The sequence below is a fragment of the Ailuropoda melanoleuca genome, chromosome 12, assembly GCF_002007445.2.
Source record: "Ailuropoda melanoleuca isolate Jingjing chromosome 12, ASM200744v2, whole genome shotgun sequence".
Classification (NCBI taxonomy): domain Eukaryota; kingdom Metazoa; phylum Chordata; class Mammalia; order Carnivora; family Ursidae; genus Ailuropoda; species Ailuropoda melanoleuca.
This window is the reverse complement of record NC_048229.1, coordinates 38,380,552-38,452,640: the sequence shown is the minus strand read 5'-3', so window position 1 is coordinate 38,452,640 and position 72,089 is coordinate 38,380,552. Positions and strand designations below refer to the sequence as shown.

General features: G+C 37.9%; 2 protein-coding genes across 15 annotated transcripts in view; one reads left to right on the top strand and one right to left on the bottom strand.

Annotated features, from left to right (window-relative positions):
* Positions 1 to 16,443: 16,443 nt before the first annotated feature.
* ZNF570 (zinc finger protein 570) lies at positions 16,444 to 37,579 on the bottom strand. 8 transcript variants are annotated; one of them, XM_019793541.2, is made up of 5 exons: positions 37,342 to 37,579; positions 36,489 to 36,703; positions 31,401 to 31,527; positions 30,974 to 31,069; positions 16,444 to 19,830 (listed from the first exon to the last, which is right to left on the bottom strand). In XM_019793541.2, exons 2-5 carry the CDS (start codon positions 36,519 to 36,521, stop codon positions 18,470 to 18,472), a joined length of 1,617 nt encoding a protein of 538 aa, XP_019649100.1. In that variant the 5' UTR covers positions 36,522 to 36,703; positions 37,342 to 37,579; the 3' UTR covers positions 16,444 to 18,469. The 8 variants fall into 8 exon arrangements, with proteins under 8 accessions (XP_019649100.1, XP_034494227.1, XP_034494228.1 ...); XM_034638336.1 differs by having other exon boundaries at positions 36,489 to 36,673; XM_034638337.1 differs by having other exon boundaries at positions 36,489 to 36,669.
* A 10,348-nt stretch (positions 37,580 to 47,927) lies between these two features.
* ZNF569 (zinc finger protein 569) overlaps positions 47,928 to 72,089 on the top strand; it is a 50,087-nt gene continuing 25,925 nt past the window's right edge. The window contains exons 1-3 of one of the 7 annotated variants that reach the window (XM_034638277.1): positions 47,928 to 48,013; positions 49,722 to 49,875; positions 64,207 to 64,264. In XM_034638277.1, coding sequence (XP_034494168.1) covers positions 49,871 to 49,875; positions 64,207 to 64,264 — 63 coding nt within the window. In that variant the 5' untranslated portion in view covers positions 47,928 to 48,013; positions 49,722 to 49,870. Of the gene's footprint in view, positions 48,014 to 48,047; positions 48,351 to 49,721; positions 49,876 to 64,206; positions 64,265 to 72,089 lie in introns of those variants that run through there. The other 6 variants (XM_034638280.1, XM_034638278.1, XM_034638276.1 and 3 more) reach the window with 6 other exon arrangements.

The window sequence follows — 72,089 nt, the reverse complement described above, 5'->3', positions numbered from 1 at the left end:
CATTAACTTTTAAGGCAGGATTTGGGAAACGTGTGTATATTCATGGGTCTCGATGGTAGATTGATATTGCCTTCTATCAACACAGACTTGGTTCTCACAACGTCTCATAGAAAACCTCTCCTTATGTGTTTACTCACACTTCTGCACGTAATTCCAACTTCGCTACACGGGGGATTTTACATGATGATACAGAAGGTTCCTTACGTTTTCATACACACTTTTGGAAAATCATCCATCTTCATGAAGGTAGATGTGATTTGGAAGGTCGGCTATACATGGTGCTCTTTCTTAGTGTTAAGGGTATGGCACTTCTCTAACCGTTCAACACAGATATTTCAAAATGTTTCTCCCTTCATGCATCAGGATGTTTGAAGTGGCATTCTCTATACACAGGCTTGGTGCTCAGAGTTTAGTGAACCGAATTTCTTTACATGATCCCTCACCCTTGAGCCAAAGCTTCCAGCTTCATGAGAGAAGATGTGAGTTTCACATGGTTTTCTATGGAGTTCTCTCGTAGCCTTCAGTATATGCTAATTCCTTATGCTGAGAAACACACTTCTGAGAATGCTTCCAAGTTCATGAAAGAAGACATGCCCTGGAGGATGAATTCAGTATGGTCCTTTCTTGAAGCTATGTCTCTGCCACTATCCTAATGCTTTCAACACAACGGTGCAAACGTTTCTGACTTCATCACCGAAGTTGTGGTTTGTAAGATGCTATCTATCCAGTGTTCTCACCTACTATTAAGTTGATGGCACATTCCTTAAGGTTCACACACAGGGAAGATAACCATGCTAGATTCATTCTTCAGGAGGTCGGTTCGGTATTTCATTCTATCCACACAGTTTTGGTTCTCAGAATTAAGTAGATGGCACTTTCTTAACCCGCTCCACACACTCTTGTCAAGGGTTCCATCTTCATGACAGAAGTTGTGAGTTGAGACATGGTGTCTCTACAGTGTTTTTCTATAGAGTTATGCAAAACACTTTGTGCTTAAGTTTTCATTCACAGTTTTACACATGCTTCCTTTTTCCTGACAGAAGACTGTGAGATGCAGGATGCTTTCTCTATGGTGTTCTTTCTTAGACTTCAGTATATGGCACTTTCCTTATGTTTTCTTAACCCCTGTGCAATCGGTTTCATCTTTATGACCAAAGACGTGACTGAAAGATGGTTTCAGTACAATGTTCTTTCTTAAAGTTTGGTTCACAGCCCTTTCCTTATGCTTTCATTATCACTCTGAAACATGCTTCCATCATCATGACAGATGATGGGAATTGGAAGACCCTTTCCATACCCTCTTATTACTGAGCGTTACGTCTATGGCAGTTTCCTTAACATTCAACACACGAATTGGGAAATGCGTGTATATTCATGTTCTAGATGTTAGATCTATGTTGCCTTCTATCAACACAGACTTGGTTCTCACAAGGACTCTTATAAAACCTCTCCTTATGTGTTTACTCACACATCTGCACGTACTTCCATCTTCATTACAAATGATGTGATTTGGAAGATCTTTCCCAAAGGGTGTTCTTACATGAGCATACAGCACGTTCCTTAGGTTTTCATACACACTTTTGGAAAATATATCCATCTTCATGAATGTAGATTTGATTTGAAAGGTCGGCTCTAGATGGTACCCTTTCTTAGTGTTGATCGTATTACACTACTCTTTCCATTCAATACAGATATTTGAAAAAGTTTTCCCTTCATGCATCAGGATGTTTGAACTGGCATTCTCCATACAGAGGCTTGGTGCTCAGAGTTCAGTAAATGGCATTTGTTTACACGTTCCCTCACCCTTGAGCCAATGCTTCCAGCTTCATGGGAGAAGATATGAGGTTCAAATGGTTTTCTACTGAGTTCATTCATAACGTTCAGCATACGCTAATTTCCTTATGCTGAGAAATACACTTCTGAGAATGCTTCCAAGTTCATGAAAGAAGACATGCCTTGGAGAATGGATTCAGTACGGTCCTTTCTTGAAGCTAAGTCACTGCCACCTTCCTTATGCTTTCAACGCAATGTTGCAAGTGTTTCCATCTTCATGACAGAAGTTGTGGGTTGTAAGATGCTATCTATCCAGTGTTCTCACCTATTATTAAGTTGATGGCACATTCCTTAAGGTTCAACACACAGGGAGGAAAACCCTGCCTGATTCATTTGTCAGGAGGTGGTTTCGGTATTGTATTCTATCTACACAGATTTGGTTCTCAGAATTAAGTAGACGGCACTTTCTTTACCCGCTCGCATACACTCTTGTCAAGGCTTCCATCTTCAGGACAGAAGTTGTGAGTTGAGACATAGAGCCTCTACAGTGTTCTTCTATAGAGTGAAGCAGAGCGCTTTATGTTTAAGTTTTCATTCACTGTTTTGCACATGCTTCCGTTTTCCTGACAGAAGACTGTGAGATTCAAGATGCTTTCTCTACGGTGTTCTTTCTTAGACTTCAGTCTATGGCACTTTCCATATGTTATTTTATACCCCTGTGCAAACGGTTTCACTTTCACTACCGAAGACGTGACTTTAATGGTGGCTTCAGGACAATGTTCTTTCTTAATTATTGGTTTACGGCCCTTTCCTTATGCTTTCAGTATCACTCTGAAGCCTTCTTCCATCATCATGACAGACGATGGGAGTTGGAAGACTCTTTCCGTACGCTCTTCCTACTGAGCATTACATCTATGGCAGTTTCCTTAAGGTTCAACACAGGTATTGGGAAACGTGTGTATATTCATGGCTCTCGATGTTAGATCGATGTTGCCTTCTATCAACACGGACTTGTTTCACACAACTACTTAGATAGAACCTCTCCTCATGTGTTTACACACACTTCTGCGAGTAATTCTATCATCATTACAGAAGATGTGAGTTGGAAGATCTTTCCCAAAGGGTGTTCTTACTTGAGCATATAGTATGTTCCTTACACACTTTTGGAAAATACATCCATTTCATGAAGGTAGATGTGATTTGGAAGGTTGGCTCTAGATGGTGCTCTTTCTTAGTGTTAAGCATATGGCGCTTCTCTTACTTTTCAACACAGATATTTGAAAGAGCTTCTCCCTTCATGCATTAGGATATTTGAAGCGACATTCTGTACACAGAGGCTTGGTGCTTAGGGTTTAGTAAACAGCATTTCTTTACACGTTCCCTCACCCTTGAGCCAATGCTTCCATCTTCATGTGAAAAAATGTGAGTTTCAGATGGTTTTCTATGACGATCCTTCAAAACATTAAGCTTACGCTAATTTCCTTATGCTTTGAAACATACTTCTGAGAATGCTTCCAATTTCATGAAAGAAAACGTGCCTTGAAGGATGGATTTGGTACGGTCCTTTCTTGAAGCTAAGTCTCTGACACTTTCCTTATGCTTTCAACAAAATGTTGCAAATGTTTCCTTCTTCATGACAGCAGTTGTGGGCTGTAAGATGCTATCTGGATATCCAGTGTTCCTACCTACTATTAAGTCTGTGACACTTTTCTTAAGGTTCAACACACGGGGAAGAAAGCCCTTCTTGATTCATTCGTCAGGAGGTAGGTTCAATATTGTGTTCTGTCTACACAGATTTTGTTCTCAGAATTAAGTAGACGGGGATGTTAAGATGGCGGAGGAGTAGGGGACCCCTTTTTCAGCCAGCCCCCTGAGTTGACTTAAATATGTACCAGACCAGCCTGAACATTCCCGGAATCAGCCTGAAACACAGGAAGATACATCTGGATCTCTACAAATGAACATCTCCAGCACTGAGTATTGAGGTACAAAGCACAGAACTGTGAAACTGCACACAGATATCAGAAGATAAACAGAAGGTGGAGGAACCCGCTGCGTTTGGACACCGGGAAGCTATAGCTATCTGCATGGGGGAGCGGGTGGATCGCGGACCAGCACCCATGAGAGAGCAGACTGAGACCATGAGCCAGGGAAGGCGTGCCACCAGACTGAAACAGAGCTCTGTTGTCCTCACTGGAACCAGACTGAGACCAGGAGCTCTGGGAGTACACGGGGCAGCTGGCAGCTGGCAGTTTTAGAAACACAGAGACACACCAGCCCTGGAAGTGAGGGCTGGGACACCGGGTGTGGGGCGCATATCCCAGGACACTGCAGGGTTGAGCAACACCAACAGAAACAGAGTTAAAGTGGCCAGAACATCTGTGGAGAACGGTCCACGATCCCTATGTTCTGAGACAGAGGCTGAGATTCGGCCGCTGCTGCTCTCTCAGAAAAGGCACATCAAACTGCCAGGCAAAGTGGCCAGAGAGCAAAAGCCTGGAAATACTGGCTCACAGTCTGCCCATCCCCATCCCCCACACAGGGGACACAGACACTCTAACCAAACATGATTGCCTGAGTATCGGCGGGGCAGGCCCCTCCCCCAGAAGGCAGGCTGAAAAATCATGAACCCCACATCCCTACGATCACTAAAAACCAAGGTTGCATGGCGAGGGTCCCGGTCAATAATTTGGGCTCCGGGGGCGCCTGGGTGGCACAACGGTTAGGCATCTGCCTTTGGCTCAGGGCGTGATCCCGGCGTTATGGGATCGAGCCCCACATCAGGCTCTTCCACTATGAGCCTGCTTCTTCCTCTCCCACTCCCCCTGCTTGTGTTCGCTCTCTCGCTGGCTGCCTCTCTCTGTCAAATAAATAAATAAAATCTTAAAAAAAATAATTTGGGCTCCGGAAAACCCCACAACCTCTCCTACTCAGAATGATGAGAAGGAGAAATCCCCCCAGCAAAGAAAAGACAATGAGTCTGTGGCCTCTGCCACAGAAATAATGGATATGGATATAATGAAATAATCAGAAAGGGATTTTAGAGTAACAATGGTCAAGATGATGTGTAGACTATAAAAGAGTATTATCAAAAATGTAAATAATGGGGCGCCTGGGTGGCACAGCGGTTTAAGCGTCTGCTTTCAGCTCAGGGCATGATCCTGGCGTTATGGGATCGAGCCCCACATCAGGCTCCTCCGCTATGAGCCTGCTTCTTCCTCTCCCACTCCCTGCTTGTGTTCCCTCTCTCGCTGGCTGTCTCTATCTCTGTCGAATAAATAAATAAAATCTTAAAAAAAAACAAAAGAAAATGTAAATGAGAATGTAGAATCTCTAAGGGCTGAAATGAGAGTGAATCTGGCAGAAATTAAAAATTCTATGAGCCAAATGCAGACAAAACTAGATGCTCTGATAACCAGGGTGAATGAGGCAGAAGAAGGTATTAGCGAATGGGAGGATGGTTAGTAGAAGAAAAAGCGAAAAAAATCTGGACTCAAAAAAAAATCTATGCTCAAGAATGTAGGTTACAGGAGATTACTGACTCAATGAAAAGATCCAATGTCAGAATCATTGGCATCCCCGGGCGGGGGGGAGAAAAACAGAGGTCTAGAAGAGATATTTGAACAAGTGGTAGCTGAAAACTTCCCTAATCTAGTGAGGGAAACAAACATTCATATCCAAGAGGCAGAGAGGACCTCTCCCAAGCTCAACCATGACAAACCTACATCACATCACGTCATAGTGCAATTAGCAAATATTAAATCCAAGGATACAGTATTGAAAGTGGCCAAGGCAAAGAATTTTTCATGTACCAAGGCAAAGGCATCAGGATTACATCAGACCTCTCTATACAGACCTGGAATGAGAGAAAGGGTTGGGGGGGGGCATTTTTAAAGCTCTTTCAGAGAAAAACATGCAGCCAAGGATCCTTTATCCAGCAAGGTTGTCATTCAGAATTGATGGAGAAATAAGACCTTCCAGAATAGCCAGTCATTGACCAATTTAATAACCATGAAACCAGCCCTACAGGAGATATAGAGGGGAATTCTATAAAACTAAGAAAGCCCCAAGAGTGATACAGAACAGAAAGTCACAATCTATAGAAACAAAGACTTTACTGGCAATATGGCATCATTAAAATCATATCTCTCAATAATCAGTCTCAATGTAAATGGCCTAAATGCTCCCATAATACACCACAGGATTTCAGATTGGATAAAAAGACATGACCCATCCTTTTACTGTCTACAAGAGACTCTTTTTGAACCTAAAGATACATTCAGACTGAAAGTAAAGGGATGGAATACCATCTTTCATGCCAATGGACCTCAAAAGAAAGCTGGGGTAGCAATTCTCATATCAGTCAGATTGGATTTTAAACTAAGACTATAGTGAGAGACACAGAAGGGCACTTTATTATTCTTAAAGGATGTATCCAACAAGTGGAGATGACAATTATAAATATATATGCCCCCAACAAGGGAGCAGCAAGTTACACATGCCAACTCTTAACAACAATAAAGAGACATATGGATAAAAATACACTAATAGTAGGGGACCTCAACACTCCACTCTCAGCAATAGAAAGATCACCTGAGCAAGAAATCAAACAAACAAGAGCTTTGAATGCCATACTCGACGAGTTGGACCTCATAGATATATATAGAACACCTACCCCAGAAACAAAGAATACTCATTCTATTCTAATGCCCATGGAACATTCCAAGAATAGATCATGTCCTAGGACACAAAACAGGTCTCAACCGTTACCAAAGAATGAAATTATCCCATGCATATTCTCAGACCACAATGCTCTGAAATTGGAACTCAACCACAAGGAAAAACCTGGAAGAAACTCAAACACTTCGAGACTAACAACCATCCTACTCAGGAATGACTCGATAAACCAGGAAATCAAAAAGAAACTGAAACAATTTATGGAGACCAATGAGAGAAAACACAATGGTCCAGAACTTTTGGGATACTGCAAAGGCAGTCCTAAGGGGGAAATACATAGCCATCCTAGACTCACTCAAAAGAATAGAAAAATCTAAAATGCAGTATTTATATTCTCACTTCAAGAAGCTGGAACAGCAACAGAGGGACAGGCCTAATACATGCACGAGGAAGCAGTTGACCAAGATTAGAGCAGAAATCAATTAATTAGAAACCAGGAGTACAATAGAGCAGATCAACAGAACTGGAAGCTGGTTCTTTGAGAGAATCAATAAAACTGACACCGCTGGCAAGACTTAACCAAAAGAATAGAGAAAGGACCCAAATTAATAAAATTATGAATGAAAAAGGAGAGTTCACAACCAACACCAAAGAAATTGGAAGGTTTATTAGAAACTTTTATCAACCGCTATATGCCAATAAGTTAAACAATCTGGAAGAGATGGAGACCTTCCTACAAACATATAAACTACCAAGACTGAAGCAGGAAGAAATTGATTTTTTAAACAGGCCAATTAATTATGAAGCAATTGAGTCAGTGATAAACAATCTTCCAAATAATAAAACTCCAGGCCCGGACAGTTTTCCTGGGGAATTCTACCAAACATTCAAAGGAGAAATAATACCTATTCTCCCTATTTTAAAAAATAGAAACAGAAGGAAAGCTACCAAACTCATTCTATGAGGCCAATATTACCTTGATCCCCAAACGAGGCAAAGACCCCCCTCAAATGGAGAATTTCAGACCGATTTCCCTAATGAATATGGACACCAAAATCCTCAAAAAGATCCTGGCTAATAGAATCCAACAGTGCATTAAAAGGATTATCCATCATGACTTAGTGGGATTCATCCCTGGGATGCAGGGGTGCTACCACATTCGCAAATATATCAGTGTCTTAGATTTTATCCAGAAACAAAAATTCAGAAATCATATGATTCTCTCAATAGATGCGGAAAAAGCATTTGACAAAATATAGCATCCTTTCCTGATTAAAACCCTTCAAGGTGTAGGAGTAGATGGTACATTTCTCAAGATCATAAGAGACATCAATGAAAAACCTACAGCAAATATTATTCTCAATGGGGAAAAGCTGGAAGCATTTCCCTTAAGATCAGGAACACGACAAAGATGCCCACTCGTGCCACTATTATTTAACATAGTGCTAGAGTCCTTGCAACAGCAATCAGGCAACAAAAAGGTATAAAATGTATCCAAATTGCCAAAGAAGAAGTCAAACTGTCTCTCTTCGCAGATGACATGATACTCTATATGGAAAAACCAAAAGAATCCACTCCCAAGCTATTAGAAGTTATTGAGCAATTCAGTAAGGTGGCAGGATACAAAATCAATGCTCAGAAATCAGTTGCATTTCTATACATGAATAATGAGACTGAAGAAAGAGAAATTAGGGAATCCATCCCATTTAAAATAGCACCAAAAACCATACGTTACCTTGGAATTAACTTAACCAGAGACGTAAGGGATCTGTATTCTAGAAATTATAAATCACTCTTGAAAGACATTGAGGAAGACAGAAAAAGATGGAAAAATATTCAATGCTCATGGATCGGAAGAATTAACATAGTTAAAATGTCCATGCTACCCAGAGCAATCTACATTTTCAAAGCTATCCCGATCAAAATACCACTGACATTTTTCAAAGAACTGGAACAAATAGTCCTTAAATTGGTATGGAACCAGAAAGCCCCCAAATTTCCAAGGAACTGTTGAAAAGGAAAAACAAAGCTGGGGGCATCACAATGCCAGATTTCGAACTGTACTACAAAGCTGTGATCACAAAGACAGCATGGTTACTGGCACAAAAACAGACACATAGACCAATGGAACAGAATAGAGAACCCAGAAATGGACCCTCGGCTCTTTGGGCAACTAATCTTTGATAAAGCAGGAAAAAACATCTGGTGCAAAAAAGTCTCTTCAATAAATGGTGCTGGGAAAATTGGACAGCTACATGCAAAAGAATGAAACTTGACCACTCTCTCACACCATACACAAAAATAAACTCCAAATGAATGAAAGACATTGATGTGACACAGGAATCCATCAAAATTCTAGAGGAGAACATAGGTAACAACGTCTATGACATCAGCCAGAGCAACCTTTTTCATGACACATCTCCAAAGGCAAGAGAAACAAAAGATAAAATGAACTCATGGGACTTCATCAAGATAAAAATTTCTGCACAGCCAATGTAACAGTCAAAAAAACTAAGAGGCAGTATTTGCAAAGGACACTACAGATAAAAGACTGGTATCCAAGATCTACGAAGAATTTCTCAAACTCAATACATGAGAAACAAATAAACAAATCAAAAAATGGGCAGAAGATATGATCAGACACTTTTCCAATGAAGACATACAACTGGCTAACAGACACATGAAAAAATGTTCAAAATCATTAGCCATCAGGGAAATTCAAATCAAAACCACACTGAGATACCAACTTACACCAGTTAGAATGGCAAAAATAGACAAGGCAAGAAACAACAATTTTTGGAGAGGATGTGTAGAAAGGGGATCCCTCCTACATTGTTGGTGGGAATGCAAGTTGGTACAGCCACTCGAAAACAGTGTGTAGGACCCTTAAAAAGTTAAAAATTGAGCTACCCTATGACCCAGGCATCACACTACTGGGTGTTTACCCCAAAGATACAGATGTAGTGAAGAGAAGGGCCATATGCACTCCAATGTTCATAGCAGCATTGTCCACAATAGCTAAATCGTGGAAGGAGCCGAGATGCCCTTCAACAGATGACTGGATTAAGAAGTTGTGGTCCATATATAAAATGGAATATTACTCAGCTATCAGAAAGAATGAATTCCCAACATTTGCTGCAACATGGACGGCACTGGAGGAGATAATGCTAAGTGAAATAAGTCAAGCAGAGAAAGACAATTATCATATGATTTCTCTCATCTATGGAACATAAGAACTAGGATGATGGGTAGGGGAAGAAAGGGATAAAGAAAGGGGGGTAATCAGAAGGGGGAATGAAACATGAGAGACTATGGACTCTGAGAAACAAACTGAGGACTTCAGAGGGGAAGGGGGTGGGGGAATGGGATAGACTGGTGATGGGTGGTAAGGAGGGCATGTAGTGCATAGTGCACTGGGTGTTATACGCAACTAATGAAGCATCAAACTTTACATCGGAATCCGGGCATGTACTGTATGGTGACTAGCATAATAAAAAATCATTTAAAAAATCCTAGAGGAGAACATTGGCAGCAACCTCTACGACATCGGCCAAAGCAAACTTTTTCATGACACATCTCCAAAGGCAAGAGAAAGAAAAGATCAAATGAACATGTGGGACTTCATCAAAATAAAAAGCTTCTGCAAAGCCAAGGAAACAGTCACAAAAACTAAGAGGCAGCCCACGGAATGGGAGAATATATTTGCAAAGGACACTACAGATAAAGGACTGGTATCCAAGATCTACAAAGAACTTCTCAAACTCAATACACGAGAAACAAATAAACAAATCATAAAATGGGCAGAAGATATGAACAGACACTTTTCCAATGAAGACATACAAATGGCTAACAGACACATGAAAAAATGTTCAAAATCATTAGCCATCAGGGAAATTCAAATCAAAACCACACTGAGATACCACCTTACGCCAGTTAGAATGGCAAAGATAGACAAGGCAAGAAACAACAATTGTTGGAGAGGATGTGGAGAAAGGGGATCCCTCCTACATTGTTGGTGGGAATGCAAGTTGGTACAGCCACTCTGGAAAACAGTGTGGAGGTCCCTTAAAAAGTTAAAAATTGAGCTACCCTATGATCCAGCCATTGCACTACTGGGTGTTTACCCCAAAGATACAGACGTAGTGAAGAGAAGGGCCATATGCACCCCAATGTTCATAGCAGCATTGTCCACAATAGCTAAATAGTTGAAGGAACCGAGATGCCCTTCAACAGATGACTTGATTAAGAAGATGTGGTCCATATGTACAATGGAATATTACTCAGCTATCAAAAAGAACGAGTTCTCAACATTTGCTGCAACATGGATGGCACTGGAGGAGACAATGCTAAGTTAAATAAGTCAAGCAGAGAAAGACAATTTTCATATGATTTCTCTCATCTATGGAACATGAGAACTAGGAAGATTGTTAGGGGAAGAAAGGGATAAAGAAAGTGGGGGTTATCAGAAGGGGGACTGAAGTATGAGAGACTTGGTATCTGGGAAACAAATTGAGGGCTTCGGGGGGGTTGGGTGAATGTGATAGACTGGTGATGAGTAGTAAGGAGGGCACGTATTGCATGGTGCACTGGGTGTTATACGCAACTAATGAAGCATTGAACTTTACATCGGAATCCGGGGATGTACTGTATGGTGACTAACATAATAAAAAAATTTTTTTTTAAAAAGTGTAGATTGCTCTGGGTATCATGGACATTTTAACTATGTTAATTCTTCCGATCCATGAGCATGGAATATTTTTCCACCTTTTGTGTCTTCTTCAATGTCTTTCAAGAGTGATTTGTAGTTCCTAGAATATAGATCCTTTACATCTCTGGTGAGGTTAATTTCGAGATAACGTATGATTTTTAGTGGTATTGTTAATGGAATGGATGCCCTAATTTCTCTTTGTGCAGTCTCTTTGTTCATGTATCGAAATGCAACTGATTTCTGAGCATTGATTTTGTATCTCACCACATTACTGATTTGCTCTATAACTTCTAATAGTTTGGGAGTGGATTCTTTTGGGTTCTCCAGGTAGAGTATCATATCATCTGCAAAGAGAGACAGTTTGACTTCTTCTTCGCCTATTTGAATTCTTTTTTTTTTTATCCCTTTCTGTTGTCTGATTGGTATTGCAAGGACTTCTAGTAGTATGTTGAATAATAATGGCTTGAGTGGGCATCCTTGTCGTGTTCCTGACCTTAACGGGAAGGCTTCCAGCTTTTCCCCATTGAGAATGGTATTTGCTGTAGGCTTTTCGTAGATGGTTTTTATGAGATTGAGGAATGTACACTCTATCCCTACACTCTGAAGGGTTTTAATCAGAAAAGGATGCTGTATTTTGTCAAATGCTTTTTCTGCATCTATTGAGAGGATCATATAATTCTCGGCTTTCTTTCTTGTTGATATAATCTATCACACTTTTAGATTTGTGAATGTTGAACTACCCTTGCATCCCAGGGATGAAACCCACTTGGTCATGATGGATAATCCTTTTAATGTACTGTTGGATCCTATTAGCTAGGATCTTGTTGAGCATTTTGGTGTCCATATTCATCAGGGATATCGGTCTGTAATTCTCCTTTTTGATGGGGTCTTTGCCTGGTTTGGGGATCAAGGTAATACTGGCATTATAGAAAGAGTTTGGTAGTTTTCCTTCTGTTTCTATTTTTTTTAAACAGCTTCAGGGAAATAGGTTTTATTTCTTCTTTGAATGTTTGGTAGAATTCTCCCAGGGAATCCATCAGGCCATGGAGTCTTGATTTTCAGAAGGTTTTTTATTTCTGCTTCAATCTCTTCCTAATTAGTCTGTTTAAAAAAATCAATTTCTTCCTCTTTCAGTCTTCATAGTTTATTAGTTTCCAGGAAGGCATCCATGTCTTCCAGGTTGTTTAATTTATTGGCATAAAGCTGTTTATAAAAGTTTCTAATGATCCTTCCTATTTCATTGGTGTTGGTTGTGACCTCTCCTCTTTCATTCATAATTTTAATAATTTGGGTCCTTTCTCTATTCTTTTGGATAAGTCTTGCCAGTGGCTTATCTATTTTATTTATTCTTTCAAGGAACCAGCTTCTACCTCTGTTGATCTGCTCTTCTGTGCTCCTGGATTCTAATTCATTGATCTCTGCTTTAATCTTGATCAACTGCTTTCTCATCCGTGGATTAGGCCTGTCCCTCTGTTGCTGTTCCAGCTTCTTGAGGTGAGAATATGAAAACTTTATTTTAGATTTTTCTGTTCTTTTGAGTGAGGCTTGGATGGCTATCTATTTTCCCCCTTAGGACTGCCTTTGCAGTGTCCCATAGGTTTTGGACCGTTGTCTTTTCATTCTCGTTGGTCTCCAATAGTTGTTTAATTTGATTTTTGATTTCCTGGTTAATCGATTCATTCGTGAGCAGGATAATTCTTAGTCTCCAAGTGTTTGAGTTTCTTCCAACTTTTTCCTTGTGATTGAGTTCCAATTTCAAAGCATTGTGGTCTGAGAATATGCAGGGAATAATTTCACTCTTTTGGTATAGCTGAGATGTGTTTTGTGACATGATCTATTCTGGAGAATGTTCCATGTGCATTTGAAAAATGAATATTCTTTTGTTCTGGGGTGTAGTTTTCTATATATATCTATGAAGTTCATCTGGTCTAGTATGGCATTAAAAGCTCTTGTTTCTTTGTTGATTTTCTGGTCAGGTGATCTTTCTATTGCTGATAGTGGAGTGTTGAGGTCCCCTACTATTAATGTATTTTTATCTATATGTCTCTTTATTCTGGTTAAGAGTTGGCTTGTGTTTCTTACTGCTACCCTGTTGGGGGCATATATATTTATAATTGTCGTATCCACTTGTTGGATACATCCTTTAAGAATAATATAGTCCCCTTCTGTGTCTCTCACTATAGTATTTAGTTTAAAATCCAATCTGCCTGCTATGAGAATTGCTACCCCAGCTTTCTTTTGAGGTCCATTGGTGTGAAAGATGATATTCCATCCTTTTACTTTCAGTCTGAATGTATCTTTAGGTTCAGAATGAGTCTCTTGTAGACAGCAAATGGATAGGTCATGCCTTTTTATCCAATCTGCAACCCTGTGGCATTTTATGGGAGCATTTAAGTCATTCACATTGAGAGTGATTATTGAGAGATGTGATTTTAATGATGTCGTGTTACCTGTAAAGTCTTTGTTTCTATAGATTGTGACCTTTTGTCCTATATCACTCTTGGGGCCTTTTTACTTTTATAGTATCCCCCCCTTAATATCTCCCTAGGGCTGGTTTCATGGTTATGAAATTGGTCAATGACTGGTGATTCTGGAAGGTCCTTATCTCTGCATCAGTTCTGAATGGCAGCCTTGCTGGATAAAGGATACTTGGCTGCATGTTTTTCTCTGAAAGAGCTTTAAAAATGTCACCCCCCAACCCCTTCTCTCATTCCAGGTCTGTATAGAGAGGTCTGATATAATCCTTTGCCTTGGTATGTGAGAAATTTCTTTGCCCTGGCCACTTTCAATACTGTACCCTTGGATCTATTTGCGAATTGCGCTATGACATGACATGACGTGGTGAGGGTTTGTCGTGTTTGAGCTTGGAAGGGGTCCTCTCTGCCTCTTGGACACAAATGCTTGTTTCCTTTGCTAGATTAGGGAAGTTTTCAGCTACAATTTGTTCAAATATCTCTTCTAGACCTCTCTTTTTCTCCACCCCCTCGGGGTTGCCGATGATTCTGACATTGGAACGTTTCATTGAGTCAGTAATCTCCCGTAACCTGCATTCTTGAGATTGGATTTTTTTGAGCCAAGTTTCTATTTTCGCTTTCTCTTCTACCATCCCATCCTCCATTCACTAATTCGTTCTTCTGCCTCATTCACCCTGGCCATTAGAGCATCTAGTTTTGACTGCATTTGATTCATAGAATTTTAATTTCTGCCAGATTCGCTCTCATTTCTGCCCTTAGAAAGATTCTATATTCTCGTTAATATTTTCATTAATATTTTTTTCAAGTCTACACATCATCTTGACCATTGTTACTCTGAACTCCATTTCTGACAATTTGGTTATATCTATATCCATCAGTTCTGTGGCAAATGCCACAGACTCGTTATCTCTTATTTGCTGGGGGGAATTTCTCCTTCTCCTCATTCTGATGAGGGGAGTTTGCGGGGTTGCCCAGAGCCCAAAGTATTGACCAGGACCCAGGCAGTGTGCTCTTGTTTTATAGGGATCTTAGGGATTGGGCTTCTTGAATTTTCATCCTGCCTTCTGGGTGAGGGGCCTGTCACACTGATACTCAGGCAACCCTCTTTGGGTAGAGTCTCCCTGTCCCCTGCGAGGGAGGATGGGGATTGGCACAATTTGATCTGGTATTTCCGGGCTTTTGTTCCCTGGCAGCTTTCCCTGGCAGTTTTCTGTGGCTCTTCTGAGAGTCAGAGCAGCAGTGGCCGTACCAGCCTCTGTCTCAGAACAGAGAGATCGCAGTCTGCTCTCCACTGAGCTCTCCTGGCCTCTTTAACTCTGTTTCTGTTGGTGCTAAAAATCCTGCAACATCCTGGGTTGTGCCCTCCACACCCAGCGTCCCAGCCCTCACTTCCAGGGCCGGCATGTCTCTGTCCTTTGTGTTTCTAACACCACCAGCTGCCCCTGCACCTGCTCCTGAGCTCCCTGTTTTAGTATGGTTCGGGGGCACTCCGGAGTCCCAGTTTTCAGACTGCTCACATGCATTCCCTGGCTCACAGTTTCAGTCTGCTCTCTCGCAGGTGCCCATCCGTGAGTCCGCCTGCTCCCCCGTGCAGGTGGCTACCGCTTCCCAGCACCCGTGCGCCAAGTCTCCCTCCTCCTTCCATTTATCTTCAGATATCTGTGTGTGGATTCAAGGCCCCCCATTTCGTACCTCGATACTCAGTGATGGAGATGTTCATTTGTAGAGATCCAGATGTATCTTCCTACATCTCAAGTTGATTCCGTGGGCTTTCAGGATGGTCTTGTACTTATCCAGCTCGACTCAGGGATCAGGTGAAAAAGGGGACCCCTACTCCTCCACCATCTTAACTCCTCCCTCACAATGTATAAATATATGAAAACCTCACTTTGTACACCTTACATATATACAATTTTGTCAATCATACCTCAATAAAGCTTGGGGGGGAGAAAAAGACTGATGAGGGAAAACATGTAGTAAGTAAGGTATAAAACTCTCAGCATAATTTGAGCAAAATAAATAAATAAACAAACCCTCAGCATAAAAATATAGTCATTTTTGGGGTACCTGGTTGGTTCAGTCAGTTAAGGATCTGCTTTCAGCTGAGATCATGAACCTGGGACCTTGGGATGGAGCCCTGGATTAGGCTCCCTGCTCAGAGGGGAGCCTGTTTCTCCCTATCCCTCTGCCCCTCCCCTGGTTGTGCTCTCTCTCTGTCAAATAATTAAATAAATAAACAAATAAATAAATAAATAAATTCTTTAAAAAATATATAGTCATTGTTAAAACACTGATACATCAAATTGTTAACACTCATTGCGTCTGAATCAATAATGTGTCAGTTTCTCTCTGAAGAGAATGGTGAATATGGATGGCAACACCAGTGGCATGCCTGAGGTATAGCAAGGAAATAACTTGACAAAAGCAAATATTTAAATGTTCTTTATTTTTTTTGTTATGAAAGATACAGAGAATAAGAACCTACCTATAAACCAACAACCAGCTTTATCAACTTATAGGAATTGGGCATATTTGCTTATTTTTTAAAGAAGTAAATGATTAAAAGATATCTCCCTTCGCATCCTTTTCTCAATCTCATTTTTCTCCCCCTTCAGATGTTACCACTGTTTTGGATTTAATTATTACTTCCATGAATGCTGTAACACTAAATCTACAAGGTATTTAGCCATATATACACATAGCATCAATTTGTATATCCTCAAACTTTATATAAGTGGTACCAACTTATACAAAATACTCTTAATTTCATTCATATTGTTTTAAAATTTATCTCTTTTTTAAAATTTATCCCTACTTCATTCCTTCTAACTTGGACTATAACTTATATTTCCCCTAATGGTTATTTTGATCGCTTTAAACTTTTCATTCTCAAATAACGCTGAAATAGACTTTCATTTGCATCACTCTAAACACGTGAGGAGAGACTATAGAGGTTTAAGTATGGAAATGCTGGGTCAGAGAGTATCCACATTTTCAACTTTATCTAGATATTGCTAAATTATCCTAAATACAACTACTTCCAATAGCACTGTGTGAACATTCCAATTGCTCCACATCTTTCCAGTAATTGGCTCTGTGACGCTTTTACCAATGTGATGATTTTGAAATAGTTCACTGTGGTTTTATTTGCATTTCCCTTACTGTAATGGATATAAACAATTATTCTAACGACACCAAAACCATCCTTTCTCTACAGGTATAAACCATCTATACCATATGCAGAATTTCTACAAATAGATCCGATTCAACAATTTTCTTGCTGTCTTAAGAATTCATACTTCATAGGTGAATTTTAGAACAAAGTTGTGAAATTAAAGGGCAAAAAGACCTGAGGACTTTTGGTTTTATTGCAGTGAATTTGTGAATTAGGAATAACATAAATTTATTATCCTCAGTCTCTTCAGCCTAGATTATATGATACTCCCAGTTTATTATTCTTCATTTTGCTGAGTCTAGAAAAATTTGTTTTAAAGTATAAACAATTTCAGCCTTTGAAATTCTATTTAACTCCACGAAGACATTGTGTTAGTGTTGATCACTACTGCCTCCTCATATCTAAAACAGTGTCCAGCAAACAGTAGCTACTCAATATTCACTGAATGAATGGAAGCATATATCTATTTCAAATATGTAAAACATATATATGAAAGCCTATATATATCTAACTTTCCCCCCTCAATCCCCTTTTGGTTTCAATTTTACAACCACTGGTTACAAAATTTACAAACTTTATACTTTTTTCTGTGGTATGGAACAATTTAAATGCTTTTTAAATTTACCTAGATTTACCCAATACAATTGACTGGGCCTGGGTACAAATTTCTATGTTTATTGTTTTTTTGCAGTTGGGATACTCTATTCTTTTCCTGATCTAAATGTGAGTTCTGCATTCTTCTCTGTGAATCCTCATTTTCTTTATATTGATTGGTTTATCCAATTCTTTAGAAACTTCCTAAAACTGGTTGTAGGTGTAGGTCTACTACTTGTGTCTATATTGATTACTCATCTAGAGTATGAAAACTCCCATTTATGTTTCTTAAATTTTTGGGTTTTCTCAATTCTGACCTGCTGCCTCCCACGGATGTTCTACTTTGTCCATTGAGGAATCTTGTTCTAGCTGTGAGGAGTAAGTGAGTTAATATACGTTGAGTATGTAGAACAGTGCCTGGTGCATAGTAGGCACTCAGTACATGTGAGCTATTAGGATTTATTGAATATCTGCTATATTTGATGTGATATGTGAAGCACTTTACATGCAAATTTATTACTTAATATGCATCAATCTACAACAGACACTATTTCATTTAATAATCACATTTCTACAATACAGTATCCTTTATTATCCCTATATTAAGAATTAAAGAAAACCCTGAGGTTTAGATAAGTCAAACAAATTACTCAAAGTCACATAATGCCACAGTAGTAGTAGAGCTATGATTTTCCAGAATCTAAGCTCTTAATCCTGGGAAGTGCCTAGTGCTCAGAGAAGGTGACTGGAATAAAACAAGGCTGAAAGGTATACAGGAGCCAGATAATGATGTGCCTCATAGACAATTTTAAGACTGTGGATATTAGCTTAAGAACAATAGTAAGCCAAAAAAAAAGTTTTAATTGGAGGCAGTGATGTAGTCTTACACTCAAAAAAATTAGTTTGGGGCATGGTGGGAAATGAATTTAAGGGGAACAAAAGTTGATACAGGAAGATCTGTTAGAAAGCTACAGCATGGTGATCCAGATGAGATGAACCTTAGACTAGGGCAAAACATTAGAAATACAGAAAAGAGCATAAATTCTGGAAATAGTTATGAGACAGTGTCTAGAGGACTTGGTGATTGACTGGATTGGGTGGTGAGAGTGACTCCCCAAGATGGATTCTCTGATGATGAGCAAGGTGTGCATGCTGCCTGAAAGTTTTCTTGCATTCCTTACATTCATAGGGTCTCTCTCCAGTATGAATTCTCTGATGTTGGGCAAGGGATCCACAGTAACTAAAAGCCTTTCCACAAACGTTACATTCATAAGGCTTCTCTCCAGTATGAACTCTCTGATGTTGAGTAAGGGATGAGTCATTGCTAAAAGCCTTCCCACATTTAATACATTCATAGGGTTTCTCTCCAGTATGAACTCTTTGATGTTGGGCAAGGTAGGCAATCTGGCTGAATGCTTTCCTACATTCTTGACATTTATAAGGTTTCTCTCCAGTATGAATTCTCTGATGTTGAGCAAGATGTGAATTCTGGCTGAAAGCCTTCCCACATTCTTTACATTCATAGGGTCTCTCTCCAGTATGTATTCTCTGGTGTACAGTAAGGTATGCACGAAGGCTAAATGCTTTCCCACAGACATTACATTCATAAGGTTTCTCACCAGTATGAACTCTCTGGTGTTGAGCAATGGATGATCTATTGCTAAACGCTTTCCCACATTCAATACATTCATAAGGTTTCTCTCCAGTATGAACTCTCTGATGTTGAGCAAGGTAAGCAAACTGGCTAAAGGCTTTCCTACACACCTTGCATTCATAAGGTTTTTCCCCAGTATGAACTCTCAGATGTTGAACAAGGTGTGCATTCTGACTGAAGGCTTTCCTACATTCCTTACATTCATAGGGTTTCTCTCCAGTATGAATCCTCTGATGTTGAACAAGATTTGATCTCTGGCTGAAGGCTTTTCCACATTCTACACATTTATATGGTTTCTCCCCAGTATGAATTCTTTGATGAAGAGTAAGAGATGAGCTCTGGCTAAAGACTTTTTCACAGTCATTACATTTCAAGAGTTTCTTCTCTGTATAGATACTCTTGGGCTTAATGGCCATTAAATTTTTTTTAAAGCTCTTCTTATGTGTATCGTGTTTATGTACTTTCTCCTCTTTGGTGATTATCTGTTGTGTATGAAGCAGTGTGTTCAGATGGAAACTTCCCCAAGATTCGTTATATTCTTGTGCTCTTTTCCTAACAAGGGCTTCTTCATGAGTGATGATTGTCTCTTCCTTGAAACATGCCTTCTGATTTACTAGCTGTCTCTCAAAATGGCCCTCACATTTCCATTCTTCTCTCAAACTGGAATACTCAAGGCCATAGCTTGTGAGTTTTTCTATTATCTTCTGTGATGATTTTGCTTCATAAATGTCCTTCTTTGAAGTTAATTCTTCAGTCTCACACATAGATTCCCAGCCTGAAAAATAACAATTTAAAAAAAAGTCTCCTCTATCATGTACCAGAAGGAAAATTTATGAAAGTACATTCATAAAGTGAAGTATGTGAATTTAATAAATAAAACCACAAGAACATTGGCTTTTGTAGTTCTGATGTTTGCAAGAACCAAAAATAGGTCGGTCACACAGAAACTTGAGGAAGAATGATTAGACTTATAAGAAAGTCAGTAAGGTAAATCTCAGGTCAATAAGGAATTATAGAGGTGGATGGACTTCGTTATAATTTTGTGCATGTATGACTAACACAAGCACTGAAATAACCTCCATTCTTATAATTGCTTCTCTCAAGAATATTATCGAGGGGCGCCTGGGTGGCACAGCGGTTAAGCGTCTGCCTTCGGCTCAGGGCGTGATCCCGGTGTTATGGGATCGAGCCCCCACATCAGGCTCTTCCTCTATGAGCCTGCTTCTTCCTTTCCCACTCCCCCTGCTTGTGTCCCCTCTCTCGCTGGCTGTCTCTATCTCTGTCAAATAAAGAAATTTAAAAAAAAAAAAAGAATATTATCGAAACTTGTGCCATATAATCTTCTAAATGCTTTTGATTATAGTAAACAAACAAAGATCCTTACCTTTGTGGACCTTATATTCTTGGGAGAGATAGGAAACAAATGCTAAATGAGTAAATTTTATTGTATATTAGGAAGTACTAAGTGCTACAGAAAATGAAAAAAGGGTAAAAGAGATTAGGAATGTTGGTGAAGTCAGAGGTAGGAATAATTAGTAAGTTAACATTTAAGCAAAAATTTGAAGGAAGTGAAGAAGTTAGTCACTTAGAAATATGGAGAAAGAGCATTCTGGGCAAAGGAAACAGCCTAAAAGTAGAAGCATGTTTCCCATGTTTGAGCAACTGTAAGAAGGCCAGTGTTGCTGGAGAGGTGTAGTAGGAGATGAAGTCAGGAGATAAAGATATGATTATTTAAGCTTTATGTGCTTTCTAAGGAATTTGGCTCTTACCCTGAGTGGGACAGAGAACTACTGAAGTGTTTGTGGAGTACAGGAATGATACCTATTTACAGTTTAATAAAAATACTGAAGGTGGCAAAGGGGACCCATGATTGCAGTAATCCAGGTGAAGATGATGAGGATCCAAACCAGAGAGCTATCAGTGGAGGGACAGCGAGATGGTCAGATTCTAGGTATATTTTGTAGGAAACGCCAAGAGGATACACTGACAGATCGGATATGAAATGTAACAGAAAAATGAGACAAGCAAGCCTTCAAAGTTGAAATGTAACAGAAAAATGAGACAAGCAAGCCTTCAAAGTCTATGGTCTGAGCAATGGCAGGATGGATGATCAGCCATCAAAAGTGAAGGGGAAGGCCATGGGTACAGCAGGTTTAGGTGGAGAGATACGGAAAATCTGGAGTTCAGTTTTGAACATAATAAACTTAAGGTGTTTTTTAGACATTGAAATGGAAATGCTGAGAAGGTAGATAGACCTATAAGACCGAGTTTAAGACAGAGGTCTGGACTAGAGATTTTAAACTAGGAACTGCCAGCATATACATGGTAGTTAAAGAGACTATATTTCCAAGAGAATGAGTGTAGATAAAGAGAAGAGAAAGGAGCAAGTAATGAACAACCCTAGAGCACTCCAACATTAAGATATTTGAGAAAAAAGAACAAAGCAGAAGAGATTAAGAAGGAATAAATGGTAAACAAAAAATCATAGCTGGTACAGCCACTCTGGAAAACAGTGTGGAGGTCCTTTAAAAATTTAAAAATTGAGCTACCCTATGATCCAGCCATTGCACTACTGGGTATTTACCCCAAAGATACAGACGTAGTGAAGAGAAGGGCCATATGCACCCCAATGTTCATAGCAGCATTGTCCACAATAGCTAAATCGTGGAAGGAACCGAGATGCCCTTCAGCAGATGACTGGGTTAAGAAGATGTGGTCCACATATACAATGGAATATTACTCAGCTATCAAAAAGAACGATTTCTCAACATTTGCTGCAACATAGACGGCACTGCAGGAGATAATGCTAAGTGAAATAAGTCAAGCAGAGAAAGACAATTATCATATGGTTTCACTCATCTATGGAACATAAGAAGTAGGAAGATTGGTAGGAGAAGAAAGGGATAAAGAAAGGGGGGTAATCAGAAGGGGGAATGAAGCATGAGAGACTATGGACTCTGAGAAACAAACTGAGGGATTCAGAGGGGAAGGGGGGTGGGGGAATGGGATAGGCTGGTGATGGGTAGTAAGGAGGGCACATATTGCATGGTGCACTGGGTGTTATACGCAACTTATGAATCATCGAACTTTACATCGGAAACCGGGGATGTACTGTATGGTGACTAACAATAAAAAAATCATTAAAAAATAATAATAAAAAAATAATTAACCTTAGAAGATAACTTTAACATTGACAATAACAATGAAGAGGAAAAATAGGTTAAAAATTATAAGAAATAAGCAAAAGCTTTACAATTCTAATGAGGGACCCCTCTCCCCCCATAAATTTGCCTAAAGGGAAGAGATATTCTTTGCTTTTCTATATGAAGAACCAATAACGTAAAGCCATTGATTCTAAATCAATCTATTACTTCCACTCATAATCAGAACTGCCTTGTGAATTTTTTTAAAAACTGTATAATAAAGAATTTGACAGGACTTTGTCTGTGGTTCCCAAGTGGTAACCCTCTAAACCCTCTATAATCCTGGAAGGAGTGTCACTGTTATTCATAGTGAGCCTCTTGGACCACACCTGATAGTTTATAACTATATAGTTTATGACTCACAACATGCCCCCATATAGTTTTTGCTAATGTGATGATTTAGGATGGAGGCTAGCCATGCCAGAAAGACCAACCATGTGACTAGAGGGTTGGTGCTTTGAGCCACCATGATAACAGTCTGACTTTGGGGAAGAGAAGGAGGCTGGAGATTGAATCATGTTGGGCACTGGGCAATGACTCATTCAATCATGCCTACATAATGAAACCAAAACACAAACAAACAAATAACCCTGTACACTGACAAACAAACAAATAATCCTGTACACTGATGCTCTCTTGAGAGCTTATTCTTTTGAATACTGAAATGTCTGGTGGGCCCCTTCATGTTTGCAGTTCTCCCACACCTTACCCTTGGTGTCTCTACTTTTGGCTGGTTCTTTATTTCTTTTGTAAAAAAATAAAACTGCAATCATAATAGCTCTTTCCTGACCTCTGTGAGTCACTGTTGTGAATTATCAAGCCTTAGGGTGACTGTAGATACCCCTTTATCTGTAGCCAGCTGGTCAGAAATAAGGGTGGCCCTGAACATCCCCACACTTGTAGCTGGTGTCTAAAACAAGCAAAGTCTTGTGTAGCACTGTTCTCTCAGATTTTGCAGTTTGGCAAACTGACTTTAAGAATTTTTTTTAAAAATCCTAAAGTACATCCAAAAAAGCAAACATGTATTGAGGATAGACTATGTGTTGTCCATAAAATATACATGTCCATAGAATAAATTTTAAAAGATTGGAATCATGCAAATTATCTTTCTCGATCATAATGAAATGAAACTCCGAGAAACAAACTGAGGGGTTCGGGGGGGGGTGGGGGAATGGGATAGGCTGGTAATAGGTAGTAAGGAGGGCACANTGGGATAGGCTGGTAATAGGTAGTAAGGAGGGCACATATTGCATGGTGCACTGGGTGTTATACGCAACTAATCGAACTTTACATCAAAAACCAGGGATGTAGTGTATGGTGACTAACATAATATAATAAAAAAAACATTAAAAAAAAAGAAATGAAACTAGAAATCAATAGCAAAATGAAAACTGGAAAAAATCCACAAATATGTGGAACTTAACCAATAGGTCAAAGAAGATACCACAGTTATCCTGAAACCAATGGAAATAAAAATAGAACCTATCAAAAATTATGGGATGTGTGAAAAACCATGCTAAAAGGGAAATGCATAGCTGTTGATGCTTACATTAAAAAAGAAGAAAGAGCTCAAATAATCAACCTAACTTTACATCTTAACAAATTAGAGGGCGCTTGGGTGGATCAGTTGGTTAAGTGACTGTCTTCAGCTCACTCTGGTTCTGGAGTCCCAGAATCTAGTCCCGCATTAGGCTCCCTGTTCAGCAGGGAGTCTGCTTCTCCCTCTGTTCCTCCCCCCTCTTGTGCTCTCTCTCTAATAAATAAAATAAAGTCTTAAAAAAAAAAAACCTAGAAAAAGAGCAAACTAAACCCAAAGCTAGGGGAAAGAAGAAAATAATAAAGACTGAAGCAGAGACAAACAAAATAAATAGAAAAATAACAGAATCAGCAAAACCAAGAGCTGGTTATTCAAAACGATTGACAAAACTGACAAGCTTTTATCTGGATCGACTAAGGAAAAAAAAAAGAAGACTTGAGTAACTAAAATCAGAAATGAAAGGTGCCACAGTATGACTAATTATACAGAAATAAAAAAGGATTATAAGACAGTACTAGAACCACTGCATGCCAACAAATGACGTAAACTGGATAAAATGGACAAATTCTAAGAAACACACAACCTACCAAGACTGAAACGTAAAGAAATAGAAAATCCGAACAGACCCATAACTAGTAAGTCAACTGAATCAGTAATCCAAAACCTTCTAACAAGAAAAGGCCTTGGACCAGATAGTGTCTGTGGTGAACTCTATCACATTTAAAGAATTCACACAAATCCTCCTCCAGCAATTCCAAAGAAATGAAGAGGAGTGAAGACTTCCAAACTTATTCTATGAGGCCTGCATTACTGTGATACCAAAGCCAGACTAAGATACTATAAGAAAACTAGAGACCAATATCTCTTATAACATTGACGTAAAAATCATCAACAAGTACTAGCAAACTGAATTCAACAGTATATTATAAGGATTACAAACTGTGACCAAGTGGAATTTATTGCTGGAATGCAAGGATGGGTCAGCAAAAATTAATGTAACACACACATTAACAGAATGAAGGAAAAAGCATGATCATTTAGTCAGATATAAGAATCATAATCCCAAGTACAGCAATTAAAATGAAATTTAATTTAGATATGTCATAGTGAAAATACAGAATACCAAGGGCAAAGAGAAGGTAGTTTTAATTTAAAAGAAGCAAGGAAGAAAATATTAATGAGAACTGACATCTCAATAGCAACAATAGAAGCCAGAAAAGTATGGAGTGGTATCTTTGAGGTGATGATTAAAATAATAACTGTCAGTTTATGAATGCATATTTATAAAGATTCTTACATGCATGAAAGCAAATAAATATACAAAACAAATGAATAAATTAATAATAACAAAATAGTTTGTATAAATAATATATTTATTGATAAAGGAGGTAATACGGGAAAAGGTTCTGGGATACAGAAAAGAATGGTGAATCAAGAAAATGGAACCTGGGTCAATCTAAACAATACTACCTAAACAAAATAATGGTCTAATTTTGTAACTTCAGAAACAAAATAATCATTTACAGGATTAAAATAAATAAGAACTGAAATGAGGGTAAGTGAAATTAAAACATTCTAAGGTTCTTATATTTTTAAGGGAGGAAAATAATGGTAAGGATTAACTTTAGATATTGTTAAGGTAATTATAAATGTTAACTTTTTTTTTAAAGATTTATTTTTAAGTAATTTCTACACCCAACATGGGGCTTGAACTTATAAACCCCTAAGATCAAGAGTCGTATGCTCCACTGACTGAACTAGCCAGGTGTCCCATAAATGTAAAATTTTCTACGCTAACCAGTAGAAGAATAGATTAACTTTCAAATTACCAGATGGACTAAAAGTTAGGAAACAAGAAAAAAATGGGAAAAGAATTTATAAAAGAAAGTAAGATGGTGGAAAGAAGTCCAATTATAGTAGTAATACCAAAATATGTAATTGACTATCATCATTTAGTTAAAAGATACAGATTCTCAGAGTAGACTAAAAAACTGTTTAGCCATACATACTCTTTACAAAACAAACACAGAAAGTAAGGGAATAAAAGGATAGAAAAACTACACCAAGGAAATATTAACAAAAGAAGGCCAATACAGCTACACTAAAATCAAGCAATATAGTTAAGGGAAAAATCATCACTAGATTTAAAGAGGGTAACAATAACATACGGAAGAATTTACCAGAAAGATAAAACAATTCCAAAAATATATGACCTAATAAAATACTTTCAAAATAAAAAAAAAGTTGTCAGAATTACAAAAAAAAATTGTTTTATGAGACTAGTATCTTGATTCCAAAATCTGACAAGAAAATTACACGAAGGGAAAATTGAACATCAACCTCACTGATTAACATAGATGCAAAAAAACTAAACAATATATTGGCAAACAGCAAGTAGCCATGAATGAAAAAGATATAAAGATGGGTTTGCCTCAGGACTACAAAGTTAATTCAACATTAAAAATGTAATATGTAATTCACCATGTTAACAGATGAAAATCTAAAAACCATCTAATCATTTACAGAGATAGAAAAACATTTGTTAAAACTCAAAAGCTTTCTATAATGAAACTCTAGCAAATAGGAACAAAAAGATATCTACCAAAAACCTTTAAATATCAGAATTATTAATAACAAAATATGAAAGCACTCTCATTAAGACCAAAAGTGAACAAGAATGTCTGCTATCATCACACAACAAATTGAAATAAAAGGCATCCAAATTGATAAGAAAAAAGTAACTTTCACTATTAGATGACATGATACTATATATAGAAAATCTAAAAGACTCCACCAAAAAATTGCTAAGACTGAGAAAAGAGTTAGTGGTGATTACAAATGTTGCAGGATCCAAAATCAATGTACAGAAGTCTATTGCATTTCTATACACCAATAATGAAACAGCAGAACGAGAAATTAAACAGTCACATTTACAATTGCACCAAAAATAGTAAGACACCTAGGAATAAACCTAACCAAAGAGGTGAAAGACCTGTGCTCTGAAAACTATAAAACACTGATGAAAGAAATTGAAGATGACACACAGAAAACATCCCATCCTCATGGATTGGAAGAACAAATATCATTAAAATGTCTATACTGACCAAAGCGACCTACATATTTAATACACTCCCCATCAAAATACCAACAGCATTTTTCACAGAAGTAGAGCAGAAAATCCTAAAATGTGTATGGAACCACAAAAGACCCCAAATAGCCAAAGCAACCTTGAAAAAGCAAAGCAAGGCTGGAGGCATCACAATTCCAGACATATATTACAAAGCTGTAATAATCAAAACAGTATGGTACCAGGGGCACCGGGCTGGCTCAGTCAGTGGAGTGGGCAACTCTTGATCTCAGGATTTTAAGTTTGAGCACCACGTTGGGTGTAAAGATTACTTAAAAATAAAATCTTAGAAAAACCAACAGTATGGTACCAGCACAAAAATAGATACATAGATCAACAGAACATAACAGAAAATCCAGACATAAAACCACAATTATATGGTCAATTAATCTCTAACAAAGCAGGAAAAATTACACGATGGAAAAAAGACAGTCTCTTCAATAAATGGTGTTGGGAAAACTAGACAGTAACATGTAAAAGAATGAAACTGGACCACTTTCTTGCACCATATACCCACCAAAAAAAACCTCAAAATAGATTAAAAACCTAAATGTCAGACCTGAAACCATAAAAATCCTAGAAGAGAGCACAGGCAGTAATGTCTCTGACATCGGTTGTAGCAACGTTTTTCTAGATAGGTCTCCTGGGGGAAGGGAAATAAAAGCAAAAATAAACTATTGGGACTACATCAAAATAAAAACCTTCTGCACAGCAAAGGAAACAATTAAGAAAACTAAAAGGCAACCTACGGAATGGGAGAAGATACTTGCAAATGACATATCTGATAAAGAGTTAGTATCTAAAACACATAAAGAACTTATACGACTCATACAACTCAACAGCCAAAAACCAAATAATCCAATTTAAAAATGGGCAGAAGATATGAACAGACCTTTCTCCAAAGAAGGCACACAGATGGCCAACAGATACATGAAAAGATGCTCATCAACACTCATGATTAGGGAAATGCAATCAAAACCACAATGAGTTATCACCTCCTGCACCTGTCAGGATGGTTAAAATTAGAAACACGAGAAAGAACAGGTGTTCGCAAAGATGTGAAGAAATAGGAACCTCAAGCACTGTTGGGAATACAAACTTGCAGCCACTGTGGAAAACAGTATGGAGGTTCCTCAAAAAGTTAAAAACAGAACTACAATCCAGCAACTGGGTACTGGGAGTTTACCCAAAGAATATAAGAACACTCATTCAAAGGCATACATGCACCCCTATTTTTATAGCAGCATTATTTACAATTGCCAAATTATGAAAGCAGCCCAAATGTTCACTGACTGATGAATGGATAAAGACGTGGTGGAGATGTACATATGTGTATATATATACATCTCCACCACATCTTTATATATATATACACACACACAATGGAATATTATTCAGCATAAAAAAATGAAATCTTGCCATTTGCAATGGCATGAAATTCACTCATATGAAGAATTTAAGAAACAAAACAAGCAAAAGGGAAAAGAGAAAGAGACAAACCAAGAAACAGACTTAATTACAGAGAACTGATGGTTATCAGAGGGGAAGAAGGTGGGAGAAGGGTTAAACAGATGATGGAGATTAAGGAGTACACTTGTTGTGAAGAGCACTGGGTAATGTATGGATTTGTAGAATCACTATACTGTACACCTCAAACTAATATAACATGATTCATTAACTGGAATTAAAATAAAAATGTAAAGAATGTTTGCTATCACTACTTCAGTTCATACTGTACTGGAGATCTAAGATAGGGCAATAGGAAAAAGAAATTAAAGGTAAAGAATTTAAAATGAAACCACCATCATTCACAGATATGCTTGTCCATAGAAAAAAATCCAAAGAAATCTAAAAACTATTAGCATTAATGGGAGAGCTTGGCAGCATTGCTGGATATAAGTTCAAAGTATAAAAGTTAAGTTCATTTCAATACATGAGCAACAAATAGAAAATACACACAACATTTAACATAGTAACAAAACTAAGATGCCCAGGAATTAATCTAACAGAAGATGTGCATGGCCTTTATGGAGAAAATTATAAAACATACCAAAGGAAATTTTAAAACCTCAAAAATGGAGTGATAACCCACAGAATAAAAAAACAATAAATAGAAAAATTAACAAAATTGATATACAGATAAGTAAAATTTCAATCAAAAGCCAATTACTTTTTTTTGTTTTCTGGTGGAAACTGACAAGCTGGCTCCAAACTTTATTCAGATGGCCAAAAAGCAAACAAATTATGAAGAGCATAAGCTAGGTGTAGGGGACTTGCCCTAACAGATACTACATCTTATGAGTACTTTATATATGTAGTTATAGATAGATAGATAGATAGATGTAAGTACCTTATATATGCAAGTTTTTATATATAAGTATTTTATATATAGGTATTTTATATATAAGTGTTTTAAGTATTTTGTATATATAAAGTATTTTTATATATTATATATATATATAAAAGCATTATATATATAAGTATTTAATTAAGACAGTGTGGTATCGGCATAAGGAAACAGAGATGAACGACATGGAACAGAGCTCAAAATCAAATGCATAAATATACTATAACCTGATAGATTAAGATACAACATTCTGAACAATGAGCAAAGAGAGCTCATTTCTTCAATGAGCCTAGGAAATTTGGTTTTCTATAAGGCACAGAAATTAAATTTTTACTTCAATCTCAAAAATCAATTCCAATTGGATTATAGCCCTAAATATGAAAGGAAAATCTTTAGAAAACAATTTACCTATGACTTTATAATAGAAAAAGTTTTCTTAAAACAAAATGTCAAAATCAAAAATATAAACTATGAACATATGTATAAAAGACAATCTTCCCCAGAATGATCAAAAGACTTGAGCAGGTGCTTCACAAAAAAAGAAATCCAAATGGCCATTATAAATACAAAAAGATGTCCAACTTATTTTGTAATCAAGGAAATTCAGATGGCAAGTATAAGGAGATAATACTTCATACTTATCAAATTGGCAAAAATTTTTTAAACTTGTCAATTCTGAGTGTAGAGCAATGAGTGCTCTCATACACAGATATTAGAAATGTAAATTAATACAATAACGGGAAAATAAATAGCATTATCTAGTAAATTGCTGGCTCTATTCTCTATATAAACTCCAGCATAAGTGCACTAACAGTCAGGTTCACAGCAGTTAACATTTATAATAGCACAAAACAGAAACAACTCAAATGACCTTCAAAAGATAAATTGTGGTTTACATGGTGGAATATATTTCAGCAAATGAAAAATAACTACTAAAATTAATGTGAATGAATTTCGGTAATTTTTTTTCTTTTTTTTAGAGAGAGAAAGAGTGGGGTGAGGGGAGATACAGAGGGAAAGGGAGAGAAAGAATCTCAAGCAGGCTCCACGCCCAGTGCAGAGCCCAACTTGGGGTTTAATCTCATGACCCTGAAATCATGACCTGAGCTAAAATCAAGAGTCAGATGCTTAACCTTGACTGAGCTACCCAGGCACCCTTCAGGAATATAATTTTGAGTTGAAAAAAGAGTCAGGATTACACACAGCATATATTTTCATGTGTAAAAAGTTGAAAATATGCAAATATAATATTTTGTTTAAGGGTATATGGCACAGCTATTAAGAAAAGTCAAGGAAAGATAAGAAAAATTGTAGAATAATGGCTTCCCCAGTAAGGGGTGGGAGTGGGCCATGGGATGGTGTATCATTAGGCAGGGGCCCTCAAAGGCCTATAATGGCATTGACGATTTTCTATATCCTTTTTTTTTTAAAGTAATCTCTACACCCAACATGGGGCATGCTCTACCAACTGAGCCAGCCAGGCACCCTAACAATTCTCTATTTCTTAAGCTAAGAAGTAGGTACATGGGTTCTGTTTTATTAATATTTAAACTATATATATATATAAGCTATATATATATATGCTATCTATATGTATATATGCTATACTAGCATATATATATATATATATATATATATATATGTATGCTAATATACATTCGTGTGTGTGATTTATTTATGCCTGCCTATTTCCTCTTCACTCACCTGAGCACAAGCCTTTTGCCAGCTCTCTCTTCACCATCCAGGGCTCTTTCCCTTGTTCCAACAATAATATCACACTTGGCTTAGAAAAGCAAAGTCCTGCATGTATGAAAAGAAACAATTTGGTCATGCTGAGGATATCCCAGAACTCGTTACCAATCCTCTGATCCACAGGGAAGAGGGAGTTTACAGTAAGCCAGAGATAAATGTGTAAAGGACGTGTATTCAAAATACAGGAAAGCTGAAGCTTCCAACACAGATTAATAATAGACCCATCCACCGGCAACTTTACAAATATTAAACTATTACTTTGGCACAGCAACAGACATTCGGCCAAGCACCAAGGAAGCCATCCAAAGATTCACAATGGTGGTATCAAAGAGGCCCTTAAGAGTAGCAGCTCAGTTTTACAAGGACAAGATATTCTCACCTAGGGACACCAAGATCCTGTAGTTCTCCAACATCACATTACTGTACAGATGCCTTTGAGAAGAATTTAGACAGTCCCACTCCTCTTGGGAGAAATCAACAGCCACATCTCTGAAGGTTACCAACTCCTGAAATGAAATACATAAATGAATGAAATAATTTCATTTCTTACCATATTCACCTTGTTCTGCCCTAGACATACTGGGCTCTCCCTGATATTACACACTCAAATCAAAGATGTCAAGCATGTTTCCCCTCAGGCCTTTTGTACTTCTCAGATCATTCTGTATAAAAATAGCAAGCTCAGGGGTGCCTGGGTGGCACAGTCATTAAGCGTCTGCCTTCGGCTCAGGGCGTGATCCCAGCGTTCTGGGATCGAGCCCCACATCAGGCTCCTCTGCTGGGAGCCTGCTTCTTCCTATCCCACTCCCCCTGCTTGTGTTCCCTCTCTCGCTGGCTGTCTCTGTCAAATAAATAAATAAAATCTTAAAAAAAAATAGCAAGCTCTTACTCCTGTTCCCTATTTTCCTAACCCTCCTTTATTGTTTGCCATGACAATTATTTTGTTATTGTCTGCTCCCAACCTCCACTAAAATGTGAAGTCCGTGAGGGTACAGTACATTTTTGCTCTGCTCACTGCTATATCCCTAGTTATAGGACAGTATTTGGCACACATGAGGCATTCAAATATTTGCTGAATAAACTGAATTAATGAATGAATGGTTTGAAAAGTTCAAGAAACTACGAGAGGATCAAAAATGAGACTAGAAAGTGCTGGGGTGCCTGGGTGGCACAGTCAATTAAGTGTCCCACTATTGGTTTCTGGTCAGGTTGTGATCTCAGGGTCCTCCGTGTCAGGCTGGCTCCATGCGTGGATTTTCTCTCTCCCTCTGCCCCTCCCCCTGCGCGTGCTCTGTCTCCCTCAAATAAATAAATAAATCTTAAAAAAAAATGAGACCAGAAAGTGTTTGCTATATCTCTGAAAATTGTGCTAGACCAAGGAGAGCAAATCATTAATTCTATTAAAATTCAAATATTTTAATCCAAAGCACTTAAAATTTTGTATAAAGAAATGGGTGTTCTGCTCAGAATGCTGCTTCTGCCTATAGGGGCTAGGCAAAGTTCTTAAAAACTTGGAGCTATGCTGTGATTCAGCTGGATTCTAGGTTTCTGTGTGTGTGTGTGTGTGTGTGTGTGTGTGTGTGTGTGTGTATAATTTTTAGAAGAGACAAACCTGTCAAGGCAATAAAATATTTATTGGGCATTTGATACAATTTTGTCATAGTTAAACTGTCTCTACAGAATAAAAATTATTAAAGTGTTTTACAGGGGTGCCTGGGTGGCTCAGTTGCTTAAGTATCTGCTTTTGGCTCAGGTCATGATGCCAGGATCCTCGGACTGAGCCCTGCATTGGGTGCCCTGCTCAGCGGGGAGCCTGTTTCCCCCTCTCCTCCCCACTCATGGTCTCTCTTGCTATCTCTGTCGCTATCTCTGTCTCTCTCTCAAATAAATAAATACAATCTTTTTAAAAATTCTTTATTTCTTTCAAAGTTATTTTTTAAAAAGTGTTTTACAATACTCAGTAACTTTTTTCTTATTTATATTATATGAAGTTGTGAGTTTCTTCGTCCCTGTCCTACCAATAAAATCCCTCATAAGTTGCAGAAATGTTCCTGTTAAGAGTTTGGTTCATATGCCATATATGCTTCCAAAAATGTTTTCCTTACCTTATATAAATATATGTAAAAATGTATAAATATTTTTTATATATGACATACATTTTTTCAATGATTCTTTTAGTGAAAGTTAATGAAAAGAATGACAATGTCAATATAGTGAGCTTAGATTACTTTAAAATATTTGACCTCTAACAAATGATCTCTTAAAATATTTGAGCTCTCTCTATATACATACAGTGGAATATTTAGCCATAAAAAAGAATGAAATCTTGCCATTTGCAACAATATGATGGAGCAAAAGAGTATAATGCTAAGAAAATAAGCCAGTCAGAGAAAGATAAATACCATATGATTTCACTCATATGTGGAATTTAAGAAACAAAGCAAACAAACAAAGGGGGAAAAAAAGAGAGATAAACCAAAAAACAGACTCCTCTTAACTATAGAGAACAAACAGATGGTTACCAGAGGGGAGGTGGGGGGACAGATAAGCGAAAGAGGCGAAGAGGATTCGGAATGCGCTTGTCTTGATGAGCACTGAGTAATATATAGAACCATTAGATCACTATATTGTACACCTGAAAACTCATATAGCACTGTAAGTTAACTACCCTGGAATTTAAAAAAAGTTAAAAATAAAAAAATGTTGATCCCTAATCAAATACTTGCTTTCAAAATCCATTCATAATTATAATCAAACCAGTATGAAGAAAGTCAACAGTTTCTTCACCTTTCTGCACACATAGAAACATGGTTCCCAGCTGAGAGGACTGACTACTTCCCCTGAAGCCCTGTCATGTGGTGACTGCCTTATTTCCCACATTCCTTGTACCACAGCACCTGGAGGTAAGGCAGGTGATCTCTTTGCTCCTTACATTTGTTTCTAGACCATCACCCCCTCCCACCTCCCTAAAAGTCACCTAGTTTTAAATCTCATGAAATCAGACACTATCATTCCTCCCTGTTTTAGTTCTCGACCAGTTCCTGGTACATATCAATACTCTGTCATTCCTTGAACACTTCAGCGCCCTGGCTCACTGTCACTCTCTCCAACACTACTCCAATCATATATAATTTGGGGTCATTTCAATATCCATATAAATAATCCTCCCAAAAACCAGGCCTCCCAGTTCTGTGCCCCTTCTCTCCTCCAGCAGTCTTGTCCTCCACACTTCAATGGTCATTCACTCCCAATGCCATGCCCCAGACTTTGTCATTACCAGTAAGTATCAAACCCTCCCTAATCTCAACTCTCCCACTCTGACTTCTACCTCCTATATTCCAGCTTTTGCCCTCTGGTACCCCAATTAGGATAATTCTTTGACCTCACTAGAACCTACAAATCACTGACTTACCACATTTTCACTGTTTCTCAATCCCACATCCCCTCACTTCCTAGCACAACCATTTGTTACGATCACCCCCATGGACATAACCCTCAACTTCCCTGCCCTTACCCATCTGGTTAAACCACTGCCATCTCTCAGCATGCTCTATTTCTGTACCCTGAACAGCTTTACTTTGCTGGAGTAATATTCTTTTTTTTTTTTTTTTAAAGATTTTTTATTTATTTATTCGACAGAGAGAGAGGGAACACAAGCAGGGGGAATGGGAGAGGAAGAAACAGGCTCATAGTGGAGGAGCCTGATGTGGGGCTCGATCCCATAACTGCCTTCACGCCCTGAGCCGAAGGCAGACGCTTAACCGCTGTGCCACCCAGGCACCCCCTACTTTGCTGGAGTAAAATCACACCAATCATGCTAACTGGTCTCACTTTAAATTCATGACACTAACCTCAAGAGGGCCAAAATGCCTATATGATACATTTCTCTGTCCATTCATGTCCCCACTCTCCTAAATAACCATTCCATACTTTCCCTCTCCCCTCAAATCTTCAATATTTTTCCTCATCCTTACTAATGATCTTGTTTTCTGTTTCACTCAAAAAACAAAAGCCATTCTAGAATTTCCACAAACTCCCACAATATCTACACATCTATCTGCATTGTCCCAACATATTCTAACTCGCTCCTATTGCTAGTCTATATGAACAGCCACTTTCCTAGCAAAGGCCAACCCCTCCACTTGTCCACTAGACCTCAGGTCCTCTTCCCACTCAAGCAGTGTCCCAGCAATCCCCTCTTTGCTTCTCTTCATCTTCAAATTTCCCTTTCTACTGAAACTTAAACATCAGAATCCAAACTATAAACCCATCTCGAAAAAACCCTGTTGACCACACTTCAGTTACCACCCTTTCTCTTATTCCCTTATAGCTAAACTATTTGAAAGAGTTCTCTATACTTTCTCTTATTTCTGTTCCTGCCATGAACAATCATATAATATGACATGTATAACAGAATCACTTTGACTGCTCTGTTGAGAATAGACTAAAAGAGAGGAAGGGTGGAAGTAGACAGAAAAGTTAGAAGAGCATAGCAATAACCTAGGTGAGAGATGACAGTTCAGACAAGAACGGAAACAGTGTGGTAGTAAAAGTGGTGAACTTCTGGATATATTTTGAATGTAGAACAAACAACTTCATGATGGAAGACTTTCAGCTTGGGCACCTGAGATAGGGAAGTATGTAAAAGTTTCCTAATTGGTTTCCCTGTTTCTATCCTTTTCCCATTCAGTTTATTCTCAATAGCAGCCAGAGTGATTCTATTAAATGAGAATTAGATCATGTCATTTCTATGCCCCCAAACTTCCAATGGCTTGTTTCACTAATTTTGAGACATTTGAGTTTGAGGTATCATTATAAAACCAAATGAAGATGCTAAGTAGCTAGCTGGATATACAAGTCTGGATTTCAGGAGAGAGGTCTGGATTATATACAATTTGGTGGTTGTTGGCATATAGATGGCATTTAAAGCCGAGACAGAATGAGATTACCAAAGGAGTGAGTGTAGGTGGAGAAGAGGACCAAGGACTAAGCCTTCTTACTTAACAGGTGCTTAATAAAAATTTGTTGAGGGAATGAATGTTTGGGCAGAGACTATAATGAAGAAATTAGTGTGTATCTTGGGGAACAGCATTCCAGGCAGAGGGAACAGTAAGTGCAAGGCTATGGGTTAAGAATGTACTCAGCTCAAAATAAATAAATAAATAAATAAAAAGAATGTACTCAGCTCACCACAAGGAAGTTAGTATGGCTAGAACTGAGTGAGTGAGTTACAAACAGAGTGATTAGCTGAGCTCAGAAGGATAGTCAGGGACCAGATTATGTATGGCTGTGTAGGCTAAGGCAAGGACTTGAGCATTTATCTTAAATGAGGTGGGAATCAACTGCTGGAGGGTTTTAATAAGTGACATGATTAGTTACCCAGAAAAGTTCCAGCAAAAGCAAAGTTAATATCTGCTTGGTTTAAAGAGCAGGAAAGTATTTCAGGAAACAGAAAACACCAACTCACCTGGTACATGGCTTTAAGAAGTCCAACAGCCATTTTTCCTCCTCTTGGCTCTTCTCTTGGGAAATGGCAGTGTCCTTAGATGACTGAGATGGGGAAGAGAACATGAAAAACTAGGGCTTCCTTGCAGCATCCAGAATCACCAGCCTAGAATTTTTCAGCTTCTCTTTCCTCCTGTTGCACCCTTCCTTCCGATAGAGAGAAAGCATACTGGAGACCTAGAAATTTGTTTGCATGCAATTTAACCCATGTCTAAATCACTTCCTAATTTATAAGTTTAGCAATAGATTTTCAAGATTTTTACAAATAAAGACTCCAAGGAATGTAATCATTTACATAAAGACACACAACTAATGAATAACAGTACCCAGATCAAACAAAGGTCTTCCCAACTCCAGTCTTTCTCCTCTCCAATAGACCAGTGGATCTGAAACTTGGTGGCACAGTGGCATCACCTGGGTAGCTTCAAAAGATATTGGTGGCACACAGTCTCACTCAGTCCCCCCACATACTCATTCCTATAAACTACAGTGCCAACCACCGTCTTACACACAGAACAATCAGCAGCCATGGGTATGGGCAGTCTCACACCGTCATGCTCTTCCATGGATGGCTCCAAGTCTCAAACGCTAGCGTATCACAACCGACGTTTACACTAACACAACCCCAGTCACAAAGAGGCCATGGGTACTGGAATAACGGGGGACACAATACCCTCCCATCTCCACTCACAATCTCACACTCTGCAGCACCAACCATCGACTCGCTCGCACCCACAGTCACAGATACGACGTGCACAACAGGCACATCGGATGACAAGTCTCACACCGTATGACAACCAACCACCATCTCGCACCTGGAGTCACACCGAGGGCCCGGGAACCAAGTTCGAGAGATCCACGAACCACTCCTCGGCCCATTCCCTACCTGCAGAAGTGAACTGCGGAAAGATCCCGTCCCCGCCCCGAAGGCTCGAGCAATCTCTACTCCAGCCCACCTCCTGCCCTAAGAGTCTGATGGGAACCCACCCCCGCGGGCCCGGAAAGAAGCGACTGGGCCTCCGGAGGACACAAAGGGGCCGCCGGCTCAGTGCTCGCAGGGGCCACTGGGAAATGTAGTCGGACCAAAAAAGCGGCGCAGCAGAGTCCGACTGCACTGGCCCTGCGCAGCCGGGGTTTGGTAACACCGCCCCCTCCGCCCCGGGCATCTCACGCCGGCCTGTTCCTGGCCCTACAAAGGGAACCCAGATCTCACCTCCGAGTCTGGGCCCGCCAAACGAACGGGGTCGAGCGTCAACTAGACGGACTGGGATTGAAGTGAGCAGGCACAAGTGCTTGGTTCACCTCCCATTGCAACGCGGCGGAGAACTTAGAGGCGCCAAGTAGCCGCACGGGGTGCGGTTCCTGTGTGGGCGTCGACACAAACTGGGTGAGGAGCGAGCGCCTACAATTGAGTTAGGGTATCAGAAGAAAGTATGTAGGACGGGGACAGCAGAGAGTAGAGCGCACAGGTGCATTCTACTTCCACCCAGTCCCGCCTTCCTTAGGGAGTTTTTGGTTGAGAATGGTTTACCTCGAAGATCGGAGGTGAGAGTGCCACCCTTTGCATAGGGATCTTGTATTTGTGATTTGGCAAAATGGCTCTTCTGCTGGGTATCTTCAAAGTTCCCTTATTCTGTCTTTCAGGTACAAATGTCACATCCCCAAAAAGGCCTTCCCTGATCACACCTCTCTGACCTCCTTAATCTGTTCTATACTCCCTTAAAACAATAGTGTTTATATTTTAAGTTTTTATTTATTGTCTCCCCACAAGTTGTCACATGACTGTAATTTTGTGAGTTGGTGCATGACCCTTTGCTTCTGTCATTGTGTGTTTCTGTGTAAAACTCTTGAGTGTCAGGGTGGGAATGCTCGTTTTCTGTGACCATGTGTAAGATTGTGTTATTGTGTGACATCTGTGATGTTACCTGTAAGACTGTGTTGTAATAGAAAGGGACTGACTGGTGGAGAGTAGAGTAGGAATGTAACAGGATAGTGTGCATGACAGGTCCTGAGCATTAGTCTAATGGATATGGATTGTGTGTGAAATTTTTCCCTGTGGTATCTAATTAGAAAGCACCTACTGTGTGCCAGATGCTCTTCAAGGTGCTGGGATAGACAAAGACAAAATAAACTTTAAAAAATAGCTTATAGAATACTACTGAGCAGAAGGACAACCTCAAGATGCTAAATCTGTGTATAATTGAATAACAAATAGAAATCTGGATCTACAGAAGGGAATGAAGAGCATTAGAGATGATAACTACAAGGTAAATATGTAAGACTTTTTTATTAATTAAATCTCACCAAAAGATAAATTACTGTTTAAACAAAAACAATGTAGCTTTGGATATATATGCAAATTATATGATAACAATAGTACAAAGGCCAGAAGAGAAATAAATGGAAATAAACTATCCTGAGGTTCCTACATTCTTTTTTCTTTAAGATTTTGTTTATTTATTCATCTGAGAGAGAGAGAGAGCACTCACACGAGCAGGGGGGAGGAACAGAGGGAAAGGGACAAGCAGACTCCATGCTGTATGCAGAGCCCAACATGGGGCTCAATCTCAGAACCCTCACAGATCATGACCTGAGCCAAAATCAAGAGTCCGATGCTTCACTGACTGAGCCATCCGGGTGCCCCTAAGGTTCCTATATTCTATGTGAAGTAATATAGTATCACTTGAACAAACACCATAATAAGTGAAAGATGTACACTGTAAGTCTTACAACAACCACTAACCTAACAAAACAAAAAGTTATAGCTAATAATCCAACAAGGGAGATACAATGGAATCAAATTATCATAAATCACTCAATCCAAAAGAAGTCAGAAAGAGAAGGGAACAAAAAACAAATGGGAAACAAATTGAAAGATGGAAGGTTTATATCAATAATCAGACTAAATATAATTTATCTGAACATCCAATTAAGAGGCACAGAGTTTCAGATGGCATAAAAAAGCATGACTCAACCATATGCTGCCTATGAGAAGTTAAATATAACTCTACCAATAGTAAGAAGTACAAGGATGGAAAAAGATACAACCATGCTAATGCTGTGTAGAGAAAGCTAGAATGACCTTGGATTTGGTAATGGATTCTTAGATATGACAACAAAAGCACAAGCAACCAAATAAAAAAATAGATATATTGGACTCATCAAAATTAAAATATTGACAAAAAAGGACATTATCAAAGGACATTATCGAGAAAGTGAAAAGACAGCCTACAGGATGGGTAAAAATATTTGTAAATCATGTATTTGACAAGGGTTTAATATCAGAATAAAAGAACTCCTAAAGCTCCTAAAGCTCAACAAGACAACCCAACTAAAAGATGAGCATAACACTTGAATATATATTTCTCTAAAGAAGATAAAAATGGCCAATAAACACATACAAAGATGCTCAATATTATTAGTTAAGCAAAGGCAAATAAAACTGAGATACTGCTTTATACCTACTAGGATCAGTATTATCAAAATAACAAATGTTGATGAGGACATGTAGAACTTGAAACCTTTGTACAATGAAGGTGAGAATATAAAACGGTGTACCTTCTTATAGAAAAGAGTTTGGCAATTCTTCAAAAACTTAGCATAGATTTACCATATGACCCAGCAATTCCACTCCCAGAGAAATTGAAAGCAGGGACTTGAGCAGACATTTGTATTCCAGTGTTCATTATGACATTATTCAAAATAGCCAAAAGGTGGAAGCAACCCAAGTGTCCATCAACAGATGAATGGATAAACCAAATGTGGTATGTACATAAAATGGAATGCTATTCAGCCATAAAAAGGAATAAAGTTCTGATAACATGCTACTACATGGATGAACCTTGAAACAATTATGCAAAGTGAAATATATCATACACAAAAGGACAAATATTATATTCTGCTTATATGAAATATTTGGATTAGGCAAATTCATAGAGAAATAAAGTAGAGGTTACCAGCAGCCGTGGGGAGGGAGGAATTGAGAGTTGAATGCCTAGTATGCTTAGTGATTACAGTTTCCATTTCGGGTGATAAAAATTTTGGAAATAGACAATGTTGGTGATTATACAACATTGTAAATGCACTTAATTGTACACTTAAAAATTGTTAAAATGGCAAATAATTTATTATATATTTTATAGTAATATAAAATTGAATAATGTAACACACCAAAAATTGAATTGTACACTTTAAATGAATGAATTGTATGACATGTGAGTTATATCTCAATAAAGCTGTTAAAAAAAACTGGAGTAGCTATATTAATATCCTCAAAGTAGATTTCAGAACAAAAAAATAGAGGGATAAAGAAGATCATTCCATAATAATGAAGGTCAGTTCATCAAGAGAAAACAACAATCATAAATGTTTATGCACCTAACAATAGTTTCAAAATACGTGAAACAACAACTGATTAAACTGGAAGAAAGAGAAAAATCCACAATGGTAAGTCAGGGATTGCAATACTGCTCTCAGTAATTGCTAGAACAAATAGACAGGATATAAGCTAAAATAGAGAAGATTTGAAAAACACTTGTCATTTGAGCTAACTGATATTTACAGAAAACTCCAACCAACAACAGCAAAAAAAAAATACACATTTTTTCTTCAAGTGCACATGGAGCATTTACAAAGATAGAACGCATTCTGGAACACAAAACAAACCTCTTTCCAAAATGAAGCTGAATTAGAAATCAATAGCTGAGGGATGGGGCGCCTGGGTGGCATAGCAGTTAGGCGTCTGCCTTCAGCTCAGGGCGTGATCCCCACGTTATGGGATCGAACCCCACATCAGGCTCCTCTGCTATGAGCCTGCTTCTTCCTCTCCCACTCCCCCTGCTTGTGGTTCCCTCTCTCGCTGNGGCCCCTTGTTTAAAAAAAAAAAAAAAACTTTAAAAAAAAAAAACCAAACAACCCAGTACTTAAAAAAAAAAAAAAAGAAATCAATAGCTGAGGGGTGCCTGGGTGGTTCAGTCGGTTAAGCGTCAGCCTTCAGCTCAGGTCATGATCTGACCTGGGATCTGGCCCCATTGTGGACTCTTTGCTCCTTCTGCCCCCTCCCCTGCTCATGCTCTCACTGGCTCTCTCTGTCTCTCTCAAATGAATAAATAAAAAATCTTTTTTTTTTTAAAGAGATCAATAGCTAAAAAATATGTGGTTAATTCTCTAATATTTGGAAACATACATTTTTAAATAACCCATGGATTAAAGAAGAAATCAAAAAGAAATTAGAAAGTATTTTGACCCAAAAGAAAATGAAAACATAAAATTATGGGATGCCACTGAAGCAGTATTCAGGGGGAAATTTATAGAATCAAATACTATATTAGCAAAGAAGAAATCAAAGTCTCAAATCTCTGACTTCATTTTTCACTTTAACATACTAGAAAAAGAAGAGCAAATTAAAAATAATATAGGTAAAAAAAGAAATAATAAAGATCAGCAGAAATCAATGAAACACAAAACTGAAAAATAAAGATAAATCAATGGAACTAAAAGGTAATTCTTTGAGATTAATAAATATGATAAAACTAGCCAGATTGGTCAGGAAAGAAAGATAAATAACAAACTATGCATACCAGGAATGAGAGAGGTGACATCACTACAGATTCTACAAATATTAAAAGGACAACATAGTATATCATAGAAACTTTAATCCAATAAACAACTTAGATGAAATAGAAAGATTTCTTGACAGACACAAACTATTAAACCTTACTAAAGAAAGTGGTTAACCTGGATAGCCCTATATCTATTTAAATACATTGCATTTGTAATTAAAAACCTTCCTACAAAAAAAAAAAAAAAACAGTCCCAGATAGCTTCGCTGGTAAACTTTATTACACATGTCTATTTAATTTTAATTTCTAGTAAACATTTAAATTCTCTTAAGCATTTAAGGAAAAAAATTATAATTCTATAAATAGTCTTTCAGGATACTAAAAAGAAGGAAAATCTTCTCAACTCACAATATAACCCCCCTCCCCCAAACTACAGACTAACATCCCTCATAAACCTATTAATAAAACTTTAGCAAATCCAACAATTGAATATTGAATCCAACAATAAATAAAAATGATAATGCAAAATGGCCAGGTGGTGTCTATCTCAGCAACCCAAGATTGGTTTAAGATTTGAAGCCCAGTGTAATTCACCATATTAATCAACTAAAAGAGAAAATCAATATTACCATCTCCATAGCTGCAGGAAAAGTATTTGACAAAGATCAACATCCATTTTTACTACACTTATCAGAAAAAGAAAAAACCTTCGTAATTAAATGAAAGCCACCTACATGGCAAAGATATCCTCACTTCTATTCAATCTTGTATTGAAAGTTTTTGCCAGTGAAATCAGGAAAAGAAACAGCATACAGATTTGATAATGTAATGGAGTCTAATTCTATTTTTTGATGATGACTGCTCACAGCTCTAAAAAAACCCCACAAGTTTTTTGTTTTTTTTTTTTAAACAAGACACTTGACACAAAGGGAAAACTATCCAGGATTCATTTCTTTTAGAGTAATTTATCCTAACTTAAAGACAGATTGCCTTACATGTAACAGATATGTACAAAGAAGTTATAAAATTATCCTTGGTTTAACAATGATAAATGAAAAACATTTAAATTATCAAATCAAACAAGGTATACAAGGATTTTTGTTCTGTTTTTGTTAAAGAGAGCAAAATAACAGAATATAAAGATAAAAGGTGTAGAGTATACTACTAATGGAAAGGCGGTATTTTCACAGAACCAGTATTTTTCCCCATCCCATCTCCATTTGATGTTAATCAAAACATACCATCAGCCATTTAGTTTTTTTTTTTTTAAGCGATATGCTCATGCACATACATCAGTTACTTTACGTACAACAAAGGAATAGGGAATGATGAGGGAACAGAAGGCAAGCTGAAGACAAAGCAGAAGCTGACACCCTGCAACCCTCCCCCCCACCCCATGGGATGTATGCAACATTCCTCAGGCACTCCTGGCTGCCCTAAAGGACAAAGAAACAGTCCTCACTACCTACAGCCCATTGACAAGTCCTTGAAACAGGCATGGTGACATTCCTGTAGGAAATCAGCTGCCTCAATGTTAATACTTTGCTAAGGGCAAAAGGCAGTCCTAGCCTGACCCCCTCCCCTCCACCAAGATCCCGTAACTCTACTTTAACGTATAAAAATTCCTTTGGAAACTTCCTTTATCTCTAACCCCCCAAGAGACATATTGGCAATCATCCCCCAAGCATATGGCCCACCGATATACATCTGAAGGGTCTCATGACTCAGGTTTTATTAGACGGTAATGAACTTTTCCCAACAACAACTAGCCCCCTCAAGGTCCTGGAAACCTTGCTTCCAGAATTCCTTAGAGACTTACGCTATCCCTAACCCCCTCCCAACTTGAGGGTATATAACGGACCACTCTTCACAACCCCGGTGCAGCAGCTCTTTCTGCCCACGGGTCCTGTCCCCATGCTTTAATAAACCACCATTTTGCACCAAAGCCACCTCAAGAATTCTTTCTTGGTCGTTGGCTCCAGACTCCACCCCACTGAACCTCACATATATTCACCTGAACCTCATCAGGGAAGAGGAAAGTGAAAGACTAGAGAAAACTGTATGATAGTAGTTAAGATGTGGTGGACCCAAATTGCATTTTTCTAATTGAGAATGTCTTCTTTATCTGGAGGAACAAAGTTCTGGAGTAATGTAGCAGATCCCTTTTTAGTAGCCCCCCCCGCCCCCACCACTGCTAGAACACATGAATTATATTTTAATCCTCCATTTCCAACTGTGCAGATGAGTCTGTTCCACTGATTGGCTGCCTGTCACATCAGAATCTAATTCACCTCATTAACAAACCCTGTTTATAATAGGCTTTCATTCGTTTACTAAGTATTGTATGTCCTCTTAATCTTAAAACTGCACCACAGGACCATCCTGTTCTGCCACCTCCAACTGAATATGATCGTTGTTCTCTTGACTCCTTCCTTGGGCTGTTTGCCAGCTGCCCTGAGGTCTGGAGTCTCCTCAGCTGCTGCCTCACCAGGTGTGCACTCACGGAGCACACAAGCAGCACCAAGAGTGGCAGAAGCTCCTGGCTTTTAAGCCTCACTCCTCCTCCTTTCTCTTGTGTCCCACGAGCTCAGGTGCTCCCTCCTTTGGCACTTGCAGGAGATTTAAACCACACAAGCCTCTGCTGTAAAAATTCCCTGCCAATTTGAGTTCCTTGTTTTTGCAAACCGTTTGCAGATTTTCTTGGGAAGCCTGCCCTGCTTTTCCTAGGAAGCTTCATTATGTGAGTAATAAAATCTTTCATACCCTCTTTTGTGTGTGTGTGTGTGTGATCATCAGTCTTAACATCCCAGCCAAATTTTGTGGGTGGTACCTGCACATTGGAAAAGAAACGGGTATCACTATTTGTGACAGATAGGAATAAGTTTCGATGTCTTTTTTCACAGGTGACATGATCATCTAGGTAGAAAATCCATTGAAACCTCCAAAATTCTAGTAAAAACACTAAGTGACTTCAGCAAAGTAATAGGCTACAAGATCAACATACAAAAATCAATTGTATTTCTATCTATTGTCAAGGAACAACTGGAAATTGAAATTTTTAAAAATGTCATTTACAATAGCATCAAAAACTCTGAAATACTTAGGGGTAAATCTGACAAAATATTTCATTACATTTATGTAAAAAACTACAAAACATTCCCGAGAGAAATGAAAGAAGATCTAAATAAATGGATATATACATTATGTTCATGGGTCACAAGATTCACCATTTTAAAGATGTCAATTCTTCCCAAATTCATCTGTATTTTCAACACAATCTCAATAAAAATCTCAGGTTGTTTTTTTTTTCCACTTCTGTTTTTGGTATAAGTTGACAAATTCCTTCTAAAAATTTCCTAGGTGTTGACCTAAAAGAAATTAAGATTAATGTTCACACAAAAACTGTACATGAATGTGTACAACAGCTTTAGTTATAACGGCCAAAAGTTGGAAACAACTCATGTCCTTCAATGAGTGATCGACCAAAGTGTAGTATATCCACATGGAATACTACTCAGCAATAAAAAGGAATGAATTACTTACACATGTAACAACATATATGAATCTCCAGGGAACTAAACTGTGTGAAAAACCAATGCCTAAATTACGTATTTTATCATTCCATTTATCTAATATTCTTGAAAGGTAAAATTACAGAGATGGGAGAACAGATTAGGGTTGCCCAGCCTTAAAGAGGAGGCTGTGGGCAGGAAGGAAGTGGATGTGGCTACAAAAGGACACATGAAGTATCTTTGTAATAATGAAAATATTCTAAATCTTGACCATATCAATGTCAATATCCAGGTTGTGATATTATGTATAATTTTGGAAGATGTTACCATTGGGAGAAACTGGATAAAGGGCACATGAGATCTCTGAATTACTTCTTACAACCGCATGCAAATCTAGAATTATCTCAAACAACAACAACAACAAAAAAAAAGCCAGGCCAAAAGAATATAAATCCTAAAGTGCTAGACCAAACCCCAACTACATTAAATGTAAATTCACTAACTATGTCAAATTAAAGAGTAAGATTGTCATTATTTTTAAAATAATGCTGTTTAATTACAGACACACCTTAAAAATATAACAGGTTAAAAGCAAAAGAGTAGAAAGTGATAAACCATGCACTAACCAAAAGAAGGATGGTGAAACTATAGTAATACCAAAATAGACTAAGACAAAAAAAAAAAGCAATTCTTATAAAGTGTAAAATCCATAATAGCCTGTTGGATCAATCCATAAGAAAAGTTATCACAACTCAAAATATACATCATCCAACAAGAGAGCTTCAAAATATGTAAAGCAAAGTTAACAGAAATAAAGGGAGAAATAGATAAATTTACAAGTATAAAAAAATCAGGGAGCCTGACAGACATAGAACAACTAACTCTGTTCTTTTATCATCTCTTAACAAAATGATAAGCGAAAATAATTTTCAGTAGAAAAAAAAATTATTGGTAGAGACAAAAGACAAGCAAAACTTATTTGAGGACATGTTCTCTCTCATGTAGTGTTTGACTGGAGTCTCTTGCCCCTTCCCGGACATAGATTCATACTACTCTGAAAAAGTGCCCATTATCATCTAGTGAAAGAAGACTATCTTCTACTGCACCCTAGAGGTAACATAGTCATATGACCTTTATACAGCTTCATGGTAAGCCTACGAGTCGGAAGCCTCTCTTGACACTTTCAACAACCACAAGGTTCCTGATATTTAGCATGCTGTAGTCTGTGGCATTTTGTTCTCTGCCAATATACCATAGCAGAAAAGCACTGGGGTAGTGTTTTCATAGATATTTTCTTCATTTTAGTCTCTACTGCAAAATTATTGCAGAATCTTCAACTTTCATTGTCAATTGTTTTTTAATTCTTCTGAAGTCAGAGCCGAACCCACATGAAATGCTGAAAAAAGGAATGAGATAGTTAGGGCAGATTGACATAGTCTGGTTTGCTAAATTTTTTAGGTTTTTGCTCCGGTTATTACTCTGCTTTTTCCCGTACATTCTTCACTCCAGGTGTTGCGGCTACTTAGAAGTCTTGACATGACCTTTCCATCTAATGGCTCAATGTCTTTGCTCTCTTCAACAATATCTTTCTAAATTACCATTATCACCTTTCTCCATATAACAAACACCTCAGGTGGAGTAACAGAATTAAAAAGCATGGGTGTTAATATGGATTCAGAAACCTCTAAAATTCCTCCTACTTAATATCTTGGTGACGGGGGCTTATTGGCAACCTTTAAGTTTCAATATTGTAACAGTGACCAGTCAGAAAAGCAGAAACACACAAAGAATTAACACAAGCACAGTCTCTGAAAAAACTTCAGGGTCTGAATCAAACGGTCACAAGAACATACAACGCGACCATGGTCACACAAATGGTCGCGAATTCGACACGACTCCCAAAGTCACTGACCTCAGAGCCTCTCGACTCCATAGACACCCTACCCTAAGTTCTACGGCCGATATCTCCCACACACGGTCACACAATGCCACTCCTCTCTTTTCTAACTGCCGCCAGAAGCTTGAGGCTCAAGCTGGCGGGTCTGGTCCCTCCACCCGCTCCTGGTCCCCCCTCCCCCGCCCACCTTCACCCCACTGAAGTCCGAGTGGGGCCTGGACCAGACGGAACTAAACCGACGTGGCGGTGCTTCCTTTACGGATCAGGGACCATAACCCCGGGAACAGAAGACCCAGCCAACCATAATGAGGAAGAGACTTTTCGCAGAAAATAGACTTGGCCGTGAAGGCCTCTGGGAAATGTAGTCCGTAGCCTAAAAGTTGCGAGCCTTTTCAGATTCTTCTCAGCATCAAGTAACACTCCCAGGCTCCGAGGGGAGTGCCGGGCTCAATCGAAGCAGCTGCAGCAAAACTCAGCTAAACCTCCTCGGCAGATCTGGCCGTCCTTAAACGCAGCGGTAATTATTTCCTCTGCTCGACCGCAGGAAAGCCGACCCGCCCCCCTGAGCCGCGGGGGCCTCTGGGAAGTGTTGCCGGCGTCTAACGGACCGAGGCTCGTGCTGCCCTCAGCCACAGTCGGCGCTGACCTTAGAGGCGCATCTGACTCGGTCGGCACCGGCGGGGCCGCTTGGGCGGCGTTGAGGTGTGGAATTGGGCCTGTGTCCGGGGGCTTGGTGGTGAGTCTTCGGGAGGCCGCGAGCTCTGAGTCTGCGACCCTTTGTGCTGACTGGGAGTAGGGGCCTGCGGACCCCGTGCTTGTGTTGTTGGAGGAGGATGCCGGCAGGGCTGTTGCGGGTGCGGATGGTTCCCTGAGGCCGTGGGGGTGGCGCGTGAAGGACTGTGAGTGTAGCGTGATGTGACTGTTGGCGAGGCATTTGTCTGTGACTGAGTGTGGCCGTGAGAACGTGTGTATGAGAGGATTTTGTGGATGTGCTTTCCCTTTTATGTTTCATTATTAACCTGGATGCGAACGTGCGTGATGTGGGATCGTGAGTGCATGAGAAACTCCGAGGATGAAAGATGGAGCGCGGTTGTGTGTGTAGATTTGTGCGACAGTTTGTACCAGGGCTTCATTTCTTTGTTTTATGGTAATTGGAAATATGTTCTTATGAGAGCTATCAGTAGTCCCAACACTTTTAGTATTTATTTATCTTAAATTTTATATTTCTGTATTAGCCACGTTGTTTTGTGTGCGTTCTAACTTCATGCACCTTGCCCCCGACTGCCCGCCCCAAATCGCAAAATACAGAAAAGCTCAAAGGAAACAGAAATCATAATTCTGCCAGCAACTATCAAAATTTACTTCCCATCTTTTACCCCCTCTGTGAATATATACAAGTGCGTTCATATATTAATATATATATGCATAAGAGTTTGGAAATTGGTATTACACTATACATAGAGTTGTGTAACCTACCTTTGTCATTTGACAATACACAATATCTTTCCGTTTAAACAGTTATAAATTTATGTCGCCATTTTACAGGTTTTCATGCTATACATTTTAATACATTCACCCCTGTTGATAGGTAATTTGTTTTTTCCAGTTTCTTGCCATTATGAACAATGTGTTTATCAGCAACTAGTTGTCGTTTGTTACAATGCACTTTTCTAAGGGGGGGGCAGGCTCCTAGAAGTGGAGCTGATAGATCAATATGTATGTGCTTATTAAAGACTCTTTAAGTCTATCCAGTTAGCCTCCTGCAAGGTTCAAATCATTTACACTATTATTGGCATAGTATAAGATTGCCTGTATTCATACACCCTTGATAACAATGGTTATCTACTATTAGTAATCTTTGCTAACTGCACAGATGTAAAATTTCTTTCTTTTTTTTTTTTTTTTAAAGATTTTATTTATTTATTCAACAGAGATAGAGACAGCCAGCGAGAGAGGGAACAGAAGCAGGGGAATGGGAGAGGAAGAAGCAGGCCCATAGTGGAAGAGCCTGATGTGGCTCGATCCCATAACGCCAGGATCACGCCCTGAGCCGAAGGCAGACGCCCAACTGCTGTGCCACCCAGGCGCCCCTGTAAAATTTCTTTAATTGGCAGTTGTTTGGTTACTACTGGTCAAGCATTTTAAAAATCTTTTTTGTGTGTGAATTATGTATTTTCTAAAATACTTTTCTAAAGCATTATTCTATTTTCAAATTTATTTTCTAGATTCTTAAAGTGTTCATTTATTCATCAGCACACCATTTATTGAATGCTGTCTGTGTGACAGGAAAAATTCTAGATGCTTCAGATACAGCATTGAACAAGAGAGAAACTCTTCTGTCATGGTACTTACATTGTCGTGGGCCAGATAATAAATGAGGTAAGTAAGTTAAATGTAACATATATTCAGTAGTGAGAAATATTAAGAGAAAAAGTAAAGCAGAAGGACAGATAGAATTAGATAAGGGAATTAAGAGTTTTAGATGAGGTAGCCAGGGAAGGTAGCCAGCATCCTGAAAAGGTCATAATAAAGATTTGAAGGAAGTAAAGGAGCTGTTTATGCATATAATTGAGGAAAGGTTATTCCAGGCATCGTGAACTACAGTTACAAAGTCCTGAGGTGGGAACATACCTGTTACAGCAAAGAGGGTGGTGTGACTGAAATAGAGCAAATGAGATGAAGACTAGTGAGAAATGAGAGAAGGTTAAGTGGAGGAAAGCAGGGCAGATCAGGTTGGATCTTATGGGCCATATTATGATTTTGGCTTTTATTGTGAATGAGATGGGAAACTGTTGGAGAGTTTTGATTATAGGAGTGATATTATCTGCTATATTATGTGATATAAGTGATATAGTAAGTGATATAAGTGGATCACTTTGGCTGCTCTGATAAGAGAACTACAGGAGGAAGGATGGGGTGGGGGGCAAGGGCAGAAGCAGAGAGACCAATCAGGAATACAATACAATATTTACAATAATGTAGGGAAAAGATGTCAGTGATTTGGACTAGAGTAGTAAAAATGGTGAGAAGTTGTAATGTAGTAGATATAATTTAAAGATAGAGCTGATACAATTTGCTGATGGAACTGATGTGGAATGTGACAAGACAGTATTTTTTAATCTGAGCAATTAGAAGAATGGAGTTATCTTTAACTGAGAAAGGAAAGGAAGTGGGAAAAACTGACTTGGGGCATAGGGAGATAGATTTCAGTTTGGAATTCAGTATATGAAGCATGAGAGCTGTCCACTAGAGATATTAAGTTGGCAGTAGGATATTACAAGTCTGAAGTTCAAAAGAAAGGTCTAAGATCTAGGCCAAAGACATAAATTTGGGAATTACCAGTATATAGATGATACCTAAAGCAAATGGACTGAATGAAATCAGAGGGTAGGGTAGATAGAAAAAGGTAGAGGTAAAGGACTTATCTCTGGGTCACTCCAACAAAGTCTGGGAAATGAGGAGAACCAGCAAAAAGGACTGAAAGGAACTAGCTCCAATGGTTGGAGGGAAGTAAGGTGGAGAGATGGGAGGATATTTTTCCCTTTAGTTGTCAAATGTTTTCAAAATAGAACAATCCTTCTTTGTACCACCATACCAGTTTAAGAAAACATGGAAGATTATCAGCTGTATTTCAGTCAGGGTTACGAAATGATGGTGTTTGAGATCTACATCCCTTCTTCATTTACTGGCTGGAATATTTTTTTAAAGGAAAAATTTCTGCCATCAATTCTTTGGTTACCTTGAGGAAAGTTTTTAAAGGAAAAGTGGAATAAATTGATTCTTTCCCTTTTTAGGTTTTCAGGCTATTGAATTGGTTCCTTAGTATTTCCCAGTGAGTTATTATTTTACTGTTATGTATGCATAGATTTTAACATATAATATGGTATGATTCAAACCACTGTGGTTATTTTCTTTGTGAAGCTCAAATTTTCCCATCTTTGGTTATCTCTTTGAGATGGCTTCTAAGTCTTTCCAGCACATCTCCAGAAGTCTTTGATAGTGTTCTACATTTCTTGGTATGAAAGGTTATTCCAAGATCATTTTGAACACTTCCTGCCCTAGGCGTGGAATCAAGCATTTCTTTATGATGCCTGATTCCTTTTACTGGGAAATGATATTTTGAGACCAGTTATAGGCTTGTTGTTACTGGCATGATCATTGTTTCTAGACATTTTTTTTTTCTTGGTGGACAGAGCTAGGAAATATATTCTTTTCATTTAAAAAAAATTTTTTTTAAAGATTTTATTTATTTAGGGGCGCCTGGGTGGCACAGCAGTTAAGCGTCTGCCTTCGGCTCAGGGCGTGATCCCGGCGTTATGGGATCGAAGCCCCACATCAGGCTCTTCTGCTGTGAGCCTGCTTCTTCCTCTCCCACTCCCCCTTCTTGTGTTCCCTCTCTCGCTGGCTGTCTCTATCTCTGTTGAATAAATAAATAAAATCTTTAAAAAAAAAAAAAAAGATTTTATTTATTTAGAGAGGGAGAGAGTGTGTGTGTGGGGGGGGGGAAGAGCAGAGGGAGAGGGACAAACAGACTCCATGCCGAGCACAGAGCCTGACTTGGGGCTTGATCCCACCACCCTGAGATGATGACCTGAGCTGAAATCGAGTCGGATGCTCAACTGACGAGCCACCCAGGCACCCCCTTTTTATTTTTTAACAGCTTGATATATTTTAACCATTTAAGGTATACAATTCAATGTTTTTAAAAATATATATATTCACAGGTACACCCATTACCATAATGTAAATTTTAGAGCATTTTTGTCCCTACTAGAAGAAATACCCATTAGCAGTCAGTGTCCTGTTCCTCCTCTCATCCCAGTTTAATCAACCACTAATCAGCTTTCTGTCTCTCTAAATTTGCCTATTCCAGATATGTCATATAAATGAAATCATACAATATGTCATCTTTTGTGACTGGCTTCCTTCACTTGGCATGTTTTCAGTGTTCATAAATTTTGTAGCAGGAAATATATTAACAGAATGCACTTCATGAGTTCAAAATTGCTATTTCTAATTTTAAAAATTTAGAATTACCTGGTTTTTACTTTGGTTTTATTTTTGTATGTTTTATTTGCTCATCTATCCATCCATGTTTTTATTTCTGTGGTGTTGGTTGTTATTTCTCCTCTCTCATTTGTGATTTTATTTATTTGAGTCCTTTCTCTTTTTTTTCTCAATAATTCTGGCTTAGAGGTTTATCAGTTTATTATTTCCTTCCTTCTGCTGGCTTTAGGCTTCGTGTTGTTCTTTTTCTTGCTCCTTTAGGTGTAAGGTTAGGTTGTTTATTTGAGATGCTTCTTGCTTCTTAAGGTAGGCCTGCATTACTCTCTACTTCCCTCTTAGAACCGCTTTTGCTGCATCAAAGGTTTTAAACCATCGTGTTTTCATTTTCATTTGTTTCCATGTATTTTTTTTAAAATTTCTTCATTTTATTTTATTTTTTTATTTTATTATTATTTTTTTAATTTGTTTTTATTATATTATGTTAGTCACCATACAGTACATCCCTGGTTGTTGATGTAAAGTTCGATGATTCATTAGTTGCGTATAACACCCGGTGCACCATGCAATACGTGCCCTCCTTACTACCCATCACCAGCCTATCCCATTCCCTCCCCTCCCTCCCCTCTGAACCCCTCAGTTTGTTTCTCAGAGTCCATAGTCTCTCATGCTTCATTCCCCCTTCTGATTACCCCCCCTTTCTTTATCCCTTTCTTCCCCTACCAATCTTCCTAGTTCTTATGTTCCATGGATGAGAGAAACCATATGATAATTGTCTTTCTCTGCTTGACTTAATTTCTTCTTTGATTTCCTGGTTTACCCATTCATGTTGTTTAACCTCCATGTATTTGTGGTCTTTCCAGATTTATTCTTGTGGTCAACTTCTAGTTTCATAGCATTGTCAGAAAAGGTCAAGGAGTCTTGTTTATATTGTATTTGTGCCTCTACCATCTTGTTTTTCTATTATTAGTAACTTTTAAAAATGTTTTAGTGTTAAACATTTCATTTTTTAACTTGAGCAAATATGCTTAATGTGTGTATATTCATGTCATCCTTCTTAGATAAATTTTAGCTTACAATTTCCATGTTCTTTTTTAAATCTCACTGTTCTCAGCTCTTCTTAAATTTGAAGATTGGCTTGACAAGTTGAATAAAAAATGTTTTTTGAATTGTTATTGGAATTACATTAATTTTATAGATAATATTGGGAAAGTGTCATCTTTATCATGCTCACTTCTATTTTTAACCATGGTGTTTATTAAGACTACTTTTATGAACATCAATAAATTGAATAAATTTTCTTGATTAGGCTCTTACACAGCTTTTGTTTGCAATATTCCTAGTACCCTAGTGTTTTTCTTGCTTTTGTGATTGTGAATAGGTTAGTTAAAATGCCATACAGATCTCCTACTGTGTTTAATTCACCTCTCCTGTTTATGCATTTACTTTGGCTCTTTTCCAGAGTAACCATAAGGTTGATTTTGACAGGTTTTGCCAGCTCTCTCAGTTTCTGGGCAGACATGGAATGCTAGAGTTTCCTACTCTTACGTTTTTCCTGATGTCACTCCTAATCCTTTACTTTTAACCTGTCTGAATGTCTATATTTAGAATGTGCTTCTTGTAGGCGCATATAGTTGTGTCTTGGTATAACTGGCTCCACGCCCAGATTGGAGCCCTACGTGGGGCCTGAACTCACCACTCACCAGAGCTGAGATCATGAGTCAGACACTTAACCAACTGAGCCACCTAGACACCCCAGGTTCTTGGTGTTTTTATCCACTGTAACAATCTCTGTTTTTTCATTGGTGTGTTTAGTCCATTTAGACTTAATGTCATTATTTATATAGTTGGATTAATATCAACCATCTTTGTAACTCTTTTCTGTTTGCTCCATCGCTTTTTTCCCCCTTCCTTTGTGTTTTTTTTTTTTTTTAAGATTTTATTTATTTATTCGACAGAGATAGAGACAGCCAGTGAGAGAGGGAACACAAGCAGGGGGAGTGGGAGAGGAAGAACCAGGCTCATAGCAGAAGAGCCTGATGTGGGGCGATCCCATAACGCCGGGATCACGCCCTGAGCCGAAGGCAGACGCTTAACCGCTGTGCCACCCAGGCGCCCCTCCCCCTTCCTTTGACTTCTGTTTTTCACTGAGCATTTTGTATGTTTCCATTTTGCCTACTGTTTTACTGTATCATTTATCCTTTTAAGAAGAAAATTGGTGTTACTCTAGAGTTTACAATATATATTTTTAACTAATCTGAGTTCACTTTCAAAATGCTATAGTACTTTGGATATAGTGCAGGGAGCTTTCTAACAGAGTACAGTTGACCCCAACAACATGGGAGTTAGGGGTGTCAAGCCCTGAGCAGTCAAAAATCCACCTAAAATTTTTGACCCACCAAAAACTTAACTACTAATAGCCTACTATTGACCAGAAGCCTTACTGACAACATAAACTGTTGATTAACACATTTTTTTAAAGTTATCCGTATTATACACTGTATTCTTACAGTAAAGTAAGCTGGAGAAAAGGGTATTAAGAAAATCATGAGGAAGAAAAAATACATTTACAGTACTGTACTGCATTTATTGAAAAAAATCCTTATCTAAATAGACCTACACAGTTCAAACCCGTGTTGTTTAAGGATTGACTGTATTCTCAAGTCCACCCTCTCATTCCTATGACACTCCTGTCATCATTTCACTTATGCATATGCTATAATCACCTAATGATGTAAGCACCTAATCACCTAATACAATTATTTCTTTAAATAAACATTATCTTTTATTTTTATTTATTTAAAAATTTTATTTATTTATTATAGAGAGAGTGCATGAGCAGGGGGAGGGACAAGCAGACTCCCCGCTGAGTGGGGAGCCTGACATGGAGCTTGATCTCAGGACCCTGAGATCATGACCTGAGCCAAAGTCAGATGCTTAACCAGCTGAGCCACCCAGGCCCCCCAATAAACATTATCTTTTAGATAAATTAAGAATAAAAGAGCCAGAAGATTTTATTTTACCTTCATTATTCCTTCTCTGATGTGCTGCTTTTCTTTATGTAGGTCCAAGTTTCTGACCTATATCATTTTTCTTCTGCCTAAAGAACTTTTAACATTTTTTGCAAGGGAGGTCTGCTGGTGATGGAATTCCCTCAGCTTCTATTCATTCAAGAAGGTCTTTATTTCTCCTTCACTTTTTTAAAGAAGTTTTTGTTTAAATTCCAGTTAATTAACATACTGTGTAATATTAGTCTTTTTCACTTTTGAAGGATAATTTCCTTGATTAGCAAATTCTAGGTTGGTGGGATTTATTTTTAACACTTTAAATATTTCAATCCACTCTTGTTTTGTTTATATGGTTTTTGATGAGAATTCTGCTGTAATTCTTATCCTCGTGGCTCTATTCATAAGCTGTTCTTTTTCTCTGGCTTCTTTGAACATTTCTCTCTCTCTCTCTTTTTTTCTTTTGGTTTTCTTTAATTTCAGTATGAAATGCCTGTGTATGGGTTATTGGTATTTACCCTGCTTGGTGTTATTCAGGGTTACTCCCTGAATATGGGAGTGAAATAGATCAGGTAGATGTCTCAGTCAAGGGATAAAGTAGTTCTTAATTTGACTTCCTTAAGGACAAGAAGGAATTGGTCTAGTGAATGATAGAGCTGATCAGTAATCAGATGGTTTCCAGGTAGTGGGAAATGATATATAGTGGCTTTTAAGGGAACAAGTGCTATTTTTTTTGGCTTTTTAAAAACTTTTTTTAAAACGTGAGTATAATTGACAAGTGCTCTCTAATTTTAAAGAAAGACACATAATTATAAATGGCTCATCCTGATGTGATTTAAACATTTGTTGCCAGATTAAGAAGTTGTCCATATATAAAATGGAATATTACTCAGCTATCAAAAAGAACGATTTCTCAACATTTGCTGCAACATGGACGGCACTGGAGGAGATAATGCTAAGTGAAATAAGTCAAGCAGAGAAAGACAATTATCATATGGTTTCTCTCATCTATGGAACATAAGAACTAGGAAGATCGGTAGGAGAAGAAAGGGGTAAAGAAAGGGGGGTAATCAGAAGGGGGAATGAAGCATGAGAGACTATGGACTCTTAGAAACAAACTGAGGGCTTCAGAGGGGAGGGGGGTGGGGGAGTGGGATAGGCTGGTAATGGGTAGTAAGGAGGGCACATATTGCATGGTGCACCGGGTATTATACGCAACTAATGAATCATCGAACTTTACATCAAAAAAACTAAAAAAATAAAAATAAAAAAATTCAAATAAGGAAAAAAAATAAAATAAAATATACATTTGTTGCCAGATGAAGTAGTAGGACCTGGAATCCACAGACACATGAGAGTAATGGAGAGAAGACTGGGGAAGAGTTGGGGTGGTGGTGGAAATAAAATACTCAGTTATCCACCATGGAGCCAAATCCCCAGTGTGTAAGATAGCTCAGGCTATCTAGAGAATTGCTGTGTAAATGTAGCCAGGGGTAAGGCTCTCAATGATTTTTGGATATTTGGCAAAATTTGGATTCCAGCAGGCAGTGATGGTGGTGATGGCGATTCCTAAATTGTTATGTGTGTTTTATTTTAACTGTATTAGAGCTCATTTTAGGAGGTAAAAATACACAGTAGTTCAGAAATTGAACAAATTGCTATATATCACAGTAAGTTCTTTGCAAAGGGGGAAGAAAAATAACATTTGCAATGAATAGAACATCTAGTCTGAGATGTTATGACAACTGTAGCACAAAGGATGGGAGGGAAGAATTTGGAATGGATTATTATAAATTTCCTGTAGTACAAGTAAAGCAGTGTAGTGTATTATAAAACCTAGGGAAACTACCAACATTTTTTTAAAGAGGTACAAATAATAATTCAGTACAAGAGAAAAAATGGAATAATAAAAAGTACTTGATTAAGCCAAGCCAAAGCAGAAAATGTTGGGACAAAGAAACAACAAATGGAGCAAATAGAAAACAGCTAAGAAGATGATAGATTTTAATGCAACTATACCAATGATTGTGTTAAATATCATTGATCTAAATACACCAGTTAAAAGATAAAGATGTTTAGCAACATTGGATAAGAGTTCTCCTAATTGCTGTTTACAAGAAAACCATTTTAAATATAAAGATTGATGCATTGAGAGGAAATGATAGAGAAAAATATATCACAGATATATGAACCAAAAGGAAGGTAGAGTAGCAATTTTAATATTAGACAAGAAGATTTCAAAACAAGGAATATCATCAGGGATGAAAAGAGACGTTATATCATGATAAAGAGGTCAGTTCTCTAAGAAGACATAACAATTCCAAAATATAGGTATAGCTAACAAATGAAGCAAAACCTGATAGAACTGAAAGGAGAAATAGACAAATGCACACTTATAATTGGGGACTTTAAAGCTCCTTTCTCAGTAATTGATGAAAAAAGGAGGCAAAATGTCAGTAAGGTTATAGAAGACCTGAAAAACATTTATCAGCCAACATTCAGGTGTTTAATGTCAATTTTTTGGTGTTCAGATGTTAATGATCTTTATAGAACACTCCACCCAACAAGAGCAAAGTATGTGTCTTTCTCAAGTACACATGAACGTTCACCAAGATAGATCATACTGTGGACCATAAAACAAACTTTAGCAGTTTCAAAGCAATAGAAGTCATTTAAAGTATGTTCTCAGACTATACCAGAATAAAACTAGAAATCAAGCAAAAGATACCTGAGTAATCTTCAAACACTTAGAAATTAAACAACATACTTCTAAATAGCCCATGAGTCAAAGAGGAAATCTCACAGGAAATTAAAAAAATATTTTGAATAAAAATGCAACATACCATAACATGTGGGACAGCTAACTCAGTACTTAGAGGGAAATTCATAGTACTAAAATGCTGTAAGTAATTAGAAAAAGCTCAAATCAGTACTGACTTCCACTTAAGAAACTATGGGAGAAAAGGAGCAAATTAAATCCAAAGCAAATAAAAAGAAATGGATATTAAAGACTAGAAAAAAAGTCTCTTCAATAAGCTGTTAGATAAATGGGTACTTTTATTGAAAGACACAAACTACGAATACTCAATAAGAAATAACCTGAATCGTTGTATTATTAATTAAATTGAATTTGTTTAAAAAGCTATAATAGCAAAAGCAAAAGCAACAAAATTAAAAATAAGTGGGACTATATAAAACTAAAAAGCTTATGCATAGCAAAGGAAACCAACAAAATGAAAAGGCAATCTACTAAATGGGAAAATATTTGCAAATCGCATACCTGATAAGGAGTTAATATCCAAAATATATAAAGAACTCCTAAAACTCAATAGCAAAAAACCGCAAACAATCCAATTTTAAAAATGGGCAGAAGACCTGAATGGGCATTTTTCAAAAAAAGACATACATATGGCCAACAGATACATAAAAAGATAAAGTGATACTCATTGATTAGTGATCTTTAGTGATTAGTGATGTCATCACTAATCATCAGGGAAATGCAAATCAAAGCCACAATGAAGTGTCACCTCACACCTGTTAGAATGGCTATTATTGAAAAGACAAGGAATAACAAGTGTTGGCAGTGATGGGGAGAAAAAGAAACACTTATGCATTGTTGATTGGAATGTAAATTGGTAGAGCCGCTACAGAAAATAATATGGAGGTTTCTCAATAAATTAAAAGTAGAAATGCCATATGATCCAGCAATACCACTTCTTGGTATTTATCTGAAGAAAACAAAAACAGTAATTCAGAAAAATATATGTACCCCCATGTTCATTGCAGCATTGTTTGCAATAGCCAAGATATGGATGCAACCTAAGTGTCCCATTGATGGCTGAATAGGTAAAGAAAATGTGTGTGTGTGTGTGTGTGTACATACATACAATGGGATATTATTCAGCCATAAGAAAGGATGAAATCTTGCCATTTGTGACAATATGGATGGACCTCGAGGGCATTATGCTAAGTGAAATAAGTCCGAGAAAGAGAAGTATTGTATGATTTCACTTATATGTGAAATCTAAAAAAATAAAAAAACAAACACCACCCTAAAATACCAAGCTTGTAGATAAAGAGAACATTCTGGTGGTTGCCAGAGGCAGGGGGGTAGGGTAGAGAATGAGAGAAATAGGTGAAGGTAGTCAAAAGGTACAAACTTCTGGTTATAAGTCCTAGGGGTGTAATGTACAGCATGGTGACTATAGTTAACAATACTGTATTGCATATGTGAAAGTTGCTAAGAGAGTAGATCTTAAAAGTTTTCACACAATAAAAAAATTCTTGTAACGATGTAAGGTCATAGATGTTAACTAGACTTATTTTGGTGATCTTTTCACAATGTACTTAAATATGGAATCATTATATTTTACAACTGAAGCCTATATAATGCAATATGTCAATTATACCTTTTTTTAAAAAAAGATTTTATTTATTTGACAGAGAGAGTGAGTGAAGACAGGCAGGGGGAACAGGAGAGGGAGAAGCAGGCTCCCCGCTTAGCAGAGTGCCTGATGCAAGGCTTGATCCCAGGACCCTTGGGATCATAACCTGAGTCGAAGGCAGATAGACATTTAACCAATTGAGCCACCCAAGCGCCCCTCCCTCAGTTACACCTTAGTAAACAAAAAGACTTTCTAAAAAGGAAACTACACACCCAGGTAATTTCACAAGTGAAATAGCAAACATCTAAGGAAGAAATCATAACAATTGTATATAAACTTTTCCAGGAAGTAGAAGTGGAACACTTTCAACTCATGTAATGAGACCAGCCTTACCCTGATATCAAAACCAGACAGAGACATTACAAGAAAAGAAAACTGCGGGTAGTATTTCTCATGGACTTAGAAACAAAAATCCTCAACATTGAATTGAAAAATTGAATCTAGCAACATAAAACAGATAATATAACATGTCTAAATGGGTTCATTTTGGGAATACAAGATAATTTTTTAAAGATTTATGTATTTTAGAGCATAAACGGGGAGGGGCAAAGGGAGAGGGAGAGAAAATCCTCAAGCAGACTCCCCACTGAGTGGGGAGCCCAACTTGGGGCTAATCCCAGGACCCTGAGATCATGACCTGAGCCAGAATCAAGAGTTGGCCATTTAACCAAATGAGGCACCCAGGCATCCCAAGATAAATTTTAAGTTCATTATTTGAAAATTAGTTACTGTAATTCACCAGAAGAGACTAAAGAATTGTATGATCATCTTGATAGATGCAGAAGAAGCACTTAACAAAATTCAAAATTTATTCTTGAGAAAAATAATTCTCAGCAAATTAAGAGCAGAAGGGAATATTCTTTACTAAAGGTCATTAAAAAAACCCACCCAAATACTAGAGCTTACATTGTACTTAGTGGTGAGATAATGCTTTACCTCTAAGATTGGTAACAAAGTGAAGATGTCCTCCGACACCACTATTATTCACCGCTGTATTGGAAGTCCTAACTAGTGCAATAAAGCAAAAGAAAGACAAAGGCATACAAATCAAAGAGGAAGAAATACAGCTGTTTCTATCGCAGACAACACAATTATTTAGATAGAAAACCTTAAAGAATCTACAAAAAAGTTCCTAGACCTCTTAAATGAACTTAGCATGGTTGTAGGATACATAATCAGTATATAAAGTTATTTTTATATTCCAGCAGTGAACAATTGGAGTTTAAAATAAAAATTTATTAGCATGCTCCAAAATAAAATACTTAAAAGTAAATCTCACAGAATATGTGTAGGCACTGTATGCTGAAAATGAAAAAAACTGTAATGAAAGAAATAATAAATGGAGAAATATACTATATTTATGGATTGGAAGACTCATGTTTTCATTTCTCTTGAATTTGATCTATAGATTAAATGCAATCTCAGTCACATTCATAGCAATCTTTTTTTTTTTTTAAGATTTTATTTATTTATTTGACAGAGAGAGAGGCAGCCAGCAAGAGAGGGAACACAAGCAGGGGGAGTGGGAGAGGAAGAAGCAGGCTCCCAGCGGGGAAGCCTGATGTGGGGCTCGATCCCAGAACACTGTTAGGCAGACGCCTAACAACTGAGCCACCCAGGCGCCCGCTTAACAATCTTTTTTATAGATGTCAATGAGGATGGAGGTGGAACCCAAAATGGAAGGCAGAATGAAACAAACTTATTTACCTGTACTATTATATAAATATAGGACGTAACTGTGCAGAAGAAACCCTCTTCAAATAAGAGCTGTCATTTCTTTTCATCATTTGTAAGTCCTTAACAAAATATAAAGTTATTTTTGTTGAACATCTTTCCAGTTCACATACTGCTATTAGAAATTCTTTTTTCTTAAGATTTTATTTCTTTATTTGAGAGAGAGACCAAGCAGAGCAGGGGGAGGGGAAAAGGGAGGAGTTGAGGAAGGTGGAGGGGTAGAGGGAGAGAGAATCCCAAGGAGATTCCCTGCTGAGTGGGAGCCTGATGCAGGGCTTGAACCCAGAACTCTGAGATCATGACCTGAGCCTGATGTGGGGCTCAGACCCAGGACCATGAGATCATGACCTAAGCTGAAGGCAGATGCTTAACCAACTGAGCCACCCAGGAGGCCCATGATGGATTTCATCATAGAATTTCTAATAGCATCAGGGGCATCTGGGTGGCTCAGTTGGCTAAGCATCTGACTTCAGCCCAGGTCATGATCCCGGGGTCCTGGAATCGAGCCCCCCATCGGGCTCTCTGCTCAGTGGGGAGCCGGCTTCTCCCTCTCCCTCTGCCTGCTGCTCTGCCTGCTTGTGCTCTGTATGTCAAATAAATAAATAAAATCTTAAAAAAAGAAATCCATCATTAGGTGCTTCAAAGAAATTAATAGAATCACTTTTTCCCTACTTTCTGTTTCTTGCCTTGAGAAATTGAATGATTCAAGGAAAGAGGAAAGAGAGTAGGGGGAGTCCTGATTGGTGTCCACTCTTCAGCTAGTTGATGACTCTAATTCACTGTAAGCAGTTGCTTTTAATATGATAATTTTTTAATCTGTGCCAACATAGACCCATGCCCACTAGTAGACTGGAACAGTCCTGACAACAGAATGTGCTGGTATGCACACCTGGGCCCAAGGGGCTGCTATGTTCAGGAGATAATATGCAGAAAAAATAAATAAAAATCACAAGTTTTTCCATAACCCTTCTCCCCTAGTAAATACCTTAGTTCCTGTTAGCCAGTATCGTGTCACATTGTAACTCAGAGCTGTTGAGGGATGCTGGGAAAGTGGGTAACTGGAAAAGGGTAATAGGATTACCGTCACTGACTTAGATCAATCATGAGTCATCTTTGGGAGAAGGTATATTGCCATGTTAAAAAATTAAGGTTTAGTTTTCAAGGAATAAGGTGAGGACAATGGCTATTGTTGGTAACATAGGAATAAGGTGAGGACAATGGCTATTGTTGGTAACATTATCTGCCACATATGGCCTTTTGGAATATGCTGGTTCTCTATCCTTAGCAAGGCATCAAATTTTCTTTATAGAATTTTGCACTGTTATTGCTGGGGAACTACTGAGACACCCATCTTATTCTGCTGTCCTCTTTTAAAGATTGATTGTAATGGTTCTAAGAATGTGGGGTTCCCAGGGTCACAGTGCTTATTAGTGGTAGAGAGACTAGAAAGCAAATCTCTTTTCTCCCAGGTCACTGTTCTTTCCCATTATAATTCATCTGTCCTAAAGCTTTTTTAAAAAGATGCTTTAAGAAAAAACTTCAAATGAGTGACAAAAATTAATTACAAGCCAGCAACAACCAAAAAAATTTTTTACTGAATAAAATAATGATTAATTTTCCTTAATCAAATTAAAACTGGGATAGGACTGTGCATTGGGACGGGGGAGGACATCTGTGTTGTTCATTATACACTGTAATGTTGCTTGAATTGATTGCTATGGTATGTGTTTTCTTGATTAAATTTTATTTTGGGGAAAATAATGTGTGAATTTTATTTTAAAAAATGAAGCAGTGCTACTAGACTTGTAATAATACGAGAAACTACACCATGTTTCTGTTTTCCCCATCCCTAATTCCTGTTCCCAAAGAGAAGCACTTTCAGCTCCTAAGTGTGATTTCTTATATTTCTTCAATTTTTCCAAATAACGTTTATCTTATTATTTGACACTTTTCAGATTTATATATATATATATATATATATATATATGTTTTTTTTTTTTTTTTTTTTTACTATGGCATATAAGAATTAAACTCTCTTACCACCACCAGTATCTCTGATACACATCACTCAGACACACAAACTTCTCCTTACTCCTTCCTTGAAATATAATTATATTACCATTTTGGTTAAATTCCCATTTAGTTGGTAATGTGTCAGTACGTTAAAATACTTTAGATGTTTTGTCACTTTCGTAATTTTTTTGGTTATGTTCTTTCATGAAGCTATATATCTTCCTGTTCCTTGTGAACTGTTTTTTTTTTTTTTCCCTGATACAGAGCTATTGACAAATTCACGGGACATCTCCCACATAGGAAATCTTATTCTTACCCACCTTATGCCTAAGCTACACATGACCATACCAGTCATCCTTATACCTATCAGTACCTCAGGTGTGAATATTCTTGGCCTTTCTGATGGAACCAAGAATCATTTACAGGGTGACCTTTAATCCACCTTGTGGGTACAGGTTTCTGAAACCATGAAGCATGCCTGGTCTAATGGCTTTTCTTCTCTCTTCCAGCTCTGCCTTTTCAAGCCCTGTCTGTTACCAGAAAGAAGAGGAAATGACTGAATCCCAGGTAAATTTTAAGTAGTGTATTTGTTCTTTGCTTTATTCTACAGTGTAGTTTAAAAGGATTACAGTAATCCATACAGGAAATTGGAAAATCCTATATAGATAAAGCTTTTTCAGAGGAAATGGAGTTGAAAGATTAAGACCAGGAAAGAGTTAAAGTATGGTAATGCAGAAAGGTGTTCAGAGAGATTGAAGTTAGGTTTCAGTTTTCAATTTCATTATTATAGGTGAAACAAACCAGAGCAAAAATTCATTACATAATTTGCATTGTAGATAAGTATTAAAATGAACTTTTCTTAGGAGAAGTAAGCTTTTCTTTGGCACCTAGATCAATGATATATTATAGTGTGACCTCTTGTAGTTGACATACCCAGCTATTTTGGTGGTCTGTTTTGATAAAGGATAAAACAAAGAATATATGTTAAAATAGCCAGCATTGAAAGGAATGCAAATGAAGATGATCAGAAAAAGGGATAAACTATCCCTTTCATGCAGTGGAAGGCCACACAACAATTTAAAAAAAAATGGCAGATACTGGTTACTCACAACAATATAGATAAATTTCACAAACACTGGAGTGAGAGAAGCTAGTAACAAAAGATACGGTTCCATTTACATGCAGTTTGAAAACTGGGAAAACTTAGCATTATCTCCTCCAGAGATAATGCTAAGTGAAATAAGTCAAGCAGAGAAAGACAATTATCATATGGTTTCTCTCATCTATGGAACATAAGAACTAGGAAGATCGGTAGGGGAAGAAAGGGATAAAGAAAGGGGGGGTAATCAGAAGGGGGAATGAAGCATGAGAGACTATGGACTCTGAGAAACAAACTGAGGGCTTCGGAGGGGAGGGGGGTGGGGGAATGGGATAGGCTGGTGATGGGTAGTAAGGAGGGCACGTGTTGCATGGTGCACTGGGTGTTACATGCAACTTGAATCATGGAACTTTACATCAAAAACCAGGGATGTACTGTATGGTGACTAACATAATATAATAAAAAAAATTATTATAATAAAAAAAAATGAAAGCTGGAAAACTAATCTCTTGTTATAGAAGTCAGGAAATTAGTTACCCCTAAGAGGATATTAACCGGGAAAGGATATGAGAGACTCTTCTGGAGTGCTGAAAATGTGGTTATTTTGACCTGATTACATAAATATTTAAATGTATAAAAGTGTATCATATTGTGCGCTTAAGATTAGTGCATCTTAGGGGTGCCTGGCTGGCTTGGTCAGTAGAGCATGTGACACTTGATCTTGCAGTTGTGAGTTTGAGCCCCACATTGGGTGCAGAGATTACTTAAAAATAAAATCTTAAAAAAAAAGATTAGTGTATTTTGCCACCATAATTTTAAAGAATACTAGAATATCTGAAGAAATAGATGAGATATATGTCTCTCAAATGATCCTGTTTTTCAGTGGTTATTTGCTATAGATTGGGCCACAGTCTAATAATTTCTGATAAATTATTATAATTTTAGTCCACTGAAATGTGAACGGAGAATATGTTTTATTTGGTTTATTGATGTGTCTCCAGCCCCTAGAACATTCTATGCCTGGTATACATAGTTTTTGTGAATATTTGTGGTTTTAGTGACTTGAATCCATGGTTCCTTGTTCCTTATTTTACTCTTAAAATAAGTGATACCGGGATGCCTGGGTAGCTCAATCCGTTAAGCATCTGCCTTAGGCTCATGTCATGATCTCAGGTTCCTGGGATGGAGTCCTGGATTCGAGCGCTGCATGGGGCTTCCTGCTCAGCAGGGAGTCAGCTGCTCCCTCAGCCCCTCCCCCTTGCTCATGCTCTTTCTCTCTCAAATAAATAAAACCTTAAAAAAAAAAGAGAGAAGAAATAGATGTCTGCCTCCTCCTCAAGGATAATTCCTTTTCCTCAGAACTTCATCCTTCATACTTCCTTTGGAATCTTTCTCTTTCAGATTTATCCTGCATTCTTAGCTATTAAACATATCTCACTTTACTGCATTTTCACCCTCAGTTCAAAGCTTTCCTAAACTGAGATACACCTTTCTTTGTGTCCCTATGTAGCAGCTTTTCTATAGATCCAGTTTTTTTTTTTCAAATTCAGTTAATTTTCAAAGTGAACACACTGTGTAACTTGCAAAAGCAATAGATCAAGAATTAGAACATTACCCTAACAACCATGAGATTTCTTCTGCACCTTTCCAAGGTCATCACCCCTACCCTAGGGGTAACCACTATTAGGCGGATTATCTCTGCCCAAGTTTGAACCTTATGAATGTATATACTCTGTGTCTGGCTTCTTTTGCCTAATACTATGTTTCTCAGATTCATGTTGAATTATTGCATGTAGTTGTAGTTTGGTTAATTTCATTGCTTTATATTATTCAATTATGTGAATAAACCATAATTTTATTTATCCATTCTATTATTGATTGCCATTTAGGTAGTTTTTATTTGAGGACAATTACAAATATTGTTGCTATGAACTTTCTTGTAGATTTTGTTGCACATATGTACACGTTCTTTTATATATAAACCAGAAGTAGAATTGCTGAGTTGTAGGTCATATACACAGATTACCTTTTATTGATACTGTTAAACAGTTTTCCAAAATGGTTGTCCAAAATTTCACTTTAAAAGAAAGGAAAAGTCTATGTGTTAATATCAGGTAAGATAAAAGTCAAAACAGTAAGCTTTAAACAAAAAGAACAGTGCTTTAAAATGAGTGCAATAGATAATAAAGATAAATAGTTGAGGACTGCTTCCTTATCAAATAACCTGCAGCAAATTTACTATAAGGAATACTGAAAATAAGACAATACATATCAGTAGGGAAACTTTCATTGATCTGTCTTAGCTCATGCTAGATGAACTAGACCAAAAAAAAATGTATCTACCAATAATAATTTGATAGAGCTAATAGAGTAAGATAGCTTATAGCCTGGAAACAGTTACTATCCCTTATTTGGTTATGAAATAGCCTAAAAGCTGACCGTGCATTAGGCATGAGTAAAATTCAGTAAGTTTCAAACGCAGGAACTATACATGGCGATAATTCCACAATGCAATTAAATATGAAGTTAATAATAAAAGATTCAAAAAGAAAAACATTCACATGGAAATTTTTTAACTAGCATAAGCAAGTTCAACAGGGACATAAAAAGTTATGTTACAGAACATCTTAGAAAATAAAACAATGCACAGAAGAAAACCTACAGGCTGAGAAAATATGTTAATAAACATAAAAGAATGAAAGTAAATGAAGAAAATACACCATTCTAGTAATTAGAAACAAAATGAGAGGGGCGCCTGGGTGGCACAGTTGTTAAGCGTCTGCCTTTGGCTCAAGGCGTGATCCCGGCATTCTGGGATCGAGCCCCGCATCAGATTCCTCCGCTGGGAGCCTGCTTCTTCCTCTCCCACTCCGCCTGCTTGTGTTCCCTCTCTCACTGGCTGTCTCTCTCTGTCAAATAAATAAATTAAATCTTTAAAAAAAAAAAAAAGGAAAACAAAATGAGAAAATTAAAAAAGGAATTGGTAAGAATAAAGTCAGTGAGTTAGAAAAACACAAAATAGTAGAACTAATAAAGAGCTGCTTCTTCCTCTGCCTCTTTTTTTTCTTCTTTCTTTCTTTATCATTTTAAAATCGAGGAAGAGGGAGGGAGAAGTAGAATAAGCAGCCACATACCCAGCTCCCCAAATTAGCATATTTTAATATTTTGACATTTTTGCCTCAGGATTTTTTTCAACAAAATAATCGGAATATTACAGATACTTTGTCCCCAGAGACAGTCACTCTCGTGCATGTTATCTATATCCATAGAGTTCATGATTTTATATTTTTACCACATAAATTTATATAAATGAACACTACTTAATGTTGCTTTGTGTTTTAGATTTTTAAGTAACTGGGAACCTGATGGACTTATTAGAGTTCTGCATCTCATCTTTTTTTTCACTCCACTTTGTGTTTTCAGACCTATTCACATGAATGTATTTCTGACTTGTCCTTTTCTGTTGTTTTGATTTCCTGTGTCATTCCCACTCTATCTTAATTACCATATCTGTGTTATAATAAATCTTGATCTGATAATGCAAATGAATCCTCCATCTTTTTTCTTCTTCAGCATTGCCTTAGCGACTTGTAGCTATTTATATTTCCTTATAAATTTTAGAATTAGTCTATTTCCACAATTAAAACTGCTGCGATTTTGACATTGAATTATGTTTACAAATATATTATCTGCAAATGAACAGTTTTCTTCATTTTAAATCCTCATGCCCCCTTTTTTTCTTGCCTAATTTTGATTGTTAAATGTAGTATAATGTTGAATAGATTGTGGTGGTGAGTGATCTTGGTCCCATTCTCAGTCTTAGGGGTATATATTCAGTAATTCATGAGATAATCTGGTGTATTTGGTGTAGGTATTTTTATAAATACTCTTCTGGTTGAAAGAAATTTCCTTTTATTCCTAGTCTGCTAAGAGTGTCATAAATTGGTGTTAAGTTTTGTCAAATACTTTTCTTGTATATATGATCTTGATCAAAGTTTTCTCCATTTTTCTGTTAATTTGGTTAATTACGAAACTAACCCTCTTAAACTAACCCTGGTGGATGTATACCCACTTGGGGATTTTTTTTTTCCCCTTAAGAGTTAATACTGATATTTATAATAAGGTATATTTGACAGACATGAAAACTTTCTTGAAAGCAGATTTTTGTAGGTTGACTTCTGGCATTAGAAGGTAGGGCAGAACCAAGATATAAGTGGCTTTGCAAACCTGTTTTATTTAGCAGAGTTCCTATAGTGCCTACCACAGGTGCTCAGTGAATGCTCTTTGGACAGAGATGTCCAAAACTATGAAGATGAATTTTCCCCTATGCCAGTGCTATTCTAGTAGTCAATTTTGTGATTAAAAATTCTTTAGAGAATTTGAACATTGTCTGACTCTCATTTACCTCCTCACATCATACTTCGTATTTTTTGTCCATTAACTTTATTCAGTGATTTCATATGTGTAAGGGTCACAGAATTACTCCTGCTACACTGAGATGTGCATTAAAAATATAGTTTATTTAAAAAATATGTTCTGATATCCTTTATGAGTTCTGTTTAGTAGAATGAAAAAAAGCTAGTTTTAAAGCAGTCTGGTTCAAAACTTAGTACATCAGTAAATTGTTTCTTTGAATAATTATTCAGTCATTCAGATTCCGCTCTGTACCCCTGTCCTCTGTTAAGGTGGTGTCTGAGGTATGGAAGAAGATCTTTATGGCTTGGGGAGGAAGATGGTCCCTGGTCCTTTCATGAATGTGTGCTACTGGCTGGTATCCAGTGAATCTGCTTTAGCTGGCTCCTTTTACTTGGCATTCTATAGCTGATAAATTTGTGCTATGTTTCATCTCAGCCGTGGTACAAGAGCCTCTCCTTTTCAACTGTCCTGCTTTGGATCTTGCTCCCTCCATAGATTTCTTGAGTCTCTGTCATGTCCTTCAAAGAGTTCCTGGATTCCATATATCCCACAACCTGTGGGGCCCCCTTGTCTTCTACAAGGGCCTTATCCCACCCTACTCAGGATGTATGCTACAGTGGGAACCAAAGGCTACTTAAAGTCCTCCCAACTTGACCATGACACTTTGCCCTCCTAACTACTGCCTATCTCACTCCACCTTAATGTGCTGGGGTGTGGGGAGTCCTGAGCACACATTTAACTGCCTATCTCCCTACATCCATGGTCTTTCTTTTCTATCCCAGGCCTCCAAGGGGAAGGAGAAGGTTTTCCTCTTCCAATTTACCCTCTGTCTTTTTCAATAGAACAAAAATGGAAAAGGGGCACGAGAAATAAGGAAGCCTAATATAGCTACACATATTTGGAGTTTGTGAGTGCCAATATGAAACCTGACGTAGTATAAAAGAAGGCCATGGCAGGTCCCAGGATATTGATGATAAAGTGCATCTATTCATAAGTAAGAAAATTAGCCACTAGAGGAAGAATATCCCATTTTGAGCTTTTCTTGCCATATTATCTGTTTTTCATCTGGAAATAATAGATTCATTTCTCCGGAACATAGAGCAGAGTGCCTAGGAAAATTAAATTGACAAGCCTATTTTGTACTCTGCATTTGGCTTAGTCATTTACTTGAGCTACTCATTTTTTCATAAGGATTTTAATTAATGTTTGCTGTCACTTCCTTTGAGTCTAAGGAACCTCCTTTATTATTTCTGGTGAGGCTACCCTGCTAGCAGTGAATTCTCTGTTTTTGTTTATCTGGAAATATATTTCATATTCCTTTCTTTTTTTTAAAGATTTTATTTATTTATTTGACAGAGAGTTAGTGAGAGAGGGAACACAAGCAGGGGGAGTGGGAGAGGAAGAAGCAGCCTCCCAGCAGAGGAGCCTGATGTGGGGCTCGATCCCAGAACGCCGGGATCACGCCCTGAGCCGAAGGCAAACGCTTAATGACTGAGCCACCCAGGTGCCCCTCATATTCCTTTTCTTAAGGTGAAATTCACAGAATATAAAATAATTTTAAATTGAATGATTCAGTGGCATTCACTAGTTCCAAAACATTTCATCACTCCAAAATAAAACCCCAGGCGTTAAGCATTTACTCCCCTATTCCATTCTCCCCCTAGCCTTCGACAACCACCAATCTGCATTCTGTCTCTATTAAATTGCCTATTCTGCATGATTCATATAAGTAGAATCATAAAATATGTTACCATTTCTGTCTCGCTTATTTACTATAATCATCTTTATTTCTGAAAGATCACTTTGCTAAATATGATTATTAGTTGAGGGACACCTGGGTGGCGTAGTTGGTTAAGCCTCTGACTCTTGGTTTTGGCTCTGGTCATGATCTCAGGGTCGTGAGATAAAGCCCTGCCTCAGGTTCTGCACTGAGTACAGAGTCTGCTTGGGGCTCTTTCTCTGTCAGCCTTGCCCATCCCCCTGTCCACCTCCCCTCTGGTAACCATTAGTATGTTTTCTATAGTTAAGAGCTTGTTTCTTGGTTTGTCTTTTTTTTTTTTTTTTTAAGATTTTATTTATGTGACAGAGAGACAGCCAGCGAGAGAGGGAACACAGCAGGGGAGAGGAAGAAGCAGGCTCCCAGCGGAGGAGCCCGATGTGGGACCTGGCTCCATCCATGTTGCTACAAATTGCAAGATTTCATTCTTTTTTTTAACGACTGCGCTACCCAGGCGCCCTTGGTTTGTCTTTTTTTTTCCTTTGTTTTGTTTCTTAAATTCACATATGAGTGAAATCATGGTATTTGTCTTTCTCTGACTGATTTGTTTCATTTAGCATTATACTCTCTGGCTCCATCCATGTTGCTACAAATTGCAAGATTTCATTCTTTTTTATGGCTGACTAGTATTCCATTGTGTGTGTGTGTGTGTGTGTACTACATCATTTTTTTTTAAGATTTTATTCATTTATTTGACAGAGATAGAGACAGCCAGCGAGAGAGGGAACACAAGCAGGGGGAGTGGGAGAGGAAGAAGCAGGCTCATAGCGGAGGAGCCTGATGTGGGGCTCGATCCCATAACGCCGGGATCACGCCCTGAGCCGAAGGCAGATGCTTAACCGCTGTGCTACCCAGGCGCCCCAACATCATTTTTATTCATCCATTGATGGACACTTGGGTTGCTTCCATAATTTCGCTGTTATAAGTAATACTGCAGTAAACATAGGGGTGCGTATATCTTTTTTAATTAGCATTTTCTTATTCTTTGGGTAAGTAGCCAATAGTGTAATAACAGGGTCATATGGTAGTTTTATTTTTAATTTTTTGCAGAACTTCAGTACTATTTTCCACAATGTCTACAACAGTTTGCATGCCCACCA

What these genes read in the sequence shown, in the direction of transcription:
- ZNF570 (XM_019793541.2), bottom strand. Translation starts at nt 36,521, where the DNA reads ATGGCTGTTGGACTTCTTAAAGCCATGTACCAG. An exon ending in TTCTTAAAGCCATGTACCAG is followed by an intron (nt 31,528 to 36,488) that starts GTGAGTTGGTGT and finishes ATTTCATTTCAG; the next exon opens with GAGTTGGTAACCTTCAGAGA. An exon ending in GGCAAAAGGCTTGTGCTCAG is followed by an intron (nt 19,831 to 30,973) that starts GTGAGTGAAGAG and finishes GTTATTTTTCAG; the next exon opens with GCTGGGAATCTATGTGTGAG.